A 60,948-nucleotide genomic window follows, 5' to 3' on the forward strand; every position below is an offset into this window, starting at 1 on the left:
AGATGTTTATATTTATGTGATTGATTACCGAATGTTCGTGTTCATGTAGCGCTGATTCTTGGATGTTCATGTTGATGTCACTGATTGCGGATGTTCGTGGTTTATGTGGCTTATTTCTGGACGTTCATGTTCATGTTACTGATTGTCAGGTGTTCGTTTTAATGCGACTAATTTGTGGACGTTAGGTTAATGTGACGTTCATGTTAATATGACTGATTTCTGTATGTTCGTGTTCATGTGACTTATTTCTGGATGTTCGGGTTAATGTGACGTTCATGTTAATTGGACTGATTTCTGGATGTTCATGTTGATGTGACTAATTGCCAGATGTTCGTGTAGAGGTCACTGATTGCCAGAATCTTTTCAGATGACATGAAACTAACAGGTACAAATGTGACTGATTTATGGACGTTCATGTTGATGTGACTGATTTCTGGATGTTCGTGTTAATGTGACTGATTTCTGGAAGTTCATGTTAATGTGACTGATTTCTGGATGTTCGTGTTAATGTGACTGATTTCTGGATGTTCATGTTAATGTGACTGATTTCTGGATGTTCGTGTTAATGTGACTGATTTCTGGATGTTCATGTTAATGTGACTGATTTCTGGATGTTCGTGTTAATGTGACTGATTTCTGGAAGTTCATGTTAATGTGACTGATTTCTGGATGTTCGTGTTTATGTGACTGATTTCTGATGTTCGTGTTGATATGGCTGATTGCCAGATGTCCGTAAAGAGGTGACTGATTGTCAGATGTTCGTGTAGATGTGACAGATTTCTGGTTGTTCGCGCTGATGTGACTGACTTCTGGATGTTCGTGTAGAGTTGACTATTTGCCAGAATCTTTCAGATAACATGAAACTAACGTGTACAAATCATAGTTATTTTCACATCCGGCAGGTTTTGTGATGACTGAAAATACACGCTAGTTTCATGTCATCATGTCATGAAGAAACCTTCCTGCCGGATGTTCGCCGGATGTTTGTGTTGACCTAGCGCAGATTCCTGGATGTTCATGTTACTGTGGTAAACTGCTGGATGTTCATGTTACTGTGGTAAACTGCTGGATGTTCATGTTACTGTGGTAAACTGCTGGATGTTCATGTTACTGTGGTAAACTGCTGGATGTTCATGTTACTGTGGTAAACTGCTGGATGTTCATGTTACTGTGGTAAACTGCTGGATGTTCATGTTACTGTGGTAAACTGCTGGATGTTCATGTTACTGTGGTAAACTGCTGGATGTTCATGTTACTGTGGTAAACTGCTGGATGTTCATGTTACTGTGGTAAACTGCTGGATGTTCATGTTACTGTGGTAAACTGCTGGATGTTCATGTTACTGTGGTAAAACTGCTGGATGTTCATGTTACTGTGGTAAACTGCTGGATGTTCATGTTAATATGACTGATTTCCAGATGTTCAGGTGGAGGTCACTGATTGCCTAATGTGCACGATGATGTCACTGATTCCCAAATGTTCAGGTTGATGTAGCGCTGGTTCTTGGTTGTTCTTGTAGATGTGACTGATTGCTGGCTGTGCAAAGCGCTGGTGTTTTTCCGCTAAGAAACCTTCTTCACAACCCCTACAGCTGACAAGGAAACTAACGCTTACAAAACGGTGTTGATTTCCATAAGAAGAAACCTTCATTACATGGCCCACAGCTGACATATCACTAACGGGTATAAAGCAGTGTGGCTTTCTGTTGGAAGAAACCTTTATCACAGCGCATACAGACTGAATGTCACCAAGATGTGCAAAGCAGTTGTGTTTAAACTTCAGTCGATTAGAGATATTAGTCTTTGTAATATTTGAATTTTTCGAGTGTAAAACAAACGAGAAAGGAAAATGTTGGATTACGAGTACACCAAAAATATATGTAAACTAAAGCGATGGAGTTAAAAACAAAATTTCGTAAAGATACAGTAAGAAAGTATGGAGCAAATGCCCACATAATCTTAATGCTGTGAAAAGATCTATGTACGTGTAGGAGGATTACTGCGTCTGCAGATCTCCATTAGGATAGGCTGTGTACCACTAGCGATCACCCCCAAACTTTACCGTCCTTCCCCCGGAGATGTGGGATATCTGGCGACGTCACCAGGGTCCCCGAGTTTGACGCCGCGCCTGACACTTAGCTGGACAGTTGTAGCTCTGTAGAGAACACCTGTGTCATTTAACAGTGTCCCGTGGGTGCTACAGTAAATTGGGGTCTCTATCGATATATTGGCTTGGATTTACTGTAGTATTCCTTAAAGGAGGGCAGATGTCGCCGCATTCGTTGGGCGGCAATTTTAGCCATGGTGAGTTAAACAGACATTTGTGTTCAGATGTCTACGAACAGACAATAGATATTTGTAATTTACCTCTGGTGGTCAACAATTTCTTACTTGTCAGATTATGGGCTGAGAAAACCAGAATGCCCTGGTCCCAGAATCACGAAACTGAAGCTGAAAAGGTTGCTCTAAAAACTGTTGTTTTTCCTTCTTATCTTGTGACCTTTCATTTTAACACTTACAATTGTCAAAGACTTTCATGACAGAAATTGAAAATTGCCGCTCAAGTTAAAAAATAAGCTCAGGAATTACAGCCAAAGATTAAGCTACTTCTCATCTAAGTCTATGACAGTTTCGTGACCCAGGAGCCAGGACTATGAAGTTTTGACACATGTGGACTCCGGTTTCTTTATAAACCCCACACTTGTAAATCCGAATTAAGTTTGTTAAAAAACTTCTGAACATGTTAATATTATTGTGATCATTTTGATTTGTTTTTCTGATGTGTAGTGTATTTTGCTTTATTCCACCGGTGTGAGTGCTTCACAGGAGTTTTTCGGCTGCCTGTTCCTATTGCCGAGAATATGGTACAGCTGTGCCGCTCTTCGTGAATCTCCCAACAAAGAACACTTTCCTTACCAAAAAAAAGTTGCCAAAACTTTAATGTAGGCCCACTATAAATTTCTTCTAATTTTTGTTTTATTGATAAGTAAGTAACAAACTTGGAAGCCATACTGCATCTCGTCGACGAGAATCAATGGTAAAGTGGCTTCTTATCAACAGGCAGGAGTAGACACATACGAGTTTAAATTTAAAATAATTACATTAGACCCCAAATAATCAGCCAACCAGTGTGTGGTTTGTGCTAGATTTATCTTTTGCGTGTAAGTGAGTGTCACTGGTCTTTACTCCCGGAAGATGGGGGGCGATATAAATCCACAATTTATTTATCTCCCTATGCAACATAAATCCCGGATAAATACGTTCATACCTTTTTTATTCTGTCGAAATGGCTTTTAATAGTTTCTTGTGTGGATGAGTTTTATGGCGTTATATAAAACGACGTTTGTCTTCAGATCTCTGATATAAGTAGGTTTGTTTATCATTATAGCAATTCAGGCAATGCTCTTTCGAAATAATTAATTTTGTTTATTTGTCCATTTATTTATTATTTATTTTTTTAATTTCTTTGTTTAATTGCTTTTTCTTTATATGGTGTCGATATTTTAATTTAACAAGTAAAGCTACTAAACTTGGTATATAGCAATTATCCGTTACTATGCGTCAAGCACCACCATTTCATAAATCGTTATATTTGTGAAAACTAGTTCACCATTTCTAACAAAATGACTTCATTTGGCTGGTCAAGTTTTCGTATAAGCCGGAATAAGCTAGCGAGGAACGTTAGCGACACCTACACACATGCGACTGCACCCACTGCAGCTAAACATTTCTTCTGCAGTAATTTGAACGACTGTCAACTTCTGCCCATATGAATGCTTAACATGAATACTTAATTTATTTAATATTTAATCGAACTACCTCAGACAAAAAAATTTTAGTCATACATGTGATTTTTGATTGATTTATTAATTTTTTTGATTGGCGTTTTACGCCGTACTAAAGAATATTTCACTTATACGACGGCGTCCAGTATTATGGTGAGGGGACGTACGGCCTGAGAGGAAGCAGCATGAGCTGGACTTGAACTCACATCGACCGCATTGGTGAGAGGCTTCTTTGTCACTACGCTGTGCTAGAGCGTTAACCGACTGAGCAACGGAGCCCCCCCCCCCCCCCCCCCGTGTTTTTTGCTGGCGAAAGGCAAAACAATTATCTTATCTGCCTCTGGCGACATTTGTTTTTGTTTGAAATTTGTGTTCAGCTAAAATACATTTGCACACATTCGTTGCATAGTTAGAGCTCTCTGCAGGCAGCTGTTCACCAAGTGTGAGGTGACTTCCACGTAGGCCTAACCCGAATAATCGTTTCGTCTGTAGTGTACATAAAGATTTGCAACAGACATTGCCTGTCTTAATACTCTCTTTGACTTTCATCCGTGGGTATATTTTAAGATGGACATGTAGGCCTACTACTCGGGAGGCCTGCACACCACACTGTCAGTAACTTGACCCAATTTGGCGAGGATTAGCCACGCAGGGTAATAAAACGGGCAGGAGGCATAATAACTCCATTCTGTCATTTTTTCCTCCGCTCAGAAACGACAGTAACTCACGTGCGAAACTTGGGCCCATTTACTGTACATACATAATTTGCCCGTACATACATAATGTTGCAACAAAGAAAATGTGAGTGGACGTATCCAGCTCCTACACCCAAGACACACTCATTATCTCTCCTGAGACACACTCATTATCTCTCCCGAGACAAACTCATTATCTCTCCCAAGACACACTCATTATCTCTCCCAAGACACACTCATTATCTCTCCCAAGACACACTCATTATCTCTCCCGAGACACACTCATTATCTCTCCCAAGACACACTCATTATCTCTTCCAAGACACACTCATTATCTTTCCCAAGACACACTAACGTTTAAAGGATAACGCAATGAGAACTTCCTATAAAACCATATCAGCACAGCGAATATTCATCTTTAAACCATGTACACCGTAAAAAATTTAGAACATTGGCTTCTAACAATTCTTCAATTTATTAAAACAGTGGGATATACTGTTTTACAAGCCTATATGCAGGGCGATTTATTTATTTATTCATTCGATTGGTGTTTTATGCCGTACGTAAGTGAAAGAATATTTCACTTATACGACAGTGGCCAGCATTATGGTGGAGGAAACCAGGCAGAGCCACGATCATCCGCAGCTTGCTGCTAGACCTTCCCACTTTGCATGGCGATTAATGTTTGCCGCTGTATTAAGTCAGTAATATTATGATATTTAGAAAACTCCTTTCAGCTTTTCTCCTTTTAAAACATTAAATCTGTGATTTCATAAAACTAATGAGTCTTGGCCCACAATGAAACCACTGTATAAGTTCGTTACTGGCCAAGCTACATGAACACCCTGTCTGGGCTGTCTCTTGTCACCTTGGTAGCTTCCCGTGATGAAAGACGCCCTTGACTGTGGCGGTAAATGTCACTACTTAAGTGATCAGCTAACCTTCTTCACTAGCAAGTAGATGCTGATCGATTTGCCTCGGTGCAAGCATACAGGAGACCTGTAAACGTGGTGTTACGTAGATGGTTGATAATCGCTCTCTGAACATCGCCCATTTTGTGTTCCCCTTGGAGCCGAAATTTAAATGAATATCTGTCTGATCCTTTGGCCTTTTTGCTTGTTTACATTGGCCAGACAGTCTGAAAATCTGGTGTTATCTCTTTAACCATGTCCCAAATGACATGTAGCGGTATGTCATGTTTGTGGAAGGTAAGCAGCCTTAACGAATTTCAAGAAAATGCACACAAAGAGCATCGTCTACTGCTTATTACTGTCAAGGCCCGACTCCCTGTCCTATGTGGATACTTAACAGACGTTTCGCTCGCCATTTGCCAAGCACCTTAAGGTAGCTACATTGAACGTGAAATAGTTAGAGTTTTATTTCTAATTTGTCAACTTATACCATACATCGTGAGAACATATTTTAGTGTGTTAAAAGGGGAGCCACTGGAATATTTTTTAATGAATATTTAAAATGCCTTCACATGGATTATATTTGCCTCTCTACCCCTTGGCTGTATATACTGAACAGAAAACGAAACTTCAGATGCGTTACTTCATGTTACAAACCTGCCCATATAGAACAAAGTGTGTTCCTTGAGGATAAATCTGGCTTATGCACGTAATAAGAGTACATCCAAACAGGATTAGACTTTAAGGTGAACCCCGTGCACTCTCAGTGGCAGCAGGCATATGTCGCATGTTCAGTGTCCCATATGCTCCCAGCTCACATTCACAACAGCAAGGCAACGTTGTTTTGCTGACTGTCAAACGCCCATGAACACACCATTAGACAAGTTGAGCAGTTGTTGAACCGACATGGCGCCCAACTTGAACATTCTGGGATTGACATCTCAAGGCACGAAGATTTTTTTAAGAGAATCCCATACATGATGAGGTTAGGTGATTTCGATGGCCACTCCATGACGTCAATACCCGCATTTTGCAAGAAATTCAAGTTCAAGTGCAGGTGAAATTGTGCCCAACGTAGACGTTAATTACGGTTTACCTGTGTCTGGATCGGCCCAACAGATTTCCTGTGATTTGGACAGTTGGGCGAGGCCTAAACAGAAGGTGGGCAGCGCGCTAGTGATTTCGTGTGATTTGGGCAGGTACGCGATCCCTCAACAGAATGTGCGCAGCGCTCAAGTGATATTCGTGTGATTTGGCAGTTACGCGACACCTAATGAGAAGGTGGACAGCGCGCTAGTGATATTCTTGTGATTTGGGCAGTTACGCGACGCCTAATGAGAAGGTAGGCAGCGCACCAGTGATATTCGTGTGATTTGGGCAGTTACGCGACACCTAAACAATAGGTGGGCAGGTCCTGGACGGATTTGTCGCCATAATTCTGTATAGTATCCATTAACATTATCTCTCACATCAAGGTCTAGGTCACACAACCTTTTTCCGTCCATAAGGTTATAAATTTCAATGATTTTGAAATCCTTTAGTATTATTGGGATGTGGCATTAATAATGTCAATGAATTTCCATGACTCTTTATTTCAATCATTTATACATATTCAAAAAGACAACAAAACGCCCTCTTCGTTCTAACGTCACATCCACAACTCGGAAATCCTCAGGCTTTATGTGGATATGGATTAGAAATACGGATTTTAAACTTGCCAAAATATGACAAAACTAATCACATTAGAAAGTTTATTTTTTTACATGTGAAGACAAACGTTAACCAAAACGAAGTTTTGACAGCACGTAGAAATACACACTTGAAACTTTCAGTAAAGATATTTTTCCGATTAACACTGATCTTAATACTGTAAAATAAAGATAAAGTCTCTCCTTTGACCGACAAATTGGCATTTTTGATCGAGAGTGTATTTTTGGCGAGTTATTGCTAAGCAACCATCTCTTTTACAGGCAAAAAAACTGTTATGAGTGACTCGACCAAGTTTTGTACTTTTGATTTAGAAATGTACAGAATTGTGCTGGACTTTTGAAATTTGCACTTTTTTGTATCGTACACCTCTACGGCCAATGCTAATCAACACTATGCACAAACGAAAAAAAAAACATACCAAAAATAAATATCCGAGCATGCTTACATAGCATTCAAAAACATCCAGCTAGACCAGTAAAGTAATACACACATATTAACATATGGCCTAATGGCGTGACAGGATCATGAAAGTCAAATTTCACAGTGTGGGGGATGAAATAAGGCAGATCATAATAAGTAATATTAATGGCCAGCACATGAAATATGACACATCGTAAAAGCGCAGACAAGTAAAACATGGTAAGACATTCATTATTGTTTTACGTCAAAACGTATCCCAGATGAGATTTGCACATGTACAATGTCACGTGCGTTCTAGACATCTGTTTAGACAGCAGATACACAAACGTCCTCTGTGAAGTCTTCCAGACAAGCTGACGTCATTTGACAGGTGTAATTCACCTGAGGTACAATATGTATGCCTCTAATCCATTCTGACACAAAGTGTTCATGCAGTAGTCAGCACTTATCACACGAGGAATAGAGTTGCCTTGTACGGCGGTGTATCTTATTTGTTTAGGTTGAATCAAGAACAGCTTAATTGTGTGGCAGGTGAAAGGATTACATCCGCCCTCGAGGGTATGTTAATGCCACTTTCGGAAGTACATTAGTTTAGGCGTCGAAGTAGACATTTGTATATCAGTCGTCAACAATAATGAAAGATCCGGGCTAGATAATCACAAGACCGTGCAATTTCCAAAAAAAATTTACAACAACAACAGCGTTTAACACAAATGACAAGATATAATATCATAGAGAACCTGTGCACGCAAATGCTTGAAATGTAGCGACGCATACGCACCCTGGCAGGATAGATTACACATAACTAGGGAAGAAAACCAAGGATGACGGTTGCAATTTATTAAACGTCTTGGAGCTGCCCAGTCCACTAGCAAGGACCAGGTCTCAGTGTTGCCCAGTCCACCAGCAATAACCAGGTATTGGAGCTGCCCAGTCCACCAGCAGGGACCAGGAATCGGAGCTGCCCAGTCCACTAGCAGGGACCAGGTCTCAGTGCTGCCCAGTCCACCAGCAATGACCAGGTATTGGAGCTGCCCAGTCCACTAGCAGGGACCAGGTCTCAGTGCTGCCCAGTCCACCAGCAGGCCCCAGCACTCGGTGTTGCCCAGTCCACTAGCAAGGACCAGGTATTGGAGCTGCCCAGTCCACCAGCAGGGACCAGGTCTCAGTGTTGCTCAGTTCACCAGCATGGACCAGGACTCGGTGCTGCCCAGTCCACTAGCAAGGACCAGGTATTGGAGCTGCCCAGTCCACTATCAGGGACCAGGCCTCAGTGCTGCCCAGTCCACCAGCAATGACCAGGTATTGGAGCTGCCCAGTCCACTAGCAGGGACCAGGTCTCAGTGCTGCCCAGTCCACCAGCAGGCCCCAGCACTCGGTGCTGCCCAGTCCACCAGCAACGACCAGGTATTGGAGCTGCCCAGTCCACCAGAAGGGACAAGGTCTCAGTGCTGCCCAGTTCACCAGCAAGGACGAGGACTCGGTGCTGCCCAGTCCACCAGCAGGGACCAGGTATTGGAGCTGCCCAGTCCACTAGCAGGGACCAGGTCTCAGTGCTGCCCAGTCCACTAGCAGGGACCAGCACTCGGTGCTGCCCAGTCCACCAGCAGGGACCAGGTATTGGAGCTCTCCGGTCCACCAGCAGGAACCAGGTCTCAGAACTGCCCAGTCCACCAGCAGGGACCAGCACTCTGTGCTGCCCAGTCCACCAGCAGGGACCAGCACTCTGTGCTGCCCAGTCCACCAGCAGGGACCAGCACTCGGTGCTGCCCAGTCCACCAGCAGGGACCAGGTATTGGACCTGCCGAGTCCACCAGCAGGGGCCAGGTATCGGAGCTGCCCAGTCCTCCAGCAGGGACCAGGTCTCAGTGCTGCCCAGTCCACTAGCAGGGACCAGCACTCGGTGCTGTCCAGTCCACCAGCAGTGGCCAGGTATCGGAGCTGCCCAGTCCACCAGCAGGGACCAGCACTCGGTGCTGCCCAATCCACCAGCAGGGACCTGCACTCTGTCCTGGCCAGTCCACCAGCAGGGACCAGCACTCGGTGCTGCCCAGTCCACCAGCAGGGACCAGCACTCTGTGCTGCTCAGTCCACCAGCAGGGGCCAGGTATCGGAGCTGCTCAGTCCACCAGCAGGGACCAGGTCTCAGTGCTGCCCAGTCCACCAGCAGGGACCATAATGCTGGCCGAGGTCGTAAAAGCGAAATATTCTTGAGTACAATCAAATTAATAAATAGACATTATAGATATTTATAGATATTTATGACACGATAAAACAACTTATGCTATGTTACACGATCTGTAAATATTTCTCTCACATGTAAACAGATCTTGTGACCTGAAGCCACTGATGACTGGTGGAAATTGACAGAGCTTTACATTGGCGAGAAGATGTAAACCATGCATGCAGTTTGTCTTGGTTCAAATGAATTTTAAGTTCCGTTAAAGTACTATTATACATTGTAGCCTCTAGATAAGTGCGAATGGACAATCTCCACGAAGGAAATCCTATTTCGTCACTTAGCCTAGATAACTTGTATGTCACACAATGGGCAAAAGGGGTTATGTCTACATCTGTATGTCTATATCTGTATGTCTACATCTGTATGTCTATATCTGTATGTCTATATCTGCATGTCTACATCTGTATGTCTATATCTGCATGTCTATATCTGTATGTCTACATCTGTATGTCTATATCTGTATGTCTACATCTGTATGTCTATATCCGCTACCCTATGAGTCGGAAAGGGGAACTTTTCGTGATCCAATAGCCAAATTAAGTTTTTGCAAGCCATATATAAAGAGGAGGCAATCCACAGTGAAGAAATTTAGCTGAATTTTATCGACTGCGAGTTCATGTATCCAAAATAAACCTTTGATATTTATGTAACCCAACCAGAGGTCGAGTACAATTGGTACATATAAGTGCAGACGTCTCTCAAACGAGGTATATCCTTTGATCGACCGTTATTTAGGATAAATTTGTTCCTGATAGGAATGGAAACTTACGGTGTTACTGAAACTGAGTTGACGCCGTGGAAAATGTGCAAAGGCTTATGGTAGGAATCCTTTGATGTCGTAAACACTGGATAAGTAAGTCGATACGCCATAGTTATATACAAGACATCTAACAAAACATCTCATAAACGAGGGTCATCTTAAATTTCGACACAGATCTGCTGTATGAAGTGAACCCAAAATTCTGTAGAAAATTGTCGAAACAAGGGACTGTGTAACAAGACCAAAAGCACTTCCCCATAGTACAACTGTTTATACATGAAACCAAATTCAGTTCAAACATTCTACTTTCCTGAATTAGCCGGCATTACGCTACGACCTCGTCAAGGAAACCCTAATGATTCGAGACAAGAAGTTCTCTTAGTAGTAATGGTCTTATCTGTCCCTGCCAAGATACTTATCCAGTGTTACGTCCAACTGAAAGCTTTGCTCTTGTAATGACAAGTAATGGCTCCTGGAAATTAAGTTGGTTGGCCAAATTAACTGAAGATATTAAAATTTGATATATAGCTTGATTAATCCGACTGTTTTCTTACAAACAGTGGAATGAACCGTAAACAGTTACTTAGGGGTGGAGAAGAGGGAGAAAAGGGCTTGATCAAAGAGGATTACTGCAGGGATAGTCAATCCTTATATAGTAATGGCATTACATAATCAGTGCTCGGTTTTGGACTTGTGTGCCAATTTTTATCCGTACACTCTGTCCACAAAGAAATGCACAGTTTACATTAATGTCAGTCAGAAGCAACACTTTACTAGGTCAGTTTCCTAACATTTTTTCATGAGTGACGTCCATTTCAAAGATTTGTGTGTACCCCGTGGCTTGAACATCCGTTCGTAATTAAGGAACCTTATAACCTCCTTGTCGATGTCATCAACAAGATAGTCCACCTTCATTACTGTAAGAGACAAATACTGACGATGATCAGGCCTATGGTAAACCACGGAGCAAACACTGACGATCATCAGGCCTATGCTAAACCACGGAGCAAACACTAACGATCATCGCGCCTATGGTAAACCACGGAGCAAACACTGACGATCATCAAGCCTATGGTAAACCACGAGCAAACACTGACGATGATCACGCCTATGGTAGACCACGGAGCAAACACTGACGATCATCAGGCCTATGGTAAACCACGGAGCAAAACACTGACGATCATCAGGCCTATGGTAAACCACGGAGCAAACACTGACGATCATCAGGCCTATGGTAAACCACGGAGCAAACACTGACGATCATCAAGCCTATGGTAAACCACGGAGCAAACACTGACGATCATCAGGCCTATGGTAAACCACGGAGCAAACACTGACGATCATCAAGCCTATGGTAAACCACGGAGCAAACACTGACGATCATCAAGCCTATGGTAAACCACGGAGCAAACACGTTCATTTCTCCTTCAGGTTTATGTACACCACGCTACGAGATTATTCTTTACACAAGGCTTTTAATTGAATAACTGAATTGATTGGTTGATGGGATTAAAACCAATCACAAGAATTTTTCACTTACACGACTGCCTTCAAAATTTATGGATAGAAGTAAGGGAAATGACCTTGCATTAAACACTGAAGACCTTTCCCATGTGTGACAAAGAGAACTGCACACCATATTGATGGTAGACATATGATTTTTAACTAACGTAAAACTGTTCCAAGGACCACACGAGCGGCATAGACCCTTACTGTCAGCAATAACTCACGTATAAGAGAGTGCGGGATGTACTAATTCCCCGTCCAGGGTTTGAGGGAATATAAAAATTCCCCGTCAAAGGTTGGAAGGAATGTATTTATTCATATGATTTGTGTTTTACGCCGTACTCAAAAATATTTCACTTATACGATGGCGGCCAGCATAACAGTGGGAGGAAAACAGGGCAGAACCCGGGGCGAAGGAGTGTATTAATTCCCTGTCAAGGATGGAGGCAATGTGTATATTCCCCATCCAAGATTGGAGGGAATGTATCAATTCCCAGTCAAGCATGGAGGAAATGTGTATATTCCCCATCCAAGATTGGAGGGAATGTATCAATTCCCAGTCAAGGATGAGGAAATGTGTATATTCCCCATCCAAGATTGGAGGGAATGTATCAATTCCCAGTCAAGCATGGAGGAAATGTGTATATTCCCCATCCAAGATTGGAGGGAATGTATCAATTCCCAGTCAAGGATGGAGGAAATGTGTATATTCCCCATCCAAGATTGGAGGGAATGTATCAATCCCGGTCAAGGATGGAGGAAATGTGTATATTCCCCATCCAAGATTGGAGGGAATGTATCAATTCCCAGTCAAGGATGGAGGAAATGTGTATATTCCCCATCCAAGATTGGAGGGAATGTATCAATTCCTAGTCAAGGATGGAGCAAATATGTATATTCCACATCCAAGATTGGAGGAAATGTATCAATTCCAGTCAAGGATGGAGGAAATGTGTATATTCCCATCCAAGATTGGAGGGAATGTATCAATTCCCGGTCAAGGATGGAGGAAATGTGTATATTCCCCATCCAAGATTGGAGGAAATGTATCAATTCCAGTCAAGGATGGAGGAAATGTGTATATTCCCCATCCAAGATTGGAGGGAATGTATCAATTCCCAGTCAAGGATGGAGGAAATGTGTATATCCCCATCCAAGATTGGAGGGAATGTATCAATTCCTAGTCAAAGGATGGAGCAAATATGTATATTCCACATCCAAGATTGGAGGAAATGTATCAATTCCAGTCAAGGATGGAGGAAATGTGTATATTCCCCATCCAAGATTGGAGGGAATGTATCAATTCCCGGTCAAGGATGGAGGAAATGTGTATATTCCCCATCCAAGATTGAGGGAATGTATCAATTCCCAGTCAAGCATGGAGGAAATGTGTATATTCCCCATCCAAGATTGGAGGGAAATGTATCAATTCCCAGTCAAGGATGGAGGAAATGTGTATATTCCCCATCCAAGATTGGAGGGAATGTATCAATTCCCAGTCAAGGATGAGGAAATGTGTATATTCCCCATCCAAGATTGGAGGGAATGTATCAATTCCTAGTCAAGGATGGAGCAAATATGTATATTCCCCATCCCAAGATTGAGGGAATGTATCAATTCCTAGTCAAGGATGGAGGAAATGTGTATATTCCCCATCCAAGATTGGAGGGAATGTATCAATTCCCAGTCAAGGATGGAGGCAATGTGTATATTCCCCCATCCAAGATTGGAGGGAATGTATCAATTCCAGTCAAGGATGGAGGAAATGTGTATATTCCCCATCCAAGATTGGAGGGAATGTATCAATTCCCGGTCAAGGATGGAGGAAATGTGTATATTCCCCATCCAAGATTGGAGGGAATGTATCAATTCCAGTCAAGGATGGAGGAAATGTGTATATTCCCCATCCAAGATTGGAGGGAATGTATCAATTCTCTGTCAAGGATGGAAGGAATGTACAAAACCCACGTCCAAGTCTTATTTTTTTTTAGATATGGAAATATAAGCACTTTAACCACTCCACTTCGGTCGACTCCTCCAACAATAAAAGAATTTTTACGGCGGTTCGTAATGGAGTGATTAAGGAGAAACATGATTTCGGTTCAGTCAAGACAAGGCAGTTCCTAGCTCTCTCAAAGAGCTGTTTGGCAAAGTTAAACATGATTTCGGTTCAGTCAAGACAAGGCAGTTCCTAGCTCTCTCAAAGAGCTGTTTGGCAAAGTTAAACATGATTTTGGTTCAGTCAAGACAAGGCAGTTCCTAGCTCTCTCAAAGAGCTGTTTGGCAAAGTTAAACATGATTTCGGTTCAGTCAAGACAAGGCAGTTCCTAGCTCTCTCAAAGAGCTGTTTGGCAAAGTTAAACATTATTTCGGTTCAGTCAAGACAAGGCAGTTCCTAGCTCTCTCAAAGAGCTGTTTGGCAAAGTTAAACATGATTTCGGTTCAGTCAAGACAAGGCAGTTCCTAGCTCTCTCAAAGAGCTGTTTGGCAAAGTTAAACATGATTTTGGTTCAGTCAAGACAAGGCAGTTCCTAGCTCTCTCAAAGAGCTGTTTGGCAGTGTTATGGAGCACACCATTATTCTTTATCCACAATTATCATCCGCACACTGGATCTTCATAACTCGCAATTTCTTACCGGAACCGAGGCTCTGACTACTTTTAAATGTATGTCATCTCCCACAAAATGTAAGGATGACTTCAGCTGTGTGAGAATCTAGATAAATTGCATTAACTACCTCTCCCTGGACAAATACCAAAAACTGCATACCCTAGCGAGCCCGAGGGAAATTATAAGAAGGTGTTGTGAATAATTTATATGGTATCTCAATACATCATATCAACCATTTGACAGTAAATTCTACTTTCATACATGTAGTTTCTATCATTCTATGACTGTGTAAGCAAAACTAAAACATCTTGACAAAAAAATAAAACATTTTGTACAAGATTCAATAGAATGCAGTTAATGTACACCTCCCTCCTTACACTTATGGATACTTACAACTGGATGATTACCCCTGAAGAATATTTACCACTCTCTAAAGATGTGCAATATTGTCTGTAAATATTTCTGTCATTAACCGGATCACTTGACCCGTTGCCATAGATACGACAGGTGTCAAATTGTCTGGCACAGAGTCTAGCCATTACTTAAGTCAATATATAAGAAGATGCCGGCCAATTCTCTTGGTTCAAGTTCTCTTGTGTTATAGCCTGCAGTTAGCAGCATGTGTGGTTTATAGAATTTCGAGTGAACAATATTTTTCTGAATGTATTTGTAAGTTTTGTCAGCCATTCCTTACCTCTATATCCATGTATGTAAATAACGGATCGAAGCTTCTTTGATCACCGTTTCTGTCTTTCAACTGCATTCACCTGGTAAATTCGAAAAAGGTATGAAGATGCATCCTCATTAAAGTACAGGTATAACGGCAAAACAAGTGAAATGAAATCGTGCAATGATACTGAAATTGGCTTTACTGTCTGCGAAATTGTGCCAAGACATACGGCGCAAGTCCTTTGATATCGTATTTACTCTGTGAGAAGGAATCTCTACTACAACACGTGACTCGCTACTTGTGATCAAAGGCTGAGATTCACTTCATTCCCAGACAGATATGCCCTATAGTCTATGTATTTACATGTAATACCTGTTGATTCCGTATCGTGGACATCTCATTGGTGATCAGACAAACGGATCACCTTTAAGGGTGATCTACTAATGATCCTTCCTTCTCTGTGGCTTCTCAAGCTGACCCATCGTTAGCACACTGTGGCTATGAGAGCCATCACTGATGAGATCACGTGTTCAAATTCTGCTTTATCTGTTTCGGCGGCTTTTATTACGTCGGTGCCGTACGAAGGCTGGGTATTTACCTCGAGCGCCACCCATAATGCTGACTGTATAAGTAAAACATTATTTGAGTACAGCGGTTAAGACAGAGCCGAGTACCGGCGAAACCCACAACCAGGTTAAGATGGATTTGAACTCACACGATCGGATTGTGTTGCCCTGGAAAGAGACGTGACCAAAGAAAATCACTGCTGCGATCATGATCATGAAGTCATGACTGAACTGTATCATCTTTCGTTTTGTAGTTAAAACCGAATTGCTTTTGAAACGAATATTCTTATTTGAGAGACCTTTTCTTGTGTTTTGTCCATCTAAAGGCTTTGTCTTTGCCCTGACTGCAGCATCAGAACCTAATCAGACGCTTACAGGGTTATTATCATGGGATATAAGATCTGGATTCACCGAATGATTCATCTCTCCATTTCCGCGGACAAGCTGTAGAAATAGGCACAAGACAGTTACTTGAAAGGAAATTAGGACGTGGTCAAACAGGATTAGTGCCACAATCGATAGTTATACACGTGGTCAGTTCTAGGAACATCGCTGAGACTTTGGGCTAGTGTCTCCAAGCCTTACGTTCACAAAACGTCTATGTTAACGTGAAAGTCGGTTAGAGGACAAGTTCACCTGGGTACTTTTGCTGCGTTAAATCTGGCAGCTTTGTGTTTGTCATGGCTTGAACACCGGTTAATAATTACAGGGGATGACCTAATTAGCCAACTAGCGGTGTGAATACCATCAAATGGAAGCATGGTTTGATTAATTCAAACACCGACGAAATCCCGTGAAATAGGTACAATAGGGCACAAACAGGTACACATTAAGTGTGTATTCTCTGAAATTTTTACTTTTCAATACGAATGAAAACCAGCTAACCGTCACATGAGTGTCAAAGTCAGAAGGTTTTCATCATGTCATTTGCATATAATGGACAAAATAATTTAGAGATGTGTTATAATTAATGGCATTCTACGCTGACAATATTTGCATGTCTGATGAATGGTTAAGAAGAAACGTGATTTTGGTTCAACCCTGATACCGCTGTTCCGTTTTTCACATTGAGCTGCCCGCTAATGTCCTGTATCTCTCCTTATCTCTCATCCTCATGCCTGGTCTTCATAGCTCACAATTTCCCGCTGATATCGGCGCCGTATGTGATTCTAAATGTCGGTCATTCTCCTCAAAATGCGCAGAGACTGTTTGGGCCAGGATGACTTCAACCGTGTCAGAATCAAGATAAATGACGTTAACTATAAACGGTACCTCTCTGTAGACAAATATCATTAACGCGCATCCGAGGTGTAGATATAAAAAGTGCTGTGAATAATTTATATGGTAGAACATTGACAGAGTACAACTACACCAGAGTTAACCGCGTGATAGAATATGCTATATCTTCAGTCTTGTTGAATCTCTTCCTCGAAATCCGAATGCTGTTTATTAAATTAATTAATGCAAGAGTGTGGTTTGCCTGTGTTAATGTATTTATGTATCGAAACAGATATTCGTATACCAGACTTCAACCAATAAGGACGTTCCAGGTCAATAATCGAAATGCCAATTCCCCAAGCTACGCTTAACGCAAACCACCAGAGAACTAAGAAAGTATATAAAATAGACATTAGGACGGATTCATGCATAGAGAAGCAGTCAAAAGTTTTCAGTGATGTTGGAAAGACGCGAGGAATGTTCTAGCCAAATGAGCAAACATGTATCTCAATTGCGCTTTGATGACAACTGGTGATCTAATGTGTCACCCAAAACTATTTCAGCTTAACAACATCAATCCATCAATGCAATGATTGGGTGTTTAATTGAGCATAGTCAAACCAGGAATATTTTGGATGTGATCAAATAAATCTTACCTACCTCTGTGGTAACCGATTTGAGGACGAAGAAAAACTATTTTATTAGATTGTTTATTTCCTTCGGCCCAGTGACAGTCATTATTACGGATGTTGCTAATTATTCTTTGGCGATTGTGATACGTGGTAATAAAACGCATTTGTTTGTTGGGAGTGACTTTTATAATCGTGTTTTCCGGATGAGTGTATTAGTACGGATCTACAAAATCTACTTTGTTGAAATTTGAGTCAAATGATCGATTTAGATTTCTAAAGCTCCGATTGAAGTCTGAAGCCTTGATGCAGTTTCAACAGCACCTGGTGATTTAACCACTAATAAATGATTTATAGCAGCTGGCTGGAAGGACAAGTGTAAAGTACCGTGGAGACCAGCTATAGGGAAGTTGCATATTTCTAGGTAATGGACTTCTGGTCGTACTTAAGAATATTTCCACTTATGCGATGGCGAGCAGTGATTTATATAATTCGCACTGAAGGAATGTAAGAGTACACCGTTGTAGACTGACTTGATTTAGACGGCCAACGCATTTCCCAATATCTAGGAGATAGCTTATTAATAAACAGATTCCAAAGAGACATATATGGACTAAATGAAAATAAAATACAAATACAGCCATCGTTTGGCCAATTAAGTCGGGACCAACACTTCTACAGTCGTGGGTAAAATAAAGATTACTGGTCACCATGTCAGATTTACGGCTCCGCAGATTACAGAATAAAGGTAAAAACCTGCTCTTTTCTAAACGACTGAAAGAACTTTTTTGAAATGAATCAATTGATGTTACTAGCTATGACGACTGTAAAGAATAGCTAGTGCATGCGATGGACGTTTTGACATCATTATCTGATGATGATATTTACCGGATTAACCTCTCCAGTTTGCAATATCTCCAGTATGTCCACTAAATCATATGAACAGCATGCTTTCAGGATCTTTCACAGGGGAGGATCATTGGTTTCCACAGTACAAGACGCCTGAGGATAAACTCTGAGCTTAACAGGCGTAGATGCTTTCCGCATGTTTTTCTCCCTACGTTGGGTTGATCATGATGTCGATAATGGCAGAGAAGAGCTAGTTTTCGGTAGACGTGATGAACTTTACGTAATGGCCTACCTTCCAGTTTTGAACTCTCATTGCATTTGCAAACTGATCACCGAAGAGAGGCGTGCACAGCACGGGTACACCGTGGTACAGAGCCTCAAAGAGACCGTTATTCCCACAGTGGCAAATAAAAAGCTAGGTTTTGGACTTCCCTAATAAATCATTCTGGGGCAACCACGAAATTTTCTTAATGTTTCCATCTTCTCCTGTTTTCATATATTTCCAAAAAACTGTAACATTTAATCTTTTCAAAGCATGGACCAAATTTATTTCGACTCTTTCTGGAAGAAGGCCAAAAGAGGATCCGAAAGTGACAAGGACAATGTGGCTGTTTTATTGACTGTAAATCTTCGCGAACGTTTTATCTAGAGGTTTTGCCGGGGCGGTCGCCAAACCACCGACGAGGACCTTGTTGGGCATGGTGGGAATAGGGTATCCCAGAATGGTGTCATAGTTATACAGGTACAGCCGAGAACTTGCCGCCATATGAAGGACATCTTTTGAAGGTGTCCCCGAAACAAATTCATTCATGGTGGCCTCAGACCCCCATTAATTTTCCATGAGCGACAATGTTAACGTCTAGCACTGTAGCTCAGTCCCAAACATTCCGTGGCCAATAAGCTTTGGTGCATACCTGGCCCAGCCTGTGAGAAAGAAGCCATAAAAATCTTGACATATGTTGACCGTCAAAATCTGGACCTTTCCATGCCGGCAGCTGGGAGGCGTGCCTAGCAACGCCAAGGGGACGTCACTCGCAGCCTCATCACTACGTCACACCTTGTGTCCTCTCACCCAGAATTTCAAACTTCCATCAATAAAGCTCATACCTCCTCAAAGTTTAGACAGTTTCCAGCATTTTAATACCAAGCATGCACCTGTGCACCAAAAATGGACGCCTGGGAGCAAAAAAAGACTATACTCTAAAATTCACAGAACTACAATCGTAGTTCCCTAACCCTACTGAAAAACGGAAGTTGTAATGGGGGTCTGTGTCCTGATCTCTGGCTGCATTAAGTATCTGCTTAACAGATGGAACATAAGGTAGATAAAGGCGTTTGCCAGTCGCTCCCAGGAGGACATGTCGCTGGTGAATATTGAAAATAGCCCGGGCACAATGCTTGGTAGAGCAGGACGGGTTGCTATCCAGTCATCAAAAACACTGCTGAACGATACATGGGGCAAATCCAGAACTTGAAGAATGAGGTATATACAATATCCAAGGCTATACCCATCCAAGATGGCCAAATCAAACATTTCTTTTTTTCAAATCCAGTATAACTTCTTTATTCCACAATAGGTTCCAACACAACAGACTCGTGAACTCGTCGACGTTGTCCAGATTCTTGAATACACTGAGTTCCTCGATTTCCATAAGTACAGACAAGTCTAACGCTGCCTGTTGCTAGTACAGACAAGTCTAACGCTGCCTGTTGCTAGTACAGACAAGTCTAACGCTGCCTGTTGCTAGTACAGACAAGTCTAACGCTGCCTGTTGCATAGTCTTCAGGAAAGGCTTACCTTGGATTACAATAGGAAGAACCTTTTTCTTGCCGTTGCTGTCTTTTTTGAAGCAATCTTTGTGGTTGAAATTCGATCCTAACAAGATGAAAACGATGTGTCCTCTGTTTGATAGCTACTGCACCACAGCGCAAACGTAACGACAGTGGCTGTACTCAGGAACAAACAGGAGTAAGATTTTGGCGCTGTTCACCGCCAGGGGCATCAGTTCTCCGTCCATATTCCCAGTTCCCAGTTCTCCGTCCATATTCCCAATTCCCAGTTCTCCGTCCATATTCCCAATTCCCAGTTCTCCGTCCATATTCCCAGTTCCCAGTTCCCAGTTCTCCGTCCTAATTCCCATTCCCAGTTCTCCGCCCATATTCCCAGTTCCCCGTCCATATTCCCAGTTCCCAGTTCTCCGTCCATATTGCCAGTTCCCAGTTCTCCGTCCATATTCCCAGTTCCCAGTTCTCCGTCCCCAGTTCCCAGTTCCCAGTTCCCAGTTCTCCGTCCATATTGCCAGTTCCCAGTTCTCCGTCCATATTCCCAGTTCCCGGTTCTCCGTCCATATTCCCAGTTCCCAGTTCTCCGTCCTAATTCCCAGTTCCCAGTTCTCCGTCCATATTCCCAATTCCCAGTTCTCCGTCCATATTCCCAATTCCCAGTTCTCCGTCCATATTCCCAATTCCCAGTTCTCCGTCCATATTCCCAGTTCCCAGTTCTCCGCCAATATTCTTGGGAATGAGTAAATTATTTCCTGCATTTTTGAATGAATTTTTATGAACAAAATTTTAAAGATTCAGTTTTATGATCTGACAGGCTACAACCTACATCGCTCTGAAGGACAATGTCCCAGTGTCAGTGCCATATCATATAGCCTGGCGTAGAGCAAATTTTCTCCCTCTTGAAAATATGCTGACTCCGAAGTCAAAAATGATTTTAAGAAAACAAAAAATTCACTTGCATCCTGTGCTACAACATCACCCTAGGCGACAATGTATTGAACATTTAATGCCTTATCTTAGAGCCTGACACAGAGTAAATTTTCTCTCTCATATGCTCTTCTTGAGAATGAATGATCGCCTCCCTGGATGCCGAAAACTCCTCCGAGTTAAAGTTACTTCTACGGCATATGTAAACAAGATTGAAATTTAGGAGAACTTTAGTCATGGACTGAGATTTCCTCCGCAGATCCTCATTACTTACTCACTGTATGCACATTAGGTTTGGATTGCAATGTTGGTTATACTCTCAGGGATGTATGGGCACTACTGCACTTGGATGCGTTAAATTTGTTAATGGTAGAGGGAGTAAACCAATTATGGCATCAAATTACAACACATAATTTGTTATACATCTTTGCGATTTGTCACTTGCGTAGAGTTGCAATCTTTCCCTGCTTTCCCTACAGACTTGTAATATTTTTTGTATCTGTTTCTTCTGCAGATACAAGACTCTTTTTGGAACCGTGGTTTTCGACCTCATTAGCTCATTGCAGTATAATGTGACATAATAATGGCCTGTGTGGATAGCAGCATATCTTTCACCCATCCATACCTCTGGTCTATTTTGAAACTGGTAAAATTTCCTCAATATGGTGGCATGGTGTTATAGAAATATGAATTAACACGTGACCTTCACTGTAAGAATTGAATGCAAATTTACAGCCTGAAGCACTGTATACTGTTACATTAAATCATGTTGTAAATATTTTACACCATTTTCCAGTGCAATTCTGCACCTATGTGGTGTAATTTTACTCTAGTCGATGTGTATTTACAGCATTGTTTGTAAGACGGTAGCGATTTGACCATTTTCGGTGCACTTTGTTGCAAATGTTCACTGGTTTTCTTGGTAGATATATAGATTTTGTTCATTTGCAATGGAGTTAACTGATTATTTACAATGGTATATGTGGAAATATACGACTATTTTGGGTGTAAATATTAAACAGCACACCTTTTAAATCCACAGTGAAAAGAACTGGTCATAAAATTGCCTTCACTTTTCACTGTAAAATTACAGTGAAATTTGTTACAGTGTTGGAATGTACATTATTAATTTAAGTTACTAACACACTTTAAGATATGTCAAAATAAGCTACGGTTTGAACCCAATATTCTTTAGTGCTGTGGGAATATATAATAATTAATGTAGTACATGTAATATACACGCCATTAGCAAATATCCCCTGCCTATGTCAATGTACTGCATTGAAGGAACTCAGCAGAAAGTTTTTCTGGTATTTCTTGAAACTACGCTTGATTTGCACTCTAGACCTCCACTTAACCTTAAACCGATTCGATTTTACACAACTTGCAGTAAATATTAAAGTATTTATGGGTATATTTGTCTCATTCAACTTCTAAACGTTAACTTTAGAGGGCTTATGTATGGGAAAACACACTGCATAATGTTACGACCCAAACTGTCTGTATTATAAAGAGATGGCTTGTTCGAAATACACGACAGTTTATCCGCACAAAAAAGTAACCAAAACCAGCAGATTTTATTTTTCAACAATTTATTAGGTTTAACAAGAACAGATGACAAGACTTATACAAATACTAAAGTACTTAAGTTTAACAAGAAAGGATAGCAGTTTCTATACAAATACTAAAGTACTTACACGTACAACGGTGACAAGTCCAAACGGACGCATATACTCCACAATGCTTAAAATGCACAGAGGCAATATTCGCAAAAGGGAAAATCCAGAGAATAACTGAGTGTATGACGAAATATACAAAAAATTCCACAGACAGGGTCCGTGTACTAATAAGCACTATGTACACAAGATGACATATTAAAAATACAAGTTCAAACTGAACAAGTGCTCGATGGAGATATGATATAACAAAGCCAGCGGCTATAAAGACACCAAAATTCAGCACAAAAGGCCTACTAAAGTAACACACAGCGAAAGCATCCAAAACTCTCAATAATTCTCCTTTCTCCCCTTTTGACCTGCTTTCATAGGTCTTATATAGACTGGTGGAATTTTCTAGAATAAGAAAATTCTTGAACACTTGTTGTAAACAAACAGGCCCCGATCTGAGCGTATTCTGGAACATTCTAAGGCAGAGGCATACAGCAGGCCCTGAACTCAGCATATGTAAAAGTGGCAAGCTAAATTTAGAAGCTGACGGCCGTTGTTCACGTAACAATAAAATTAATATACGCTGTAATAAACAATGGCGTGTGGAATATTTTCTTTGTAGTTTTGGGAAAAACATGTACCTGTCATTCGCGGCTTTAATACCTCGCATTACGTTAAATTCTCTGGAGATCAGAGTAAGTTCGAGGTAATAATTTACAAACTGTACAGGCAAATACACTATGGTCTATACCGATAGCAGTTTAATCCTTTCAATATGTTCTTTTCGTGAGAGTTAGATACGAACACAAACTTTAAGTGAGAACGGCAACCAGTGGTTTTACTGGCATTTACACTGGGTCTGTATCAGCGAAGAGACTTTTGGTGAATTAGTAAAAATAGCCTTAAAAGTCATGTAAACAAGTCAAAAGAATAAGTATCGCATGCAGCTCATGAACCCACCTAGTAAGCGTTATGTCTCACGCTACACGCTAAGCCTAGGTCAAGAGACTTCGGGAGAGGCGGGTTATAGTAAACCGCCAGCCAGGATTGACAAGACAAGCGGTGATACGGTAACAACAAATAATTCAGCCGTTAAGCTGAGTTTGATTTGTTTATCTGTATCCCAGAGCCGGGAGCTACAGAACATATCCGAGACAGCCACCATTACAGTCAACTGCTACGCTCAAAAGCTTAGAAATATTTTTCATTTCAAGAGGTGTTTATTTACCACAGTATAGACAGATCTGTCACTGTAGGCTTGTGTTTCAGAAAATAAATGTGTACCAATGAATGTAAAACGAAAAGCAAATAAGGAGAATACAGGAAACTAGCCAGTTTTGCGAAGGACCTGCATCGTTCATGTAAAACCAGGTAGAAAATATTAAAAACGGAAAAGCTTCTGTGTCCGTAGCACACTCTGGCATTACCACTGAGTCATAACAATTACCTCCTATCAGGAATCTGAACACGACATTATAAACATATCCACAGTGAAGTTTCTGAAAGTACAGCAAAACAACAGATAAAAGTGTCGTAAGATATTTGTGTATGAGCCCTTGACAATGAAAGGTGCGTTCCTTTCCGATAATCTCAAGATATATTTCCAAACAGCCTAAAACACGAGTTCCCAAAAGAATAAAATTATACAGTCAGTAAAGCCGGTAACATGTAAGAGAGAAGCGGTTATCAGTTTTCAATGATGTACATACTTTGAATAATTTTCAGGTCGAATACAAAAATAGATATCTAAGTCGCGCTTTGATTGCAACTGTTTTTAAAAACCTCATTTCGATGTAATAAACACGGATGCTTATACAGTCCCTAACCTTGGAATAAGCCAAATTACTATATGACAACCATTAAATTGACTGCCAGAGGTCTTGAACATTCTGTCCATGTTTGCCAACAGAAGTGTTATACTCACCGTAGGCGGCGCAGGCGTGTGATTTTTTTTTATTCGGTTACTTGTGATGTAAACAGGTTAGATATCATCACATTTTACATGACTGAGATCCAACATCCTACAAGACTAGAAATGTATTCGCCATATGCAGGACACATGTATACTATTTGTTATGACAAAAACACGACAAAAAGCACTTCCTACATGATTGTTCTTACAAGTTCACATGCTTTTGGAACTATTTCCTTCTATAATCAGTGAAGTGGCAAACGTTGGTATATTATTACGCAAATAGGGATAATTTACAATCTCAAAGCTTAAATTTACCCTTTTGCAATAAATGTGGCGTGATAGCAGACTATGACCTGAGAGCTTACAGCGCGGAGAGTAAAACAAGAGCAGCGACCACAGTGTGATAGCTGGCAAATGGTCACCCGTATAGTCGGTGAAATCCGGCCTCTTGTCAATTTACCTCAGTCAGGGTTTTATTCATGTAAATGTTTACATAGTAGCAAATTACAGAATTAGGTAAAAAAAAAGTGCAGTGATGTTAATTGCAATTTATAACATTAAAACAACGCCAAAAAAGCAGACTTCATGGATTCTTATGCTTTACGAGGAGAATCCTGCTTTATGCAGGAACATGCTTCCAAATATTACATCATATGTTGATTGTTTAAGGTGAAAAGGTCATTATTATACCCTGTCACGCAGAAGAGCTACTTTCAATAAAACAAGACTGGGATAGGAAGTCACTGCCTTGGCAATATGTTGATTGTTTAAGGAGAAAAGTCATCATTATACCTTATTACAGGCTACTTTCAATAAACATTTATAAAAACTGACTGGGATAGGAAGTTACAATCAGACCGCTAATGTTTCGCAAGATTCGAGTGCCTGAAGAAATCAGTAAGCGTCAACACAAATAAGTCTATCGCATGGCCCTGACGTGGACGTACAGTCTAATGAATGATGAAGAATGACAGCGATCTGGTCGCCATTCATCCACATATCCCTGTCAGTATCATTTTTTACAGGGAGAATCCTGGAGGACAGTGTGTTTGTATGCTTGGGATTTCTTGGAGATAATGTGAAAGATGACAATTAATGAGATTCTAATGACAAATGATGAGATTCTAATGACAAATTCGGAGACTCTGATGACATATCGGGGGTCCATGATCACAAATGGGGAGACTATGATGACAAATGATGATACTGATAACAAATGATGGAATTCTGATGACAAATGATGAAACTGGTGACAAAGGATGGGATTCTGATGACAAATGATGAAACTCTGATGACAAATGATGAGATTCTGTGGACACTGATGACAAATGATGAGACTCTGATGACAAATGATGAGATTCTGGTGGACACACTGATGACAAATGATGAGACTCTGATGACAAAAGCCAAAATGTGGTTATTTTGCATAGTGATTATCCCAAGCCTTTTCTTTCTGTCGCTATAACAATGCTGGGATTTTACAACTGGTAAAAAAAGTCTGCCAACGTTTGCTGTCACTGTGCTTAAAGCTACAGCGACAAAGGACAGGTAACATTTTACGTAACCTTTTGTTATCGATTAACACAATTAACTGTGAAGGTTTAATGAGTTAAATCACTTACTTAAGTCCATTTGTAACGATAAACAAAACCACGAAGACGTCTTGGGACGAGACCCGAAAGAACATGGTTAAACAGGTTTGTATGTTATTGTTTCTTTTAATCTTTGGTTGTTTTATGTCAGACGTGGAAAAACAGTAAACAAAACCATGTTTGTAATAGTTTCTTTGACTTGCGTGTTAAGGTTCAACATCGTGTTCAACCTATCTTCACAATGCCGATATATGAAGACATATGTGGTAATGGAAAGACATGTCCTGCTGAGAAGACATGCAACACGTCTGCCCTGATTCGGCGTTGAGCGCCAATCTACTTTAGATGATCTTATTTATTTTTTATTTCTTTATTTCTTTATTTCTTTATTTATTTATTTATTTATTTATTTGATACGTGTTTCGTATTCAAGAATAGTTCACTTTTGTGATGGCGGTCGGCTTTATGGTGGGAAGAAACCTGGCAAAACCCGGAAAAAACCAACGACCATCCACTGGCTTCTGGAAGCCAGCATGAGCTGGTCTTGAACTCACAGTGATCACAGACATTTACTGTGGTGCACTATAGTCTATATATTTTAGAGACTCGCCTATATTCAGCTGTCTGGATAATCAGTCATACTAGCAAAATTTCCTTTAATCAGTGTCACGTTACCCAAGCTCTAGACGTTGATACGTCGGACGTCCATATTATTACAAAGAAATTGCACTTAAAACAATTTTTCTAATTCGTAATGTTAAAGTCCATATGCTCTGTTTCGACGACAAGAAGCAGGTACCTCGGTGCTGTCATAATTATTCAATAAACAGTGGCATGCTGTATACTGGGCAGAGTTCAACATAATTTGCAGGGGGAAGGGGGGGGGGGTAACACCAGTTACCTGAACTGCAGTTGACTTTGCTGTAGGTCCTGTTTTTTGACACTGCCATGATAGAAATTGTTTAAACTTTATAGAATAATATAATCTTAATAAGGGGATTTTATTTTATCTCTTGTAGTATATGATCGCACGGCAGTATGGTTTAAGAGATGGGTATTAGGAAATTATAAAAGCGATGTACCGCAGAGACCGTAGTGTAGGCTGTTATTATTGCATGGAGTTTGTTGTAGCCCCAGGTTGGTGCAGGCATTGAACAAATTACTTTCCATTCCCATTGTTCAGCATGCAACTTGATTTTAAATAATTATGACGGTCAAACGAGGCAATGAGGCCTTGGTGTCGAAACAAGGTTTTGGAATTTAACATTATAAATAAAAAAAGGTATACCAAGTGCAATTCCTTCCTAATAATATCGACGTCCAATGTATCAATGTGCAGAGCTTGGGTTTTCATGTGACACTAAATAAAAGCAATTTTGGTAACGAGTATGGCTGATTTTACAAACAGCTGAATACAGGATACTCTCTGAAAGAAAAATGATATAGCACCTTAACGACGAGGCCACAGAAGCCTCCACTGTTCCTTTGCCCTTCTTTTTTTTTTTTTCGTCGAGTTTGTCGCTTTATTCTGAATGAACTGCGAGCGTAATTACAGGCCATTCCCGTGGGTGTGGTAAGAGGCTTGTCGCGCATCATTCCAGCTGTGGTAACAAGCACTAGGGTAATACTCGTGAGGAAATACTTCATCTCAATCGATGGATCAAGCCACTGACCCTGGTCTGTACTCGGTGGATAACCTGTCGGGACAGTCAGGTAATTGTAGCAAGTCAGGACAGAATGCTTAGGGTTTTACGTGGTACTTACAATTTTCCAGTGATATGACAACGAGGAGTCATTAGGTGCGTGTACACATATCATGACTTCTTATGGCAGGGTCCATGAAGTCAAACCGGTGCCGCTACTGAAGTGTCATGCCGAAGACACCAGACAGAACACCCCACCCAGTCACATTATACTGACACCAGGCCATCTAGTCCCGACCTCTCAGAGCTAAGCGCACTGCGAGGCAGCAACAAATTTTTTAAGTCTTTGGTATGACCCGATCCGGATTTGATCCCAGGTTAGAATGATTACTACTCAGCAGTTGTCTATAGAACAATTATAGACCTGCTAAGTACCCAGTACCGGCCAATCGAGTAGGGTGATTACAGCTCATGAGTTGTCTATACAACAATTATAGACCTGATAAGTATCCAGTGCCGGCCCATCGAGTAGAGTGATTACAGCTCATGAGTTGTCTATAGAACAATTATAGACCTGCTAAGTACCCAGTGCCGGCCCATCGGGTAGGGTGATTACAGCTCATGAGTTGTCTATAGAACAATTATAGACCTGATAAGTACCCAGTGCCGGCCCATCGAGTAGAGTGATTACAGCTCATGAGTTGTCTATAGAACAATTATAGACCTGCTAAGTACCCAGTGCCGGCAAATCGAGTAGAGTGATTACAGCTCATGAGTTGTCTATAGAACAATTATAGACCTGCTAAGTACCCAGTGCCGGCCCATCGGGTAGGGTGATTACAGCTCATGAGTTGTCTATAGAACAATTATAGACCTGATAAGTACCCAGTAGTGCCGGCCCATCGAGTAGGGTGATTACAGCTCATGAGTTGTCTATAGAACAATTATAGACCTGCTAAGTACCCAGTACCGGCCCATCGAGTAGAGTGATTACAGCTCATGAGTTGTCTATAGAACAATTATAGACCTGCTAAGTACCCAGTGCCGGCCCATCGGGTAGGGTGATTACAGCTCATGAGTTGTCTATAGAACAATTATAGACCTGCTAAGTACCCAGTGCCGGCCCATCGAGTAGAGTGATTACAGCTCATGAGTTGTCTATAGAACAATTATAGACCTGCTAAGTACTCAGTGCCGGCAAATCGAGTAGAGTGATTACAGCTCATGAGTTGTCTATAGAACAATTATAGACCTGCTAAGTACCCAGTGCCGGCCCATCGGGTAGGGTGATTACAGCTCATGAGTTGTCTATAGAACAATTATAGACCTGATAAGTACCCAGTAGTGCCGGCCCATCGAGTAGGGTGATTACAGCTCATGAGTTGTCTATAGAACAATTATAGACCTGCTAAGTACCCAGTACCGGCCCATCGAGTAGAGTGATTACAGCTCATGAGTTGTCTATAGAACAATTATAGACCTGCTAAGTATCCAGTGCTGGCCCATCGAATAGGGTGATTACAGCTCATGAGTTGTCTATAGAAAAATTATAGACTTGCTAAGTACCCAGTGCCGGCCCATCGAGTAGGGTGATTACAGCTCATGAGTTGTCTATAGAACAATTATAGACCTGATAAGTATCCAGTGCCGGCCCATCGAGTAGGGTGATTACAGCCCATGGTTATTAAGCCACATCCAACAAGGAAAGACAACTAAGTTTTGCTGTCCCCCTGTCTAGATTCAAATCAGCCACAGCTTACTTATATAACGTAAAATATCCAGTGGACTTGGTGTGGCGGTTTAAATACACTCTTTATTTGTAACGAAAAAATTTCTGATCAGGCATTTGCCATGAAGTTTTTCCATTTGTAGAAACGGGTAGATGACACAAGAACATGTAATGCGTCTTTATTAAAACCGCCTTCCTGCCCAAAGCGGAAGTTAAATGTCAGAAAAGAAACATGAATTAAGGCTGACTCATAGTGAATGTAACGTTTTCCCATGCACTCAGATGGTGAGTTGCCATGACAATAAAGCGAAGGGCATAGTTCAACCGTGTAATCCAAATAAAAAATAAAATAAAATAAAATGCAAGATACAGCTCATCTCAAGTGAAAGGTCCATCACATGAAATCACTTTCAGTGTTATGTGTACTTTAAGCAACTTTGTACTCGCCACATTCCATCATTATTTCAGCTGGCCCGGTCGAATGGGCTGAGAATGACTAATGAATTGCAGTCCATGTACACCTCAGTATTGACAGTGTACACCTCTGTATCAACAGTGTGTATCCAAAATATCCACAGTGTACACCTCTGTATCAACAGTGTGTATCCACAATATTCACAGTGTACACCTCTGCATCCACAGTGTACACCACAGTATCCATAGTGTACACCTCTGTATCCACAGTGTACACCTCTGTATCCCCAGTGTACACCACAGTATCCACAGTGTACACCTCTGTGTCAACAGTATGTATCCACAGTATCCACTGTACACCTCTGTATCCACAGTGTACACCACAGTATCCACAGTGTACACCTCTGTATCAACAGTGTGTATCCACAGTATCCACAGTGTACACCTCTGCATCCACAGTGTACACCACAGTATCCACAGTGTACACCCCTGTATCAACAGTGTGTATCCACAATATCCACAGTGTACACCTCTGCATCCACAGTGTACACCACAGTAGTGTGTGATGCCATATAGGTTTCCAGAGACTAAAGTCAGATGGCCACAGATGAATAAAAGCAAAAGCCTCCCATATGGGGAGGTTTGACATCAGTAACAATATACACCATCAGAATAACAAACCGTTTGGGAAACAATATGTCTGGAAAACTGTCAAAGTGCATTAAGAAGATCAAACTGACATCATTTTGTCAAACATTGACGAAATTGACAGAAACATAAAACTTGATCTGTGACTTGTCATGGTAAGTAAAGACGCGTACGACGGTCTTGCGGAGAATCGTCCTCTGTATGGAAACGTTCGGAAAAGTCGGCAGCTTTACTTCATGAATTTTGGAGACATTATGCCCATGGTTCAAGATGAAGTACGTTTCATGTCTTTACTTATTATATATGTGTAAGAGCCTGGTATATGGCACATACCTATACAGCTGCGTTAAGTGTACAGACTGGATTGGAGCTCCTGCATTTATCATTTTCCAAAGAACGGCTCAACTAGTCATTAATGCATTATTCGTTTCACCAATTAACAGGAAGATAACCCACTTTTGGACAATGTGGTGGTAAAAGTTAACTCCCTTGTATTAACATAGTGGGTGTAATTACCAGAAAACCTTAACTGCTTCGACAAAGGGGAAAAAACAAGGTGAAGTACATGTATGACATTAAGCTATTGTCTCATATATTATCTATATAAATTGTCCGCATATATACATAATATTTGGCTGCATTCTACGATATATATATATATATATATATATATATCTTAAATACTTGACGAAAACAAAGGGAGCACAGGTAGATCTACAAAAAAAATACTGTACAAAAAAGTAGGCCCTGCGATCCGCAGAATTGTATTATTGATACATTCAGTGACCCATATTCGTCTATCTCATGTTATTACGTATTACATTTGTGTTCGTACATTTACAGCTCTATGGCTGCCAAAAAAGACGAAGGTGTAAATTACAGCAGTGTTAAAGCGCACTGCTTACGTACGCCACTGGCTGTAAATTTATAGAAAAAAGGGAATTGGTCATGTACTGAAATATATACTGCAACCCAAACTGTCAGCTATCTTTACTACAAAATGCACTATTTATTATTACAGCGCAACGCCAGAAACAATTCTGATGAAACCTGTTTTGAAACTCCTGAATATGACTGCGGGTATCGCAAATAGGCCTTGCAAAAATTACCTGTTTTTGTCACTCAAAATGGAATCTCGCTGCATGAATATATGCTAAATGTAAGACCTAAATACAAAATATTCAGACTAAGTGTGTACACTGTCTTGGCCTGTCCCCACGTCTTCTCACGGTGAACCCAGTGCCGCTAACGCCAACTTGGCCACAGTAATCATGCCATCGCTAATCCTGCTGTAAGCTTTCGTACGTATTACGTCTGCCATCAAACCGCGTACCATAGGTCAGCTGCAGGTACCTCCGTTCCATGTCACCTTGTGCCACAGGTCTGAAAGTTAGCTGAGGCCGGGGTAGTACGGACTGAAAGCACAACACGGGAAATTTTGTTTAAAAATGTTGTACCGCACATTTTTTTTGGCTAAAAAATACATCGACCCGCGCACATAATTTTTAAAATTAACTTAAAATCGCCAAAATAACTGCCTCTCACTAAATATTAGCCTCACCTATACACGCGTTACCGTTCAAAATCGGTAATAAAGTTCCTAAAATCTATAAAGCGGGTCACAAAATAATTTTATAAACTTCAGAATCAATTATTTACTTATTTATTTGATTGGCGTTTTACGTCGTACTCAAGAATATTTCACTTCTACAACAGCGGCCAGCATTATGGTGGCTGGAAACCGGGCACAGCCCGGGGAAAACCCACGACCATCCGCAGGTCGCTGGAGGACCTTCCCACATACGGCCGAAGAGGAAGCCAGCGTGAGCTTGACTTGAACTCACAGCGATCGTACCGGTGAGAAGCTACTGGGTCATTACGCTGCGCTAGCGCGCTAACCAACTGAGCCATAGAATCATTTAAACACAATGCACAGGTACGTGTCTGATTTTTAATGAAAGGCAATAAATTGAGCTCAGAATTCTTGGTAAATCTAGAGAAAATTCCACTAGCGAGTTTTGTCGAAAATGTCGCGCATGGCCAGTTTAAACTAGGGTTGATTTAGCCCTAACATGGTGGTATAGAGTGTGTCCTGACGATTTGGATGGATGGATGTTCTTTTCATCAGTGTCGCAGACGTGCTCCCTTTTTAAAATCTAACTAAAATTCCTTAGATTTCTTCCCACCAGGCGACTTGCAGCCGAAAATAGCAGGGTATTGTTCTTTTTTGTTATGTTGTTGTTGTTGGCTATTTCTTGTTTTTTATTTCCTCGGGGTGGGGGGGGGGGGGGAGGGCGGAGGTAGGGAAGCCACACACAAAACTCAATGTAAAGTGATTTATTTTAGATTGCCGAACTTTTGCACTTCTCTGCTTCAGAACTGCATGACGGCTGGATGACGTGTAACGCGAGGGAATACGAGATTTTATGGGACCAAAGTCAACGTGGAATTGCCATTAGGCCTATTATACGTTAGAAAGCAGCTCGGCCCTTACCATTCGACTGAAGTCAAGGCTTTCAATCCGTCTCATCCACGGTGTTGGGGAATTCTCGTATTTCTAAATCACAAAATATGAAATAAAATATTATTTTTGCTGTTTTCTTTGGTCGAGTACAAGAGTTTATATGTTTAATGCCACACTCCAGGTTGCATTACTTACTCAATGGCGGTATTTTACAGGGTGAAAGACATGTGGTCAACGAACGTAAGACTGTGCAAGCAGCCACAGAGCGTCGTTAATCGCTTGTTGTCTCGAAGGCATCATAAACAGTGAAAGCAGGATTCCACAATTTCACAGTTCATGGACGGGTGCCATAGCGACTGAAAGGCATGGACATTTAACCAATAAGCCACGGCCAAAGTTCCAGTGGTAAACAATTTAATACATACATGGAAAAGTAATGTATATTTTCTTTAAACAAAGCTTTAAAATTAAAATATACTTGTTGCTAAAATAGATCATGTGCGGAAATTGTCACATGACTATCTGAAATGCCACTTCTACAGTACACTTCACTCACCGGCCTAATATAGTCCGGGTCTTGATTGTCGGCCAAACTAAGCTCAGTCTCATTGTCTTCCTCTGTGGGTTCGGTCAAATTCGGCAGTCGGGCAAAACTTGTCATCGGGGAGTCCAGTTTGTCACTACAAAGAATTATAACGCTGGCATCAATGGCAGATTATGGTTAGGTAAGAAGAAAGCATCGATACGTCTGGACTAAATCTATGGAAACTTCAGCCCGTGCACAAGTGGGTTACTACATTCTAGGTCTGGAATTTGTAACTGAAAGTAAAATTCGCAAAATCCGATTGTAAACTTTTTCCATATGATGTCTCGATATGCTGGGATTATTCCTGTTCGTCCTTGCTGGCCTGTTAGAATAACACCCTATAGCACTGAGGTCACGTGGTGAGTGAAGACAAACTGGAAGATTCTGTTCAATACCTGGCCAGGAGTGGTCTTGTATCATATTATACGACATCAGAATGAATACATAAATAATCGACCGATTCCACAAAAGCAGAATTTACTTATATCATCAAAGAAATGAAGATTTCAAATCCATGTCTGGAACATCCTACGTCGGCCTTATGTCAGCCGGATTTTCATCAACACCAATCAGTTAGATATAAATGAATCTATCCGTAAATAATATTCAGTCATAAGCTACAGTGAAGAGAGATTGGCAAACTTAAGTGACTAGGCTTCGGCTAAATTTACAGTAATCTCGTGACGTTTTGACATTGAATGTATGTATGTATGCTTTGGGTTTAACGTCGTACTTAACAGTTTTTCAATCGTAAGACGACGAGGAGTCATCATGTGTGTACATGTAATGTGTCTTCTTATGGCAGGGCGAGTCCAAAGCGCTGCCGCCACTGAAGCACCACATTGACATTACACCCGACATGACACCCCTCCTAGTCACATTATACTGACACCGGACCAACCAGTCGTGTTTCTTTGCTCTAGTCTATCAGTGCTGAGCGCCAAGCGAGGCAGCAGCTAGCACCTTTTTTGATTGTTTGAGTGTTTGGTATGCCCCGATCTGGGTTTGATCCGGGTCTCCCGGCTCCAGGCGAACGCTCCAACTACTAGGCCACCGATGGTGCCTATTTGACATGGAGAATGTGACCCAAAACAAGAGAAACCGGTGTGCACAAACCACCTGATCACATTTTTAATTCATTTGAGAACATTAACATCTGAACTCACGTCTTGGTTTTCTTTGTTGCTCGCCGCCTACAAAGGCAACAAGTGACTATGACCAGTATTAAGAGGACAGCCCCAGCACTGGCAGCGCATGCTATTGCTATCACTCTCCAAGGCGGTGCGACCACTCGGACTTGTCTTGTCTCACAATGTCTGCCGCTGTACACGTAACTGTCGTTCTCAGGGCACCTGTCCAAAGTCAGAGAACAGCGAGAAATAGTCGCCAGTGTGGTGTATCAAACAGTGAAAGAAAAAGAACCAGCTCAAATTTGCAACTGGCTGCGATATCCCACAAGAGCGTCGATTCCATCTTGACATCGTGACTTTCGTTACGTAAATAGCTACTGTTAACAGATAGAGTGCCAGAAATGAAATCGACGAATCGACCGATAGACCTAGAGACCGACAGCTTGTAGAGCTGTTTTTCGCAAGTAGAATGTGATAAAAGAATAACTTAAAAACATAGGTGAGATAAATATATTTATTTATTTTAAGTTTTACGCCCTCTTCGAGCATATTTTACTTATACGGCTTCGGCATTTTGGTGGAAGGAAACCAGGGGAAACTCCAAGGCCATCCGAAAGTTACTCGGAGACCTTTTCATGTTGCCATGCAGTTTGTAGGTCATGGATTCACAGCCCAAGACTAGTCCTGGCATACAACAAATTTGACGTGACAGTTAACATTCCCAAATAATGTAATGACTCTTGTCCCTGGCCCCTGCCACAAGAAGACACATATACACACACGAAAAGACTCCTCGTCGTTATATGACTGAAAAATTGTTGAGAACAAGATACAAAAATCAAGCATACAAGGATATCAATTTGATGATTTAGCATACACACAAAAGACATGTTGTATGCTTGGGGTTTTAAGTCACCCATAGCAATTTTTCAGTCATATGACGACGAGGAGTCATTGGGTGTGTGTTCAGATACTACTCCTTCTTGTAGCAGGATGCGTTCATACCGCCAAAGTGCTGTCTCGCCACTCAAGTATCATACTGAAAACACCAGATATTACGCCCAACCCGGTCGCAGTATACTGCATGACACCGGGACAGGAAGTCATGTTTCCATGCTCTAACCTCTCTGTGCTGAGCGCCAAGCGAGACAGTAACAAGTACCATTTTAAAGTCTTTGGTATGACCCGACCAGGGTTTGATCCCGGGTTTCGCAACTTCAAGGCGGACGCTCTACATTTGGGCCACCGAATATTCACGCACGGACCCACCGTTAGATGTTCACTGAACCGACAAAGATCTATTACAAGTTGGTCTACATGTAAACTGTAAAATATCAAATAAATTAGCGTTTATACACAATGAGTTACCTGCAGGTGGGTTTGAAATCCACAGTCGTCTGACACGTGCCATGTACGCAAGCATTCTTAGGCAAAGTACAGATCGCCTTACATGTCAAGCTTTCCCCAATATTAAATTGATAACCTCTCCAACAAGTGGCCAATCGCGTCACACCTGTGAAATGGAAAAATACGTCAAAAAAAAAAATAGGTTGCTGGAAAGATGTCATTCTCGCACTAGTGCATATAACGACGAAAAAATGTACCATGTGATGTATCACGGATATCATCGTTCACGCTAGGGCGTCTTCTTCATTACACCTCGCTTAGAGTGTGAGCAGACCAGACCGTTTTCTTCATTACACCTCGCTTAAAGTGTTAGTAGACCAGTCCGTTTTCTTAATTACATTTTCCTTAGAGTGTTAGTAAACCAGACCGTTTTCTTCATTACATTTTCCTTAGAGTGTTAGTAGACCAGGCCGTTTTCTTCATTACAACTCCCTTAGAGTGTTAGTAGCTCAGACCGTTTTCTTCATTACATTTTCCTTAGAGTGTTAGTAGGCTAGGCCGTTTTCTTCATTACACCTCGCTTAGAGCATTAGTAGACCAGGTCGTTTTCTTCATTACATTTTTCTTAGAGTGATAGTAGACCAGGTCGTTTTCTTCATACCTGGCTGAGAGAGTTAGTAGACCATTAAATAAAGTAAATGTGTGAAATTTAAATAACCATCGCTTGTGTGAATCATACTTTTACCTCTTCATCTTTTCACCTTACACTTTTAGCACCCACAAATTTTAGCACCCACAACTTGTAAAAAAAGGTGGAAACGCATCGTTATTTACTGTCTTGTAAGTCTTGTAAATATTTTGATCTTCCCTCGGAATATATATCAAACAAACTTTGATAGAAAAGCATTTGTGACTGCCATTCTTTTTTAAATCGAAAGTCAAGCGTTTATTCCTATTTGAAGGCACAAAATTTCGTAACACAGAAGCTTCCTCTTTTTTAACTTATCAGAATTATTAAACTGCAGGCATTCATGTAGCGACGTAAATGAGAAGTGGGCGTTTTGTGGACAAGCCACATGTATTGCTGATCAGCTCAGGTCTATCTGAGGCTGTTATCCCGGCAGTTCCACGGGTGAGATCGTTTTCGTCTAAGAAAACAAGGAACACAAATGTAGGAACGAACCCACATAAAACTAGATCAACCATGCCTTGTGTCTAGTGACGAGAATTTACAGATATTTTCACTTGCTCATCTGCGTAATCTTGTCTATAGTTGGTGAAAACAGATATACACTGAAGAGGACGTAAGTCAACCTTAGAACAGATGCGTTTTTAGGGTACATCGCCTCAGCTTTATCTTGGTCAAACTGATCGTTACTGTCCCATTCTCCAGCCCTATTACATTATATTTGTTAAGTGTGTAAATACGCATTAGCCAAGCCTTTCCTTGATTAAAATGATCGTTACTGTCCCATTCTCCAGCTTTGTTACATTATATTCGTTAAGTGTGTAAACACGCATTAGCCAAGCCTTTCCTTGATTAAAATAATCGTTACTGTCCCATTCTCCAGCTTTGTTACAATTATATCCGCTAAGTGTGTAACCACGCATTAGCCAAGCCTTACCTTGATTAAACTGTTCGTCACTGTCCCATTCTCCAGCTTTGTTACATTATATTCGTTAAGTGTGTAAACACGCATTAGCCAAGACTTTCCTTGATTAAAATGATCGTTACTGTCCCATTCTCCAGCCCTATTACATTATATTTGTTAAGTGTGTAAACACGCATTAGCCAAGCCTTTCCTTGATTAAAATGATCGTCACTGTCCCATTCTCCAGCTTTGTTACATTATATTCGTTAAGTGTGTAAACACGCATTAGCCAAGCTTTTCCTTGATTAAAATGATCGTTACTGTCCCATTCTCCAGCTTTGTTACATTATATCTGCTAAATGTGTAACCACGCATTAGCCAAGCCTTACCTTGATTAAACTGTTCGTCGCTATCCTCATCTCCTAGCTCTGTTACGTTGTATCCGTTAAGTGTGGCGCCATGAAGTGAGTCCCTACAACGTCTGGAGTCATTTTTCGCAGCAGTCAAGTTCTGAACCACTTGTGTAGCACGGTACAGGTTCTTGTAGTGTACCCTGATACTGCCCTCGCTGTTATGAAAAACAAATGATACAGTGTGGGGCAGCATAGGCTGAAAAGCCATCACAGCATTGAGGCAAATTGCCTGGGTAGACCTATTATCATTTCCTGGGTTTTTTCTAAAATCTTTTGTCACATCAAATCCAACCTGTCCATATGGACCCAGTAACAGATGTAGCGTTAAGATATATTCCTGTACTGTTTGGAATAATCTGAGGAAATTAAAAAAAGTATATACCTTGTGTGCACTAAATAGTGGCCCTTAGCAAGGAATTATGTGCCCATAATCCAGATCGTACACATCACCGCTTTCACACTGAAATTTGCCCATGTTTTGCTAATGGCATACATTTTCAGCACAATGAAGACTCAGGTCCAAGCTGTGTTAACCGTTATTGTCTTAGAATGAATGAGTAATATGTTACAAGTTTGCTCACGAAACGTCAACGCCTAATGGAACAATATACTGCAGGGCTTGAACCAAATTACTTCAGGTGGAAATCGTTCGACATCTAAATATACTCTGCAGGTGTACAACGTCTCATTGAATAAATTATTTAATGTCTGAATATGTTTTAACTCCACACTGGCGATATTTCAGCCATATCCAATAAACAATTGATTATATAGCATAGACCCAAGTTTTTATAGGCGGGAAATGTTCTCTATTCATTCCTATTTGTTCATACCAAGGTTTACTTCTGGAGGGTAAAACTTAAACCCTCAGATGCTCCTTTCCAAACTGACCCCATATAGACGGAAAATTGCTCCCCAATACAGAGCTCGCTTTATATCTTATACAGCTGTTCCATTCCTTCAAGCACTAATGTGGGCACCATACTGGAGGTTTCGACCCAGTTTCGTTATCTTAAAAGCTGTGCTTTTAATACCTGCACCGTCATTCAAGATCGCGGTGATTGGTTCATAAACCGCTTTTGGATGCTTAGGGTTAATCAAATTGTCATAAAATATTGCATAAGGGATTGTCAGGCTTCAGGCATTGTCTCAGATAAGCACTTGCCGCGTAATTTACGTTATGCTTACGTCAGATTGTCGATCTCCACCCGCAGAAATCCAAAACTGTTGTTATAATGTTCTGTCAACTGGAATTTCAAACAAACATACAAATTAAACTTCGTCAGCACTAGGAGAGCGTGGTGACGGACCACTGCCTACCTGCTGCGGACCAATGCACATTTGTGACGGTTAATAACCCATTTGTGCATGACTACACCCCGTTTGAGACGGACCACATCCAATTAGTAAAAGATCACATTTGTGATGAACAACAACAGTGTGAAGAATAACACCCATATGTGAGGGATCACTGCCATTTGGGACGGAAAACACCCAACTGGAACGGACAAGAGAGCATCTGGGACGGACAATACCCATTTAGGGCGGACAACAAACCATTTGGAATGGACAATACCAATTTGTGGCGAACCACATCCATTTGTAACGGGAAAAATCCATTTGTGACGAAAAACACCCATTTGTGAAGGACCACGCCCATTTGGGACGGACAACACCCATTTGGAACGGACAACTGATCATTTGGGACGGACAACTCCCATCTGGCACGGACAACAGACCATTTGGGACAGACAACTCCCATTTGGCACGGACAACAGATCATTTGGGACGGACAACACCCATTTGTGAGGAACCACACCCATTTGGGGCGGACAACACCCATTTGGGACGGACAATACCCATTTAAAATAGACAACAGACCATTTGATACGGACAACACCCATTTGTGAAGGATCACTCCCATTTAGAACGGAGAACACCCAATTTGAAAAAGACAACACCCATTTGGGAAGGACAACACGCCCTACTGCAGGACAATTATAATCTCACCTTAAGCTATTACACAAGAGAGATAAATGCTAACGTGTGCACATTAACATATAAACATAAATTGCAATATAAATTGCCAAAGAATATTTTTAATTGCCTCCCTCAAACAAAAACAACCCGCACCAACCAACTTGTGGTCTACGGTTTGCTTTGTCTCTGATGATTTCACAGCCAAGAATGTAGAAGTGCGGGTAAATATCTGTATCCTCTCTGATTCTGACCACATTGTACTCTACTTTTTTTTCAAGAACAAAATTTTTCACTGCTCTGAACTGCATTATGTTAAAGTTTGTCTAAAGTTCTTTTCCACTGCAGATCCCATCTATAGCGGAATTAAATTAAACAGGCTTCTACTTACCTCTTCTCTCACACTGGCACAGAAATCATCCCTGCGTGTACTGTTGTTTTCAATCTTTGAAAAGTTTGCATTCAGCACAAGACTGGTAATGATCGCAATGGTCTGATTCACCAAATTTCCTGTGTCAAAATGTAAACGGTTTAATCTCAGGTTTGTCACGACTTCGTCTCAATATGCACGTCTTTATGAGCATTTGCTGACTAAGTTGATTATATATGTTCAATATTGTACTAATGAAGCAACACAGAAAATACACTACAGAACAGTGGCTATTAATAACCAGAACCCGGCCGAATACCCTACAACCTGGCCGGCCGTAGCTGTAGAACTCCACTATTGCACAAATTTGTTTATACGTTAAAGGCATGATTTACACATATAAGGTACACTTGTGCGGTTGTTTCAACGTAGTAAAATCATACGGCATCATGTAATCTCTAAGTTTTAGGCCGTATAGATACCCCCTACTGATTATGCAACATGAACTACACCGCCTCAATGGTAACAAGCGAGGAGTCCGCCATCATGTAAAGAAGCCTGAATACAGCCGTCAAGTGTGTCACCAAACAAACTGTTTTTATTCATCTATGCACAAATAACTAAGACATTGTATCTGGCGACGAGGTGAACGGCCAACGGAAATCCAAACGATGGCTCAAGCGCTGAACATACTGGCAATTCCTCCGTTCCAAGCGGACACTGATCAGTCGTCGCCCTCCACAGGATGGAAAAAGTGCAACTGGTATCAACATCGACGAACAGAAACGCGCGCTGTTGACTCAAAGACACTGGTGATGACTTTGCAACCGCTTTAGAAAAGCTTGATGAATATTTCTTACCGAAGAAGAATGTGCGCTACGAACGGTACATGTTCAAGGACGCACATCAGCAGTTCGTCACGCGACTCCGGTCCCTTACAATAACTTGTGAATTCCCGGAACCGGCCGACTCCATCGCCGTTCAAGTGGTGGACAAGTCCAGATCCACCAATCTCAAACGCAGACTGTTGAGAGAATCTGATATGACATTAGATAAAATTCTTGACATTGACCGAGCCACAGAAACATCTGAACTCCAAAGTCAGAAAATGGAAGTAAACTCAGAACCAGCCCCATCACTGTTAACAACCTCGTAAACAAGCCAGGCAAATTTAGGCACAAAAGCTAAAAGCATACACCTTTTCAAAAACGCAAAAACAAACCACACAGAAATAATGAGTGTAGTAATTGTGGAGGTGTTTGGCCACATAGAAATACAAGATGTCCAGCTACTTGTAAAACACATGGGAACTGCGGTAAACTCAACCACTTTGGTAGCGTGTGTCGTAGCTCACAAAATCGGACCAAAAAGCCCGTTAATCAAATACACGCAGAAGTTACCCACACTGATTCATCATCAGGAGATGAGTATGTATTTACCGTTTGTGACAAAAGTAGCAGTGTAAAGTTTCCCACTAAACAGCCCAAAATTGCAGTCAAAATAGCAGGCAGGTCCCATTCTTAGTTGATAGTAGCGCGTCAGTGAACGTGTTAGATAAATCATGTTACATTGAAATAAGGAAACACAAAAAAGTCTCATTCGGCAAGCGAAAAACCAAAAATATTTGTCTATTGTTCCAAAATCTCTCTGCCTGTTATGGGTATTTTTGAGGCAAACATAGAAATATCAGAGAAAACGTGCTCAGCTGTTTTTATGTGGTGAATCAAAATTCAGGTTCCTTGTTGGATTTTGAGACATCTACACAATTGGAACTTATCAAGCTCCCCACAGTGGCAGACAGTTTACGCCTCAATCTACAATCAGTGATAAAGCAGGGTGAATTCTTCAAAGAGAACAAAATAGTTTCTTACCACAACCTCTGCCATCAGTTAATAAACTCCCGACAGTGAAGAAAAATAATCCCGCATCAGAACAACCTCTGTCATTAACTGACAAGCTGATATCTGAATTTTTAGACATAATTGATGGTGTGGGCAAATTAAAGGACTACTAATTCAAAATACATGTAGATCCGTCAGTCAAACCTATTGCTAAACCACCACGACCCATACCATTCACATGAGAAAGCAGGTAGAATTTGAATCTAGAAAAAGTAGACATCATAGAGAAGGTTGATGGTCCTACACCATGGGTACCGCCAGTAGTGGTTGTCCCGAAGAAGGACAAATCAAGTGTGCGTGTCTGTGTCGCTATGAGGTCCCCAAATACTGCTGTCTTTCGTGAACGTCATCCAACGACCACCAAGGACGAAATCATACATGATTTGAACGGAGCGATAGTATTCTTCAAACTCGACATGCAACAAAGGTATCGAACTACACTCCTGACAACATTTGCCACACACAAAGGCCTGCGGCGATACAAGCACCTGATGTTTGTTTTGTCGTCAGCGTCAGAAATTTTCCAGGACGTGATTAAACAGACACTAAGTGACATACCGGGTGTGTAAAACCTGCCAGACGACATCATCGACCGAACACAAACTGAACATGACAAGTCGCTGCCAATGGTTTTCCAGAGACTTAGAGACAAAAGCCTTACACTCAGCCTGGAAAAATGCGTTTTTAACAAACCCAGTCTGGAGTTCTTCAGATTTGTATTTTCCAAGCAAAGAATATCCCCAGACACAGCAAAAGTGGACGCAGTAAAAAAACGCTCCAATTCCAGAGAATGCATCGGGTGGGCGAAGCTTCCTAGGGATGAAAAACTAGGTGTCACGTTTCATTCACGACTACGCGACAATAACGGCCTTTGGTCGTCTAAAATCCTCAATGTCAGATACGTCAGTGGTGTCGTATTTTGATCCAAACAACACAACGGAAATCTACGTTGACGCCAGTCTGGTAGTTGTTGCTGCGATCCTTACATAGGTGGACGGAAACGGACAACATCGCGTCATCTGCTACGCAAGTCGCAAGCTCTCGGACGTGGAACGCAGATATTACCAAACGGAACGAGAGGCTCTGGCCATAGTTTGGGCCTGCGAGAAATTTCATCTACATGTGTTTGGACAGTCATTCACTGTGATAACTGACCACAAGCCGCTGACACCGATGTTCAACAAGCCACGCTTCTAGTGTCCAGCACGCATCGAGAGATGGCAGCTTCGTTTACAACCATACGACATGAAAGTTGATTGCCAACCAGGGGCAAACAACCCTGCAGACTTCCTGTCTCGACATCCCCAGCCGACAGTTTCTTTCTCCGACAGAAGGCCGATGAATATGTCAATTTCATCATCCCAAACGGTGACTACCTCCTGGTTGTCATCGATGATTATTCCCGATACCCGAAAATTGAAGTTGGGAAATCGACATCAGCCGCCCATGTAATTCCCAATTGGACAAAGTTTTCTCCACACATGGCACTGTCGACGTACTCAACGCTTCAAACACAGAAAAGTAACTCATTACTGGCCCAAAGCAAACGGCGAGGCGGAACGTTTCATGCGGACCTCAGAAAAGGCTGCTCGATCCTCTTTCATTGAAAAGGGAAAGTGGCAGAAAGATCTCAACCAGTTTCTGCTGCATTATCGAGCAACCCCACATTCAACAACAGGTGTATCTCCAGCCGAGCTGCTCTCCTCGCGGCCAATCAAGACCAAACTACCAGAACCTGAAAGCTCTTCGTGCAATGATAATCTGTAAAACAAGGTGATGCACAAGCCAAGCTGAAGATGAAAATTCGTTCCAACGCGAAATCTGTTGTCCGTGTCTCCAGCCTTAAACCAGGAGATACAGTCCTGCTAGCGGCCAAACGTGAAAAAAAAACTGTCAGCTGACAAAGGCCCAGAACACACTCTTTTCTGTTAATGTCCTCTTCTTTATTGCATGTATATAAATGACTCGTTGGTACATACAATTCTCTTGGCTTGGCACGACAGGCATACTCATGGGTGTGTAGGTGAGTGTGATTGACTGTAAGAAAACAGAAAGAAAGTAATTTACTCACACAATAATACAGATGTTAGAAGTCGTTGCAAGAACTTACCAGAGCTACATGTAATAACAGATTTTTAACGGTAACAATTGTATAACGAGGGTACATAGATTGGTTACATTAAGATACGATAAGCATTTATCTAGTCATAGATTTAAACAGAAAAACAAGAGACATCAATTATACTCGCTACAACACAGCAATTACAGAAAACGTTAATAAAAAGATTCACAACCGTGCCGTTGTTGTTACAAAAGCACATGGCTAATGTCTAGAAAACTAAAAATACATGCACCTTGATTAAAATTTGACAGAACACATCACCGACACACTAGGATAGAGTTGGAACATTTTGCAATATCTTTACACAAGTAATCAACATTTGGCTGTAACATACCGTTTATATCGGCCCTTGAAATTGCTGTAAAACGTTTACTGCTTGTGGAAGTCACCATTTTCATGTCTTTTCCTTGCAGAGACAAGGGTGTAAAGTACAAGAGTTGTCTCCCTTGATCAGTACATAACAATCGTTAAAACATCATACCAGCCTTTTAAAAGAGAAACTAAAATAATCACACTAAAGATTTGACCATTACGCGCCCATTCAATGTGGTCTCCACAAAAGGATCGATGGTAATCGTCCAAGATTCTAACCCGGTGTACGGTACGCACGGAATTGTTCTCATCTGAAGAAAATCCCGAGAATCAACCTGCCCGAAGTGGAAGTCAACGATCCGTACGATGATCTGGACATTCCGTCAGAACCGAACCAGCAGGATATTCCGAGACGTTTTCCGACGACAACTCTGTCTGACTATGTGTGATAGGTTGGAATGTGAACTTCCTTAGTGAAATTTATTTTTTTACATCCACACTAACATGTGAAAATTATTTGCATCGAGTGAAATGCGTGTGATCAATTCATTTGAACTTTTCAAATATTTAATTACTGAGTTTTATGCTGACAGTTTCAGTGTGAACTGCTTTGATCAAATGCATTTGTTTTGACTGTTCCCGTAATTATGATAATTGTGTTCGAGTTATTTTAAAGGGCGCTATCAACGCATTGAATTCTTTAATGTGCAGCGAATTCACTATTACGGACAATAGGTTGCCTAACAGTGTAATCTCATTGTTTTTAATTTCAAAGTTCCAAAAGATTTACTATAGTACAACAAGTTATTTGGGTTAATCAGTTATTCAAAAAAGGAGGGATATAATGTCTAAGATTTAGGCCGTATCGATACCCACAACTGGTTATGCAACATGAGCTAGCCCGTCTCCATGTTAACAAGCGATGAGTCCGCCATCATGTAAACAAGCCTGAATACAGCCGTCCATTGTGTCAACAAAAAAACTTTGTTTATTTGTGTATGCACAAATAATCAAGACATTGTACATCGTGCGCCCAATATTTAATCAGGATATGCCAATTCTTACCGGGTCCTACGGCCATTATGTATGGAGAATCCAACAGGAGTCGACCATGGGCGAGCATGGACATGCGGACCGTGCATATGTACTATTTTAGTTTATATAAAACAGTGTACATATAGTGAAACGCTTAGTTCTGTTCAACAGATTGTCTTACCGAAGTAAGGCACCTCTGTAAAGGACGATGTCGACGTAATGGGCGCCATTTCAGTCTTTGTCGTGGCTGATGGGGTTGTCAGGTTAGAAGATCCACTCGGTTTTGAAGACGCTGTGAGTGGAATTGTGGCGCTTGAGTTTGAAGAGCTTGCAGTTCCATTGGTCACCGTTGTCGATGTAGTTGTCACATTTGTGGGTGCAGTGGTGTTTGTGGAGTTTGGGTTTGAAGAGTTTGTAGTTCCATTGGTCACCGTTGTCGATGTAGTCGTCACATTTGAGGGTACAGTGGTGTTTGTGGAGTTTGGGTTTGAAGAGTTTGTAGTTCCATTGGTCATCGTTGTCGACTTAGTCGTCACATTTGAGGATACAATGGCGTTTGCGGAGTTTGGGTTTGAAGAGCTTGTAGTTCCATTGGTCATCGTTGTCGATTTAGTAGTCGCATTTGTGGGTGCAGTGGTGTTTGTGGAGTTTGGGTTTGAAGAGTTTGTATTTCCATTGGTCACCGTTGTCGATGTAGTCGTCACATTTGAGGGTACAGTGGTGTTTGTGGAGTTTGGGTTTGAAGAGTTTGTAGTTCCATTGGTCATCGTTGTCGACTTAGTCGTCACATTTGAGGATACAATGGCGTTTGCGGAGTTTGGGTTTGAAGAGCTTGTAGTTCCACTTGTCACCGTTGTCGATGTATTGGCCACATTTGAGGATGCAGTGGTGTTTGTGGAGTTTGGTTTTGAAGAGCTTGTAGTTCCACTGGTCACCGTTGTCGATGTATTGGCCACATTTGAGGATACAATGGTGTTTGTGGAGTTTGGTTTTGAAGAGTTTGTATTTCCATTGGTCATCGTTGTCGACTTAGTCGTCACATTTGAGGATACAATGGCGTTTGCGGAGTTTGGGTTTGAAGAGCTTGTAGTTCCACTTGTCACCGTTGTCGATGTATTGGCCACATTTGTGGATGCAGTGGTGTTTGTGGAGTTTGGATTTGAAGAGTTTGTAGTTCCGCTGGTCACCGTTGTCGATTTAGTAGTCACATTTGTTGATGCAGTGGTGTTTGTGGAGTTTGGATTTGAAGGGTTTGTATTTCCATTGGTCACCGTTGTCGATTTAGTAGTCACATTTGTGCGTGCAGTGAGGTTTGCGGAGTTGGGGTTTGAAGAGTTTGTAGTTCCACTGGTAACCGTGGTCGATTTAGTGGTCACATTTGTGGGTGCAGGGGTGTTTGTTACGGCACTGGTAGACCTTACCTTGCCTGTCATCACAAGTAATACTGTGTGGGTCAAAGAATGTTCGCGATCCAGATGAAAAGCAAACAAAAAGTAGGAATTAGAACAGGTCAAGAGTACGTAAATTCCCAAGAGCCACATCTTGGACACCAGTAATTCCCTAGCTAAGTTCAACGACATGCCGTGCGACGTGGATAAAGTGCCGGAAGATACAAAACATGCAAATCTCCACTACTGAAATTAGATTTCGAAAACTCCCTTTACTAAACAGTTATTAAGTAACAATTTTGATGGACGACATTTCAGGTTTTAAAACACAATCTTTTTAATTTAAATTGTTGTAGTTATCTACCACTGTAGTCTTTAAGAGCATTAATACAATTACAGGAGAAACCCACGTCCATCCCGAGGTTGATGGCAGACCTAAGCTTCAACTGTCCTTAAATATTAATAACATTTCATAATAAAAAGCCCATTTTTACTTTTTCTGCTTTCACTTAATTTGATTCAACGTTGAGGTCCTGAACTGACGCGTGGCTACAGGCTGTATCATATCTCTGCAGTTCAAGACGCTGAGCGTTGTAGGAAACACTTACCTGTGAAGAGGACGACTATACGGTATGTAAACAGTATGAAGTATGGCATCTGTTTGAGAAATAAACACATCTATTATTTGTTCGGTCACTATAAACCAATTCTGCCAATTTCATACTCTAACATAGCTTTGCTAAAGTGACTTTCATATAATTTTCCAGTTTACTTACAGCGATCAATAGTGTTAACTACATGTGACTCAATTGTCAAAATGAGTTTTTTTTATCCAGATATCCTCATTCTATGCAGATGTTTACTCTGAGCCTCACAATTGTTTTATTTCAAAAACAAACTTCGTTACAGGCATGAAAATCTATTGCCATTTATTGTTTTACAAATACCAATCGGTACAAAAAAAACGTGGAAAAAAGGTGTTTACCTTTCAAATCTTTCAGTTAAAACATATAATCCGTTAAAACCAGGCGTAACATCTGGAGGCAAATGAAGTTTCCAGTGCTGTGATTGGATTCCAAATGCACCGTAACGTAAGTAGAAGGCCTTACCTTAAACCCCCTCCCCCGAACAGGACCCCTTCCTGGAGCTCTTATCTTGCTATCCAACTTCCTAGTTGGTGACCAGTTGTCATTCATAGCAAAAGGTTGGTATATCCCCTTATGCAGTCACCTGGGATGTTACCTTATACACATACTTGCTGTACCATGAAGACATGGATATGTAAATACGCGCCTAAACAAATAACAGCTTATCTCCACAACACTATTACTGTTATATCAAGACGAAGCCGTGACAGCTGCTGTCCACAAGACACATATCCGATATTTGATTTCCTGCTCACTGCACGTTAATACACATCCAAATACACCTTCTGAAATTTATCTGCAAACCAAAACTGAAGGTGAAGAAAAGTAAAATGAGAACGAGAACTACGTGCTTTGCGCTGTTACGGTACTGCTAGATTTTATCACATATGCTGTTCGAAAGTTTGTAGAACACATAACAATGTCATATAACATTTCCAAAAATATTCTTTGATGTTTTTAGCTGCTTGTTAATACAGGGAAGCGAAACGATGACACGACTAGCATCGTACAATCGCTTCGTGCCATCGTTTCATCGTTTCGTACCATCGTACCGTCGCGCGATTTTATTTTATTTCGAGTAGTATATGATTTTATCTCGAGTAGAATATGATCTCACCGCAGTATGAGTTTACAGATGGATGTTAAGAAATTTTGCTATGAACAATAATGTAGTCGATTCTCTGAGATAGTAGTTTAGGCTGTGTTACTGCGTGGTGTTTGTTCTAACCGCACGTTGGGGCATCTACTGTAAAACAAATTACTCTCTTTACGCCTGATGCCACTTGTTTCTGAATACAAGTAATAATGACGTCACATAGGGCAATGGGTTCTCGGTGTTGAAACCAGGCTTATGGGCTTAACATTGTAAAGTGGAAAAGTACTCCAACTGCCTTTTCCTTGAATAGTATAAACATACAACATTCCAATGTGTGGTGCTTGAAGTGTTACGTGTCACTAACGAAAGGCAACTTTGGTAGCGAGTGTGACTGATTTAACAGATAGCTGAATACAGGCGACTGCCTAAAAGTAATAGGCTATAGTAATTAAACGTATGTATCATAATGGACCACGTCACTTGTCTAAGACCGATGACATATTGGCACGATGGCACGAAGCGATAGCACGATGACAGACATTGTGCCCTCTCTTCGTGGCATCGTACCATCGCTTCGTACCATCGTGCCATCACTTTGTGCCATCGTGCCATCGTACCATTGCTTCATCCTGTCGTACCATCGTTTCGTACCATCGTGTCATCACTTCGTGCCATCGTGAAATCGCTTCGTACCATCACTTTGTACCATCGTGTCATCACTTCATGCCATCGTGCCATCGCTTCGTGCCATCGTGCCATCGTGCCATCGCTTCGTGCCATTACTTCGTGCCATCGTAACATGGCTTCGCATTATCGCCGGGCGATGGAACGATGGTACGATGGTACGATAATGTCTTTACCCGGCTTTCATAACCTTATCATATCCACACAGGAAAATCACGTTTCCATAAAACAGTCGTTTTACTACATTGTATCTTTTATTGGCACCGTTTTACTCTCATTTAACTGATTCTTAAATCAGATAGAGTTTACAAAACAAGCCAGTTTTTTCAGTCACTTTCCATCTCATGGTTGTTTCTACAGGTCACCACATGTTTGCTCCAAACATGAAACTACATAGCTGGTATTAACAGCCAACGGGTGAATCGATCAATCAATCAGTCAATCAATCCAGGCTCGTATAGATTAATTTTTGTTTATAGACAGGTAATAAAACAAACAATACTGTCAACAAAACTATTTCTATGTCAAAAAAACACAATATCAAACCAGAAGGTGGTGTTCACAACTTATTTATTTATTTAATTTACATTTAACGTGCGAAGATTACTCAAGAATATGTAACTTATACAGCGGTCAGATTTTTGAGCCGTGTACACCATAGACATATGGCTACTACCTGGCGAACCCCCCCCCCCCCCCCAGATAGGACATACAGATGTAGGTGACGTTGGTGGAGGTATGCGGTCTTCATGAACTTCATGTATGATTATATAAAAAGCTTACCACTGAGCTTCGACCGCTATGCGTCCACACACTCTCTCCAACCCCAACATCTGCAACTTCAGTGGTAAACCTATTAGTGAGAATTGTTTTTTACCCTGTGGAAGGTTTCAAAATAATATAAATGTCGTCAAGAAAATATCTCTGTGTAGCTATTCGTCGGCCGTCGTTCGGATACATGTAGTAATAGTATCGCTCTTCAACAAGGTCCTCAACAAGACAACGTTCCACGTGATTCAGTACAGGTCTTGTCCTCTCAGACGTCATATGCTCACTACACTGCCCCACTTGCGAGCTTCAGGTGGTTTTCTGGTGCCGAGTTGTGGCCCAATGAGTCAGGATGTGTGACAGGTCGCTCGGGTGAAACGCTAAAAGTCAAGGGTTTACATATACATACAATCAGCCGATCACTTTTCAAATGAAATACATCACAACATAAGGATGAAACTGTTAGTAGTACGAAGAGTTTACCCGTATTACTCGTCGTAAAAATCAAGAACCGAAAGTTCTTGACGCAATATCTCACGTGTGACATACACGTACGCCACATTGGCGGACGGTAAACCACATCACATGCACATGCACGCCACATCGGTGGTCGGTAGACGGTCCCAGGCGATACGGTCTATAGCTTTTACCACAAATGAAAGCATGGGAATCTTAGAAATCCGAGGAGGAATTGAAAACAAGTCACGGCTGATCCATCACTGGCCGAGGATTTCATCAGTTTATTTGACTGGCGCTTTACGCTATACTCAAGAATATTTCACTTTTACGACGGCAGATCTTCCCACCTACAGCCGGAGAGGAAGCCAGCATGTGCTGGACTTGAACTCACAGCGACGGCATTGGTGAAATGCATAAGGGTATAGTTCTTCGCTGGCGCGCTAACCACCTGGGCTACAGGGGCCTTCTAAAAGGCGAGCACTTGAAGCCCATAATAAACAGCATAGTAGAGCTTTTTACCTCTGCGTTGTAGGTAAGTGCATTTTAGTGATATGTTTTCACCCCAAAGTTGATTAGTTCATGTTCAGAATGGATAAGGCAAACCAGTGGTGTAGGTAAGGTCTGGTTCCTTCCGGTTCTCTACTCCACACACCTCTCAAAATGGGAGCCACTAATTAAATGTGAGGGTTTTTCGATTCGGAACTAATCCTGAAATTTTTCCCTGACGTTCATGTATAGATTTATTGATTTCATATAAGTTTTACTCAGTACTCAAAAATATTTCACTTATGCGATGGCGGTCAGCTCAAGAGAAATTCCCTGAAGTTCAGTCTCCAGGGCCAGACAGTACGTATGGATTATTTGCATGAGAGAAGAGATGGGTGGTCAAATGTAAATGTGGTGGAGGTTTTATTTAGCAAAGGTTTGAGCAGTATACTGACCGTTGGGACACTTTCCTGCCATTCCATCTTTTCCATAGGTAGAGAGACGCTGCCACGACAATCGCAAGCAAGAACAGTCCACTGATGGTAAGGCCAGCTATACCGGCGGGTCGCCAGGTCTGGGTCAAGGTCGCCTTGTCTGGCCGCAGATCACAGTCCTCGCCGAACTGGGTGAATGTACCATCCTCTTCACATCTGGTAACCGAAAAAAAAGACACTGTCCATTTGAGTTATTCGACACATAAGGAACCTTCCGATCCCATAATAATCCAGGACAAACTGTACAACAAATTGTTCGTTCCTGCCTTTATGATAGCCTGTTTTTGTTGTTCATTTCTGCCTTTACGATAGCCTATTTTTGCCGTTCATTTCTGCCTTTACGATAGCCTATTTTTGTTGTTCATTTCTGCCTTTACAATAGCTTGTTTTTGTCGTTCATTTCTGCCTTTACGATAGCCTATTTTTGTTGTTCATTTCTGCCTTTAAGTTAGCCTATTTTTAATGTTCATTTCTGCCTCTACGATAGCCTATTTTTGTTGTTCATTTCTGCCTTTACAATAGCTTGTTTTTGTCGTTCATTTCTGCCTTTACGATAGCCTATTTTTGTTGTTCATTTCTGCCTGTAAGATAGCCTATTTTTAATGTTCATTTCTGCCTTTACGATAGCCTATTTTTGTTGTTCGTTTCTGCCTTTACGATAGCTTGTTTTTGTTGTTCATTTCTGCCTTTACAAGAGCTTGTTTTTTGTTGTTAGTCCGTGCCTTTACGATGACCAGTTGTGAACTATCTGTTCACACAGTGCATTGTCCATATACTCCAAGAGAACAAAGGTCAGCCTGGCCAGCACCCCAGTCGCCATTGTGCGGGAATAAGCATACGACAATAAGAATATAGGTTTACATAACTATGTTAGCTTAATTTTCAAGTAGAAGCCATTTTATATCCAAGTAGGATCCTTTTTTCTTCTATCTTGATTTTCTGCAATCAATTAAAGTTAGCGAGGCCAATGAATCAAAGGATCATTCACTTTATCTTTCCCCACAACATGACCATATTTCATTCTTTGTTCAAGCTCTAAGGCCCTTATGAACGAAGAACGTACATGCAGACGGGCTGGAACGTCTGGTCGACAGCGCAATGTCCGTGATCCCCGCACTTCATAACGTCACAAAGCGAGACACATGTCAGCTGACTTGTTACGTGACACACGAACCCATCAGGACAGAGATGTTGGTTGGCACATATAGTCCTAATATCTACAAAGATAGGAGGACCACAAAAGATGATTAATTATTTCTTTCGGAAATTTTTCTTTAAATTGATCCAAAATTACCCCCAGTGAGCCCCAACAAAGACCTGTTTGACCCTTCGCCAACAAAAATGAGGTATAAGTGTATTACGTCAACTAAATAAACAAACAGCTGAACACACCCGACCGGACCTGATTCTAACTCTCCAAGGTGCAGCTGAACGTTGGAGCTGATATCAGCGGGCAGTGACTCCAAGGCAAGCCGTAAGTCTTCTTTGACCTCCCAGAGCTTACATACCAGGCTTCGGACAGACACGGTTACTTCATAGAAGACCTTGGCGTACCAACCCCTGCAAGCAGAGATCGACTCATTTATTACTCTGGTCTTTCGCGCTGCACTCTATGACTTTTCGGTGAGCGATTATGGCTGGAGAAAACTGATCTTTCACGGGCACTCCTCACATAACGTCTGATATACAACGACAGAGCTCTCTCAGGCAATCCTGACAAACCTTCCGACATACAACAACCGAGCTTACTCAGGCAATCCTGACAAGCCGTTTGACAGACAAACCAGCTTGTTCAGATAATCCTGACAAACCCGCTGACATACAATTACCGAGCATTCTCAGGCAATCCTGACAAACCTTCTGACATGCAATAACCGAGCTTACTCAAAGCCGTTTGACAGACAACCCATCTTGTTCAGATAATCCTGACAAACCCGCTGACATAAAACAACCAGGCATTCTCAGGCAATCCTGACAAACTTTCTGACATACAACAGCCGAGCTTTCTCATGCAATCCTGACAAACGTTTTGACATGTAACAACTGATCTCTCTCAGGCAATCCTTAGCAAACCTTCTGACATACAACAACCGATCTTTCTCAGACAATCCTATCAATCCTTCTGACATACAACAACTGAGCTTACACAGACAATCCTGACAAACCTTCCGACATACAACAACCGAGCTTACTCAGGCAATCCTGACAAGCCGTTTGACAGACAAACCAGCTTGTTCAGATAATCCTGACAAACCCGCTGACATACAATAACCGAGCATTCCCAGGCAATCCTGGCAAACCTTCTGACATACAACAACCGATCTTTCTCAGGCAATCCTATCAATCCTTCTGACATACAACAACCGATCTTTCTCAAGCAATCCTATCAATCCTTCTGACATACAACAGGTGAGCTTTCTCATGCAATCCTGGCAAACTTTTTGACATCTAACAACCGATCTTTCTCAGACAATCATATCAATCCTTCTGACATACCATAACTGAGCTTACGCAGACCATCCTGACAAAGCTTCTGACATACAAGAATCGAGCTTACTCAGGCAATGATAGGAAACCTTCTGACATACAACAACCGATCTTTCTTGGACAGTCCTGACAAACCTTTTGACGTGCACAAAACCGAGCCATGCAGCAAGAGCTGGGTTCCAACCTCCAAATTCGGTGAATATTTGTGAGGTAACTAATCTAACCAAGGTTCCAGTAGTTTCATTAAAAAGGGGCTCATTTTACCAGTTTTACGGTGCACTCCCATGAGTGTTAAGCTTATTTATCTTATGGGTAACCAGGTCACTCATAAGAATTTACCACGGTAGACTTTGCACTAAGTCAACATACCACGCCTGTAAAGATTGCAAAAGAGGGGCAATATATCACTCACGTGGAGGTTGTGTTGAGAATACCCACAGATACAAAGTCAGCCATACAGACAGTACTCTTGTAAGCTGAAAAAAAAAAACAAGGCGGAGCAATGAATCTTCAGACAGATTGACTTAGACACCATTCGGACTAAAGTCCTCTGCCACAGGCCTGATAAAGATGTCCCATGTTACACTTGAGTCAAACAGGTGATTGTAAAGTATGTGTGCCCAGGCACACAATGGGTACACATAACATGGCTCAGACAAATCCTTCACCACAGACGAATCTAAGAGAACTTCCGTAATAAACATTAGGCGGCCATCTGCAAAAACATGTGTCAGTGTCGTATTCTATTTTGCTTATTGCTTAAACACGTATTTATTTGATTGGAGTTTTACTCCGTACTCGAGAATACCTCACTTACAAGACGGCGGTCAGTATTATGGTGGCAGGAAACCGGGAACAGCACAGACTGGCCATACACAGGTTGCTGCTAGACTTTCCCGCGTACTACCACTGAGAAAGCCAGCATGAGCTGGACTCGAACTCACAACGGGTTACCGAGGGGTTTCTGGGTCAATGAGCTGCGCTAGTACGCCAACCACTATTGTTTCAAAAGACCTTGATGATTATTTTACATAATATGTAAACTAATCATGAGTGGAATGAGTTTCTTTACGTTAAAAGTCAACTCTGTACAAACCCAATCTTATAACAGTCATTTTAAAGGAAATGTCACACTTCCACACATTTAAGATAACCAGTACGACATAACATTATGCTCCTGCAAAAATGTGAGGGTGCTTGGGGCACCTCCGTCCATAAAACTGAATGACATCGTATAAGTGAAAGGTTCTTGAGTATTTATTTATTTATTCATTTGATTGGTGTTTTACTTTGGTATAGTGTTTTACGCCGTACTCAAGAATATTTCATTTATACGACGGCGGTCAGCATTATGGTGGGTGGAACCGGGCAGAGCCCGGGGGAAACCCACGACCATCCGCAGGTTGCTGGAAGACCTTCCCACGTGCGGCCGGAGAGGAAACCAGCGTGAGCTGGACTTGAACTCACAGCGACCCGCATTGGTGAGAGACTCCTGGGTCATTACGCTGCGCTAGCGCGCTAACCAGCTGGGCCATGGAGGCCCCTCACAGGAAATGAAGTTTGGGGTGAAAACAATGACTTCACATCACTATACTAAAGTAAGGCCCATAATGCAAATTTAAGATACACCTGTCTCATTATCCTTCTGACCCAAACTTCAGTGTTTCCCCTTCAAATAAACTATGAACATCAGAAAGCAATGTAATGCGTACAGTACCTACTCACATTCCTAATAACACCTGACGCCTGGACAGTGTTAACCTCGGCCACCACCATCAGTTTATAGCTTCCATCATTCAATCGTTCTACAAAACGCTCAGATGAAATATGAATACAGTTGTGTTTTAAAACAGCCATACAGTTTCCATTCCAGTATTCACTTTTTCAATCATAAACCATGATTTTGAATCTGGAACATGCAAAACACTTTTCCAAAATCTGCCTGTTGTTATGTCGGCAACATCACCTTGACACGCATACAATGTACAGCAAAGCGATGACGGCATGGTGATGAACTGTAGGGTACCGCTCGGAAAGGTTTAAAACATCCATCACTACAGCTGATCAGTACCGTGTACTTTTGCTTCCACAAAGTGCCGTGCAGTAACCGCACAATGCAGTGTAGTAGCCATACAGTACTGTGAGGTGAATAACGTGCTGTGCACACCATGTAGGCCCTAATGACAACTATACACATGAGAAATAAAAAGTAGCAGAAACGCATGATTATCTTTTGTGACGTTACAAATTTACGTATGTCAGTGAATGCATTAAGGTTCTCTTAATGATGAACTGTTACGCTAAAGGACGTGTTTATGTGTAACTTCTCTCACTTAATCATGAACTGGTGTGCAACAGGGCGTGTTTATATATAACTTCTCTCACTTAATCATGAACCAGTGTGCTACAGGACGTGTTTATATGTAATCTCTCACTTAATCATGAATTGGTGTGCTACAGGACGTGTTTATGTATAATTTCTCTCACTTAAATATGAACTGGTGTACAACAGGACGTATTTGTGTGCAACAACTATCTCTCGGGGTTAAACACAGTAATTGCTTTACAGATTATATTCGCTTATATTATGGATGATAGTATATATTAGATTATATTCGAATAAAAGCTTTACAGCATGAAGACCAAAACCAGACCAGCGACGACAGTGTGATTATCGGAAAATGGTCAGGAGTAGCCGGTGAAATACGGCATCTTGTCACTTTACCTCAGGGTTTTATTTTAACTGTTTAATGTAAATGCATAAACAGCAACAGAATTAGGTCAAAAAAAATGGAATGCAGTGATGGTGGTTGCAACAGTAAGACGTCACTAATCTGGAATTAATCAAAAATGCTGTATTGTAATTTAATTTAACAAGACAGATTAAACAACCACAAGGCAGATTAAACAACCACAAGGCACATTACACAACCACAAGGCAGATTAAACAATCACAAGGTAGATTAAACAACCACATGGCACATTACACAACCACAAGGCCAATTAAACAACCACAAGGCACATTAAACAACCACAAGGCAGATTAAACAGTCACAAGGCCGATTAAACAACCACATGGCACATTACACAACCACAAGGCCAATTAAACAATCACAAGGCAGATTAAACAACCACAAGGCAGATTAAACAGTCACAAGGCAGATTAAACAGTCACAAGGAAGATTAACAATCACACGGTGTATTAAACAACCACAAGGTGTATTAAGCGAATCTTCTACATCCTGTAATAATGATCTTGTCACACATGTAGTAATAAGATCTCACACTGCTTAGTTCACCTGTCATTCTTACCTTTGCCATGAACAGTTTTGGAGAACTGGTAACGTAGCATTCATCCATTGCGAGAGAACAGCGGTCAGTTCAGCTTGGACATGAGTCGCAGTTACTCAGTATAAGGTAACCCGGCCATTCGAACTCGTACGCGCCAGTTTTTACTACACATAATCTTATAATCATTTTAAAAATATTACTTTCCATTCATAAAGCCTTCCAATCGTTTCCTTGGAATGTCCCAAATTTTTTTTTGTCTTATTCCTTCTCCTGTCTTTTGTTCTCTTCCAGATCTAGTATAGGTGTACTTACCACAGTTAGGCTCCCTGTTCACCAGTTTTACAGACCCAAGGAGCCTATTAATCTGCTCTGTTGAAGCCACTGTGTATCTCGTGGTATGGTCATCAGGGCTCACTGTGTCCTGTAACGTGGTCATCGGTACTACATCTGTTACACTCTGTGCTCTATCCTCTCTGGTCACAGCTGTCCTATTTCGGGGTACCGCTGTCTTAATCTTGCTTGGCTCGTCGTCCAAATGGTGACCCGAATCTCCAGTCGACGAAAACGTAGTATCTGAGAAGCGGCCACTTCCTAGAGCTGTTGGCCGTCTATTCGTAACAGGCTGCTGCTGCTGCTCGGTAGCTGAAGGAGACAGTCCCTCGTCCGATATGGTGTTACCAGAAGACGTGGACGAGGCAGAGATGTCAGACAATGACCTTGCTGATAGCAAACTATCCGATGTTTTCCCCAACTCGGTCGTCCACCCGTCTACCGGAAGTGTTTCTGCAAAGGTTGATGAGGAAACTGACAAACTCCTGAGGAGTGTAGAGGGCAAATTTCCATTGGAGCTGGCCGACTTCGACTGAGATAGTTTGCTGTGGTCAGCGCTGAATTTGCTTGAGTTACTGAACTTGCATGAATACTGATGCCAAGACGCCAATTAGACGCCGGCTGAGCTGTATGAGGAATGACTGACACGGACGTTGATGGCTGCTGACTAACCAGATCTGAAGGTCGCAACGTCGATGATTCCTGACTAGTCAAGATTGAATGTCGCGACGTTGGTGAGTCCTGGCTAGTAAAGTCTGAACGTCGCGACGTTGACGTTATGTCGTTGGTCGTAGAGAGCGTTGTAGACGTCGTGGGAGACGGCGCTGGTGAAGCTGTGAGCGGAGGTACTATATGAAGAATTGGGAAGATATTTACATGTATATATTTACACTAGCTGGGGGCGCCATTCCTTACATTTATAACATATCAAATGTACCTGATGCAAAATGCATACATGGTAAAGCAAATCTACAGGTATATAACATTGCCTTCAATGGAATTTTCTCTAAATTTAGCAGGGCGGTTTGTCGACTTTTTTACTGCATGTAAAATTGGTTACCCACTAGGCCTACTTCAATGGACGCAGGCACCTAACTGTTGTTCTACCTGTAGCGAACTGGTTTGATTAGAAGAGGACTAATGGATTTAGAAAATAAACATCCGGGTATTATTGACTCGGACGAAATTGTTACGGTAGGTGAAACTCTGATTGTATATGTGCCAGTACTCTTGACGGATGGGAGAGGAACTCCTATGATATGTTCACGATATACAGTGCGACACTTACGGTTCCGGCCAGTTACTTGTGGTAAAGACATCAGAACGGCGAGACTGGCGGCAACTGTCCATATCACTGCCCGGACACGTGCCATGGACGTTGAACACTGACACAAGGGTCGGCTGCTGTGTCTGGTGACAAAAAACAATCTGCATGTGAACTGTTTTATTCGTATTCACGAATACAGCTGCTATCCCCAGCTTGATGATGTGACGTGTCTAAGGTCGACTGTGGTAGTTGTCCTATTGGACGGCTTCCTCTTCACACTGTCCAAATTTCCTTACCCTTCAATAACGTTTTTTCATTTCATTTCTTCACCAAATAAATATAACACAAGTGTACACATACATACTGATAATATTAGTTTTCGGCGCGAGTAAAGTGTCGAAAAACTTGTTCAATCCCAAGATTAGAAAACATTGATGACACAGGCAAAAACTATACATGGTGAATGGCGCTCATATAAAACAACAAGAAAGCATAAAACGTAGGAATTAAACCACCTGTTAACCTGTAAATGGTCTGTTCGTCTAGATCTAGTGAACAGTGATCAAATGTTAATGGATTTTAGACAATTTGTTCCTCACTAGCGAACTCTTGAATTTTGATCTGTCGATGTGGAGCGAAAAACTGATTTGTGAAGATTGAGTTGTTTTGAGGATTTAACCATTGACACAATATTTTTATTAATAATTACAAAAATCGGGTTTTTAATCACTAAAAAACTATGGTAAAATCCTTTCAGTATTTATGGAAGTATTTCCAAATACATGTATTTATTTTCCCAATTAGCACCCTATTCGTATCACCGGCTTTAAACTGTTCATCAGTTAAGCGTACAACTGAAATGCCGTGGAATAAGTGAAAGATTCTTGATTACGGCAAAAAACAACAATCAAATAAATAAAATCGATTGATGTATAGGGCACAATTCACAAAAGCTTCTTTTGAACGGATGTAGAAGGACAGAAAACTTCTGCAATATAAAACAAAATTCGTCGTTCATTTCAGCGGAAAAAACTGTTTATGGGCCCGGAACAGACCAATCCAATGCAAGATAGTGTGTCAAATAAATGAGCGTATGACGTGACTACCAGGGATTCCTTATATATGGAGAAATAACAATAAAATCTTTGACTTCAGTAATTAATCTCATCGGTACGGCATAATTAATTCAGAACAGCAGATTTTAACCAATACACATTACACTGTATACATGTATAATGGAAACTGGTTCCAAATACGGCCTGACCTTTTAAGACAAACTAACTTTGATTTATTTCAGCATACTCACCCAAGAGAAAATGGTTTACAACAACAGCCCGGTGTTGTGAATTTGATGGATAGATTCTTATAAGTGTATCTTGCTTGCTTAGAGTTTTACACTTACTGCATGGACAC

At 41.4% G+C, this 60,948-nt stretch overlaps 2 protein-coding genes across 4 annotated transcripts; both read right to left on the bottom strand.

The window, feature by feature from the left end:
• Positions 1-29,873: 29,873 nt before the first annotated feature.
• Positions 29,874-48,730, bottom strand: LOC135465706 (mucin-2-like). 2 transcript variants are annotated; one of them, XM_064743020.1, is made up of 11 exons: positions 48,636-48,730; positions 48,135-48,183; positions 46,320-47,582; positions 40,790-40,908; positions 39,610-39,668; positions 38,398-38,576; positions 36,438-36,582; positions 35,106-35,291; positions 33,910-34,033; positions 33,384-33,446; positions 29,874-32,304 (listed from the first exon to the last, which is right to left on the bottom strand). In XM_064743020.1, the coding sequence occupies exons 1-11, from the start codon at positions 48,720-48,722 to the stop codon at positions 32,170-32,172; spliced, it is 2,409 nt and encodes an 802-aa protein (XP_064599090.1). In that variant the 5' UTR covers positions 48,723-48,730; the 3' UTR covers positions 29,874-32,169. The 2 variants fall into 2 exon arrangements, with proteins under 2 accessions (XP_064599090.1, XP_064599091.1); XM_064743021.1 differs by having other exon boundaries at positions 48,512-48,644.
• A 1,927-nt stretch (positions 48,731-50,657) lies between these two features.
• On the bottom strand, positions 50,658-59,359 carry LOC135465796 (uncharacterized). 2 transcript variants are annotated; one of them, XM_064743141.1, is made up of 7 exons: positions 58,251-59,359; positions 56,373-56,452; positions 55,060-55,123; positions 53,563-53,720; positions 53,224-53,377; positions 52,122-52,316; positions 50,658-51,101 (listed from the first exon to the last, which is right to left on the bottom strand). In XM_064743141.1, the coding sequence occupies exons 3-7, from the start codon at positions 55,101-55,103 to the stop codon at positions 51,008-51,010; spliced, it is 645 nt and encodes a 214-aa protein (XP_064599211.1). In that variant the 5' UTR covers positions 55,104-55,123; positions 56,373-56,452; positions 58,251-59,359; the 3' UTR covers positions 50,658-51,007. The 2 variants fall into 2 exon arrangements, with proteins under 2 accessions (XP_064599211.1, XP_064599210.1); XM_064743140.1 differs by lacking the exon at positions 58,251-59,359 and having other exon boundaries at positions 56,373-57,597.
• Positions 59,360-60,948: the final 1,589 nt, after the last annotated feature.

Source organism: Liolophura sinensis, chromosome 5 (assembly GCF_032854445.1).
Source record: "Liolophura sinensis isolate JHLJ2023 chromosome 5, CUHK_Ljap_v2, whole genome shotgun sequence".
In the NCBI taxonomy this organism is placed as follows: domain Eukaryota; kingdom Metazoa; phylum Mollusca; class Polyplacophora; order Chitonida; family Chitonidae; genus Liolophura; species Liolophura sinensis.

Coding starts and splice junctions, on each gene's coding strand:
- LOC135465706 (XM_064743020.1), bottom strand. CDS start 48,722: ATGAATGACAACTGGTCACCAACTAGGAAGTTGGATAGCAAGATAAGA. Junction 34,034..35,105: donor GCAACAAAGAAAACCAAGAC/GTGAGTTCAGAT, acceptor AATTCTTTGTAG/TGACAAACTGGACTCCCCGA. Junction 33,447..33,909: donor ACCCGGACTATATTAGGCCG/GTGAGTGAAGTG, acceptor TTTGTGATTTAG/AAATACGAGAATTCCCCAAC.
- LOC135465796 (XM_064743141.1), bottom strand. CDS start 55,103: ATGGCTGACTTTGTATCTGTGGGTATTCTCAACACAACCTCCAC. Junction 53,721..55,059: donor ATTCTCAACACAACCTCCAC/GTGAGTGATATA, acceptor CTCTGCTTGCAG/GGGTTGGTACGCCAAGGTCT. Junction 52,317..53,223: donor ACGTTCCAGCCCGTCTGCAT/GTACGTTCTTCG, acceptor TTCGGTTACCAG/ATGTGAAGAGGATGGTACAT.